At 42.8% G+C, this 65,192-nt stretch overlaps 2 protein-coding genes across 6 annotated transcripts in view; one reads left to right on the top strand and one right to left on the bottom strand.

The window, feature by feature from the left end:
- The first annotated feature begins 9,168 nt into the window (after positions 1-9,168).
- slc38a9 (solute carrier family 38 member 9) lies at positions 9,169-52,012 on the top strand. The gene is made up of 15 exons (XM_014144643.2): positions 9,169-9,471; positions 19,727-19,860; positions 23,431-23,560; positions 25,084-25,202; positions 25,435-25,498; positions 25,876-25,969; positions 29,107-29,277; positions 29,579-29,638; positions 30,618-30,851; positions 31,527-31,634; positions 32,108-32,214; positions 35,280-35,393; positions 36,750-36,898; positions 49,539-49,628; positions 49,937-52,012. Exons 2-15 carry the CDS (start codon positions 19,766-19,768, stop codon positions 50,100-50,102), a joined length of 1,701 nt encoding a protein of 566 aa, XP_014000118.1. The 5' UTR covers positions 9,169-9,471; positions 19,727-19,765; the 3' UTR covers positions 50,103-52,012.
- Positions 52,013-64,609: 12,597 nt separating this feature from the next.
- The window catches only part of sh2d4a (SH2 domain containing 4A), a 15,368-nt gene continuing 14,785 nt past the window's right edge, over positions 64,610-65,192 (bottom strand). For 4 of the 5 annotated variants that reach the window (XM_014143203.2, XM_014143217.2, XM_045715551.1 and 1 more), the window contains exon 9: positions 64,610-65,192. This exon is cut by the window's right edge and continues 228 nt beyond it. The gene's annotated coding sequence lies outside the window, so the exon portion shown is untranslated. 5 annotated transcript variants of the gene reach the window in all.

Genomic DNA, 65,192 nt, shown 5'->3' with positions numbered 1-65,192 from the left:
AGGGACTGTGAAAATATCTTTGTTTCAACAATTCAGACAAAATGTGTAAATAAGAAGCTCTATAAAATCGATGCAGTCCATGTTGTGATTGGCAATTAGGGTAATTGCTCCGGTCACGTTGTGTGTTAGGTCATGTCAATCACCTGTAGGAACGTTATGGAACTTTTCAGATAGAAAAATGCAATGTAGAACAAACATTCCTCTCTAACATGTACAATAAGGAATCACGTCAGCTCAAGTGATATAATTTATATCTGCAACATTTGAGACCATCTGGCAGTTGAACATGGTGCAGAGGAAACACAATGGTCCAAAATCAGCTTAATTGTTAGATTCTTGGTGACTTGAGGTCATCTCTGGGCTGAGGAGAGCTTATCCTTGATCAGTTGTTCACTTGGGCAAATATTTTAGTGTGACCAGTGGTGCGTTCAGCAAGACACAACGTTTTGGAACGTTCTGATAGAAATATCAATGTAGAACGTACATGCTTGTCTGACATAAAGACCAAGAAATCATGTTGGCTCTAGTCATGGCATTTCTATCTGCAACGGTTGGCAACTGAAGGTGGCCCTGAGTTCCTATCCGCACCTATATTTTCTTCTATACCTAACATTATTTTTCCACTAGAGGGCAGGAGCCTCATCTGACAAAAAAAATCCCCGATTGTAGTCTTATTAGAATGAAACTACAATATAGATTCACACTGTTAGATATGATCATTTAGCCTGGTTGCCAGTCTCTGTAACATTCCACTCCTTGTACTCTGTGTCATGTGTCAAGGAACCATGTATGTGAACTATTTATGATTGAAAAAGGTGAAAAACTTAATCAAAGATGAATTTTAAAGTTACTTTTTGGGGACCCTACTGTCATTCTCAGTGAAAGCAAGTCTAAGAAGCGGTATATCTGTTCTATGTGTGGTATTCCTATAATTCCATCGCTTAAGTTTCGTTTTTATCTTTTACATTTGGTTTTGTACACCAAATTCAAACAGCTGAAAATACAATATTTTTGGTTATTGAAAAGTTAATTCACAGCGGTTAAGATGGTACAATGATTCTCTACACTATGCATTGCTTGTTTTGTCACAGAAACTGAAATTAGGGGAACTAGAAATTTCGCAACCAGGAAATGGCGAAGTGATTTCTGCATATTGTACCTTTAAGCAAAGAGTGGAATTGCAGGTGGAGTTCGTTTTGCATGGCCCAGTGCCCCTGGTAGGTGAAGATTTCACTTAAAGGAATAATCCACTCAAAACCACAAATTCTTATGATTTATGTTGTTAAATAATGCAAATATGTGAGAACAATATATGTTGTGAAATGTTTCTGCATTTAATTGTTATAATAATGTAGGAAGCAACATGTGTATCATCACTATTGGAGAGTCCAGATAGGAGGAGTCTACTGTCACATGCGACATCCCACAGGGGTCAGTCAGTGTTGGGGCATATCCTGTTTTTAATTGACATGTTTCATCCACTTCCACTGCTACACTGGCTATAGGTCTACATTAACACCAAACCGGACACCCTCTCTGCCCGAGCAAAACTCAGCAGCTGCCTAGAGGACATCAGGGCATGGATGACAGAGACCTTCCTCCAGTTGAACAGTAGCAAGACTGAGGCTATGCTTATTGGGACACCCAAGCAGGTCACCAGTGCTGAAAACATCTGTCCTACAATCAACTGCCAGATCAACCACCTGTCCTCTGTCACCTCCAACCAAGGAGTCAAGTTTGATCCTTCTCTGTCCTTTGAAGCCCACATAAAACAAATATGTAAAACATAATTTTTCCATCTTATAAACATCGTCTGGGTCATACCGTCACTCTAGATGCAAAGAAACTGTGAGGATTGGATTATGCTGAGCTGCGGGGCACCGGTCTGAGTCACCTGACGTGAACTGGCAAAAACGGTTAGGGAGGAGCACCCTTCTTAAACCGAACAGTAATCTGCGGCGCTTGGTCATGTTGTCAACAAGGCAGCATGGAGCATCATCCAGAACATACATCAGTTTTCCATAAAATATATGTTTGAATTTTCAAACTAGTTTTCATTGGGAATGCAGATAAAGCTTTTAATATCAAAAGCAATCACTTTTACATGTGAAAACACAGAATCCTACTCATTACTCCACGTGCTAATTATGTCACTTTTGTTTTACTGTGGGCTTTGAACAGGGCACCTGGCTCACACCCGGGAGGCAGCCCGTTTCCAAAACAAATGCAATCAACTTTCCTGGTGCAAAACACGCCTACCCGTGCACCCGGGCCAGATTAATCAAATCACCTCACTCATCCACCCCTTTAATCTTCTCTAGGATCAACTACAGCAAAGCGCTGTTTGGGGGCCTCCCTGCCAAATCACTACAGAGGCTCCAACTAATCCATAACAGTGCTGCCAAAGTCAGACCATATCACCCCAATCCTGGCTCAACTCCACTGGCTACCAGTCAACTACAGCAGGGTTTCCCAATCTCGGTCATGGGGCACCCCCTGGGTACACATTTTGATCAAATCAAATCAAATGTTATTGGTCACATACACATTGTGTAAGGGCTGTCGTACTGGAGAGAAGACCAAGGTGCAGCGGAGTTAGTGTTCATAATTTAATTCAGACAGAACACTATATAATTACAACCCACAACCGACAGCTAAACAGTCCTGCCAGCTAACACACTGAACAGAAACAATTATCCACAAACACAAAGGAAAAACACACACCTGTTTATAGGACTCCCAATCAGAGGCAACTAGAAACACCTGCCTCCAATTGAGAGTCCAGCAACCAATCTACACATAACACAAAAATTCTGCCACGTCCTGACCAAAACGAATACAATTACTCCCTCTGCTGGTCAGGACGTGACACGTTAGCAGATGTTAATGTGAGTGTAGCGAAATGCTTGTGCTTCTAGTTCTGACAGTGCAGTAATATCTAACAAGTAATCTAACAATTCCCAAACAACTACCTTATCCACACAAATCTAAAGAGGTGAATGAGAATATGTACATATAAATATATGGATGAGCGATGGCCGAGCGGCATAGGCACGTTGCAGTAGATGATATAAGATACAGTATATACATATGATATGAGTAATGTAAGATATGTACACATTATTAAAGTGGCATTATTTAAAGTGGCATTGTTTAAAGTGACTAGTGATCCATTTATTCAAGTGGCCAGTGATTGGGTCTCAATGTAGGCAGCAGCCTCTCTGAGTTAGTGATTGCTGTTTAGCAGTCTGATGGCCATGAGATAGAAGTTGTTTTTCAGTCTCTTGGTCCCAGCTTTGATGCACCTGTACTGACCTCACCTTCTGGATAGTAGCGGTGTGAACAGGCTCAGTTGGTTGGTGTCCTTGATGATCTTTTTGGCCTTCCTGTGCTATATGTGTCATGGAGGGCAGGTAGTTTGCCCCCGGTGATGAGTTGTGTAGACTGCACTACCCTCTGGAGAGCCTTGCGGTTGAGTGCGGTGCAGATGCCGTACCAGGCTGTGATACAGCATGACAGGATGCTCTCGATTGTGCATCTGTAAGGGTTTGACAGGGTTCTGGGTGACAAGCCAAATTTCTTCGGCCTCCTGAGGTTGAAGAGGCTGTGTGAGTGGACCATTTCAGTTTGTCTGTGATGTGTACCGAGGAACTTAACATTTTCCACTGCTGTCCCATCGATGTGGATGGGGGGTGCTTCCTCTGCAGTTTCCTGAAGTCCACGATCATCTCCTTTGTTTTGTTGACGTTGAGTGAGAAGTTGTTTTCCTGACACCACAGTTTGAGTGCCCTCACCTCCTCCCTGAAGGCTGTCTCGTCATTGTTGGTAATCAAGCCTACTACTGTTGTGTCATCTGCTAACTTGATGATTGAGTTGGAGGCGTGCATGGTCACGCAGTCATGGCTGAGCACGCACCCTTGTGGGGCCCCAGTGTTGAGGGTCAGCAAAGTGGAGATGTTGTTTCCTACATTCACCACCTGGGGGCGGCCCATCAGAAAGTCCAGGTTTGTGACCCAGCACTACACAGCTGATTCAAATAATCAAAGCTTGATGATGAGTTGGTTATTTGAATCAGTTGTGTAGTGAGAGTGCAAAAAACTAAACGTGCACCCAGGGGGTGGGGGGGGGCTGAGGTTGGGAAACCCTGAACTACAGGATCAACTTCTAAATTGTTACACTTGCCAGCCAACCAGAAAATCAAGGCGAAGCAATTCAGGCATTCTTGAAAGTCAGGCCAATCCTTGTCCTGCAAAGAAACATTATTTGTATAGTTGATTTTTCTTTTGCAAGCAGTAAGAATTTAGAATGAAATGTGGAGTGGAGTTCATAGTTACGTGATGACATCACATACCCCGCGTACCCTCAAAAGTATTCGGCAATCGTCATTTATTTGAAAAACACAGTTCCAACATAGTTTGTTGCAATAAGGAACGTTCTACAAAGGAAAAATTCAGTAATAACCGGGGTGGCGTTAAGTGTGGAGGAAGATCAACTGAAATGTAAGACTCCCAGTATCTGTGACGCCCGCTGTTTGGTGTGATGATGACCCGGTGGAGAGTGTGATGAAACGGAGAGGACACTATCTGTCTGTCCTGCTGAGATTTGATGCAAGTCTTTGCTTGACAATGTCAAGTAAGGATGTGTCAATTATCCCATGAGAGCTTTTGTCCCAAAACCATTATGGTGTTTTAGGTGCCAAGTTTATGGTCATGTTGCAGGAGTGTGTAGGAGGAGGTTCCTATGCACACCATGTTAGAAGTGTGCAGGTGGGCATGAGACAAAGGACTGTGTAGTATCGGTGGAAAAAGTTGTGCGTGTAAGCAGTGGGGGATGCCCATTGTGCTGCAGATCGGAGGTGTCCGGTTAAAGAAAGTTTATAGCCAGTCACAGAAAATAGAGGTTGTGGTGGAAGCTGCAGAGAAGTACTTGGGATTATGAGTTGCAGGCAGTGGAGGCTCCTCAGAGGACCATCCTCCTCAGTGAATTTCAGAGGAAAAAATATTTCTGAAACATGAAAAAAGTAAACATTTTTAGATAAAACGATATTAAATATATTCACGTCACCAACTAATTGTTTAAAACACACTGTTTTGCAATGAAGGTCTACAGTAGCCTCAAAAGCATTCTGTAAGGTAGCACCATGGTGTAGCCGGAGGACAGCTAGTTTCCGTCCTCATCTGGGTACATTGACTTCAATACAAAACCTAGGAGGCTCATGGTTCTAAATCCCTTCCATAGACTTACACAGTAATTATGACAACTTCTGGAGGACGTCTTCCAACCGTTCAGAGCTCTTGCAGCATGAATTGACATGTTGTCCATCCAATCAAAGGATTAGATAATGAATCTAGCAATGGTGTGTATTCATGGATGCCAAAGGAAGCCAGGCTTCCCCAAATATTTGACCAATAATACAAAAAAATATGTATAAAATAATTTATCTTTAGTCTTTCTCTGTATTTTCATAATTTTTCGTCAATTCGCAAGTGGCTGAATTTCACCTGAGAAATCATCCGAGCAAGGGAAACAGCGCCCCTCTGTCTCAATATGTGTAGCCCATGTATCTGATGCTGTCTGGACCAAAAGAGTATAAGATTTTGGTCCAGCTGCTATTTATGAAATAATTAGCCAATCAACTTTGAGCTGAGCTCAACTGTGGGCTGTCCTGGTGCATCAAATCCATACTGGAAGGCAGGATATTTAGCAACATTGATTGGACTAAATAGTTGTTGGTATTTTTATTTTATTTCACCTTTTTTTAACCAGGTAGGCCAGTTGAGAACAAGTTCTCATTTACAACTGCGACCTGGCCAGGATAAAGCAAAGCAGTGTGACACAAACAACAACACAGAGTTTCACATGGAATAAACAAACGTACAGTCAATAACAATAGAAAATGTCTATATACAGTGTGTGCAAATGGCGTGAGGAGGTAAGGCAATAAATAGGCCATAGTAGCGAAGTAATTACAATTTAGCAAATTAACACTGGAGTGATAGATGTGCAGATGACGATGTGCAAGTAGAAATACTGGTGTGCAAAAGAGCAAAAAAGTAAATAAAAACAATATGAGGATGAGGTAGGTAGATTGGTATCTTTAAGTTTGTTTAAGTTTGTATTAAATTAAGCATACAGTTGAAGTCGGAAATTTACATTCACCTTAGCCAAATACATCTAAACTCAGTTTTTTTGCAATTCCTGACATTTAATCCCAGTAAAAATTCCCTGTCGTAGGTCAGTTAGGATCACCACTTTATTTTAAGAATGTGAAATGTCAGAATAATAGGAGAATGATTTATTTCAGCTTTTATTTCTTTCATCACATGCCCAGTGGGTCAGAAGTTTACATACACTCAATTAGTATTTGGTAGCATTGCCTTTAAATTGTCTAATTTGGGTCAAACGTTTCAGGTAGCCTTCCACCAGCTTCCCACAAAATGTTGGGTGAATTTTGGCCCATTCCTCCTGACAGAGCTGGTGTAACTGAGTCAGGTTTGTAGGCCTCCTTGCTCGCACACACTTTTTCTGTTCTGCCCACAAATGTTCTATAGGATTGAGGTCAGGGCTTTGTGATGGCCACTCCAATACCTTGACTTTGTTGTCCTTAAGCAATTTTGCCACAACTTTGTAAAGTATGCTTGGGGTCATTGTCCATTTGGAAGACCCATTTGCGACCAAGCTTTAACTTCCTGACTGATGTCTTGAGATGTTGCTTCAATATATGCACATCATTTTACTTCCTCATGATGCCATCTATTTTGTGAAATGCACCAGTCCCTCCTGCAGCAAAGCACCCCCACAACATGATGCTGCCACCCCGTGCTTCACAGTTGGGATGGTGTTCTTCGGCTTACAAGCCTCCCCCTTTTTCCTCCAAACATAACGATGGTCATCATGGTCAAACAGTTCTATTATTGTTTCATCAGACCAGAGGACATTTCTTCAAAAAGTACAATCTTTGTCCCCATGTGCAGTTGCAAACTGTAGTCTGGATTTTTTATGGCGGTTTTGTAGCAGTGGCTTCTTCCTTGCTGAGCCGGCTTTCAGGTTATGTTAATATAGGACTCGTTTTACTGTGGATATAGATACTTTTGTACCTGTTTCCTCCAGCATCTTCACAAGATCCTTTGCTGTTGTTCTGGGATTGATTTGCACTTTTCGCACCAAAGTACGTTCATCTCTAGGAGACAGAACGCGTCTCCTTCCTGAGCGGTATGACGGCTGCGTGTTCCCATGGTGTTTATACTTGCGTACTATTGTTTGTACAGATGAACGTGGTACCTTCATGCATTTGGAAAATGCTCCTAAGGATGAACCTTGTGGAGGTCTACAATTTTTTTTGTGAGGTCTTGGCTGATTTCTTTTGATTTTCCAGTGATGTCAATCAAAGAGGCACTGAGTTTGAAGGTAGGCCTTGAAATACATCCACGGGTACACCTCCAATTGACTCAAATGATGTCAATTAGCCTCAGAAGCAGAAGCTTCTAAAGCCATGACATCATTTTCTGGTATTTTCCAAGCTGTTTAAAGGCACAGTCAACTTAGTGTATGTAAACTTCTGACCCACTGGAATTGTGATACAGTGAATTATAAGTGAAATAATCTGTCTGTAAGCAATTGTTGGAAAAGTTACTTGTGTCATGCACAAAGTAGATGTCCTAACCGACTTGCCAAAACTATAGTTTGTTAACAAGAAATTTGTGGTGTGGTTGAAAAAAGAGTTTAAATGACTCCATCCTAAGTGTATGTAAACTTCTGACTTCAACTGTATATAGCCTTGTTGATTTGATGATGTTTAAATGTTTAAGTTGAAATGGTGCTGGCATAGCGAAGGCAGTGCTCCTGTTGTCTTTGTGTTGGCTTGCAGTAACTCCGTGGTTTTAAGTCAGTAGTTGTTTTAGTAAACTGTCGAAAACATTAACTTGCTTGACCATGCTGCAGGTGATAACTGTTTGTATGCAATATTTGATTTGTTGATTTCACCAGACAGATGTTGCTGATAAAACAAACGTATGTGTAGTTGAATTTATTCGGCCACTGTGTGACTGTTGTCTTTTTGTTGTCACGGCCTTATTGTTTATCACGGTGGCGTATGAACGAATGGGTTATAGAGCAAACAACACAATTTTCACAACATAGGTTGTAATATGGCTTTTTCACTGGCTTGGCTTGGCTTCCTCAGTGATTTTACCTACACACCGCTACTGGAATTTAGTATTGAAAGCATAAGCTACAGCTAGCTAGCACTGCAGTGCATAACATGTGGTGAGAAGTTGACTCAAGAGAGAGAAAGACAATAGATTAACTTTTTTTTTGAAATACAAGGACTGCATGATTGTATCTAGCGGGTTAGTTCTAGTAACTATGTTGACTATGACGTTAGCTAATATTGTGACAACGATGTAGGCTGTGTGTAGCAGTTAGTGTTTATGATATAAAGGTTTGGCTTGGAAAGGTTTTTTCACCTGGTCACAGACAACTGACGTGTTGTGCACTGAAGTCCACAAGTGAAGGGAAAAGGTGAGAGGAGAGCGTATAGATGCGAGAAGTAATTATACAATGCGCAAAGTGATCATGCTGTGTGTGTGTGTGTGACTGCTATAAAAGTAAACTGTGTTTGCGTGTGTTCGGGGATGTATTCATTCCGCTGATTCTGTTAAAACTTTTCTTAAACGGAAGCAAACGGAACGAAACAGGGATAAACATACTGGAATTTGTCCGATAGAAACTGTTGGACTAATGATTACACCCTATATCAGCTCGATGCAAGGCGGTATTGAATGTGTCACTGTCTGTCACCTTGAACACTCAAAATGTTCTCTCGACTTGTGCACCTATTTTGTAAACTTTCATTCGTAGGCTAGTTTGTCGCAACCTCATGATGGGTATAGGAAAAATGTGAGTATCATGTAGTAGCCTAAACCTATCGATGTTACATTGAGCTGGGTGAATGGAATATGAATGACAGTCATCCAATATGCTGCAATTGAAATAAGGCCATGCCCATTAAAAAAATAATTGTCCTGTACTGTTTACATTTAGGTGCAGGAGCTCCACAATACTATTAAGATAATGTTTTATAAGAGGACCTGGAGCTCAGGCAGTGGACTGGACATTTGAGTTGCTGGTACTCAGCTCTGGTGAGCTCCTGCCCAAGTCCTCCCTCATCTTAAACGGCAGTGACCGCCACTGGTTGAGGGGGTAATGTTCTGTTTTCCCAGGCCGTCGACCAGGTGTAGGATTAGATAGGGTTAAACTATTAATGACGGTAATTTAACTTTTTCCTAATTTTGTATAATCTTTTACCATGTATAATGGATTGTACAGTAGGTGGCGGCATGCACCTAACATTTGTTTGCGGACCGCTATAATATTATAGAAGAAGAAGAATGTTCACGACACGTTCGTGTTGTTTTCTTTTTTAAACTGTCCGTTCGGGCAAGCGGTCTTCGTGACGGGCAGCCTCCAGAGGTGAGTATCGGACATTTTAATAATGTGTAGTAGATACGCTTGCAAAGCTGGACTAAAACACAACCTCGAGGTAATAAGGTTTATTTAGTTAAATTGTTTTAGAAGCTGTTTTGTGTGTTCAAATAGCCAGCCCCCTGGCTCGCTACACTATCTGGCTACTAACGTTCCTATAGCTAGCTAGGTAACATATGTTTTCACACCACCAGTTTGTTTGTTATCCCTTAGTTAGGTATGTCATAGGTGGTCAACGAGATTCTTGGTTAGGTGGCTATTGAGTAAGTATGCGGTGTATGTAATATCAATTCATTGCTATCGATAACATAACATAGCAAGCTACAGTTGCTGTTTCTCATAATGAAACCTTGCCCACTAAATGAGCTCAATTGCTCTCCGACGGAAGATGAGTGTGATATATCTAGTATCGGAGTACTGTAGAGCGCACGAAACACCATTTGTTTTTACCGATAGTCGAACACGGTACTTAACAGACGGGAAATTGGGCAATATACTGTTTTTGGCACGCAGGTGTTTTAGGGACGGTCGTAAAAGTGCAATACCGGTGATTGCACGTAAGCAAAAAAACATGTTTTTGCATTCCCATCCAGAACTGTTAGCCATATATGAAGATTACACACTGCATAGGGCATCCAATTGCTACATGGGCCAACATTTGTATTAGTTACCTATAACTACTGTGCTATATTTGACCCATTTGCAAGACTACTTTTCAAAAGCTTCCTATCTAGGTAAAATGGAGATGTAAAACCACATAATGTGAAGTCACTGAACCCCTTCACGCATGCAACATTCATTAGAATTCCAGTTCACCACTTCCCTGATTTTATAGGTATATTTCTTATGAAAGCTAGGCCTTTTATTTTACTTTTAATTCCTCCCCTTTGATTCTCCACAAATGCTTTTCCTTACACAGCTTTAGATATTAATTCACATAGTTTTTCAATAGCTTCCTAAACACATGACACATTCAGTAGCAGTCAAAAGTTTGGACACACCTACTCATTCCAAATCAAAATATATGTTATATTTCAGATTCTTCCAAGTAGCCACCCTTTGTCTTGATGACAGATTTGCACACGCTTGGCATTCTCTCAACCAGCTTCACGAGCTAGTCACCTGGAATGCATTTCAATTAACCTCTTATGGCTAGGGGGCAGTATTTTCATGGCTGGATAAAAAACGTACCCGATTTAATCTGGTTACTAATCCTACCCAGTAACTAGAATATGCATATACTTATTATATATGGATAGAAAACACCCTAAAGTTTCTAAAACTGTTTGAATGGTGTCTGTGAGTATAACAGAACTCAAATGGCAGGTCAAAACCTGAGAGATTTCTTTACAGGAAGTGGCCTGTCTGACCATTTCTGGAACTTCTTTGCCATCTCTATCTTTTACTAAGGATCTCTGCTCTAACGTGACACTTCCTACGTCGTCCATAGGCGCTCAGAGCCCGGGAAAAACCTGAATGTCGTCATCCCAGCCCCAGGCTGAAACACATTATCGCCTTTCTCAAGTGGCCGATCAAGGGACTGTGGGCTTAGGCGCGTGACCTGACCGCACCCGTCTTTGTGATTTTTTTTCCCTCTGTTTGCCGAAAAGGAGATTCCCGGTCGGAATATTATCGCTTTTATACGAGAAAAATGGCATAAAAATTGTTTTTAAACAGCAGTTGACATGCTTCGAAGTACGGTAATGGAATATTTAGAATTTTTTTGTCACGAATTGCGCCATGCGCACGACCCTTCTTTACCATTTCGGATAGTGTCTGGAACGCACGAACAAAACGCCGCTATTCGGATATAACGATGGATTATTTTGGACCAAACCAACATTTGTTATTGAAGTAGCAGTCCTGGGAGTGCATTCTGACGAAGACAACAAAGGTAATGAAACTTTTGTAATAGTAAATCGGAGTTTGATCAGGGCTAAACTTGGTCGGTGTCTAAATGTCTAGCCGTGATGGCTGGGCTATCTACTGAGAATATTGCAAAATGTGCTTTCATCGAAAAGCTATTTTAAAATTTCACATATCGAGTGCATAGAGGAGTTCTGTATCTATAATTCTTAAAATAATTGTTATGTTTTTTGTGAACGTTTATCGTGAGTAATTTAGTAAATTCACCGGGGGTATGCTAGTTCTGAACGTCACATGCTAATGTAAAAAGCTGTTTTTTGATATAAATATGAACTTGATTGAACAAAACATGCATGCATTGTTTAACATAATGTCCTAGGGTTGTCATCTGATGAAGATCATCAAAGGTTAGTGCTGCATTTAGCTGTGGTTTTGTTTTTAGTGACATTATATGCTAGCTTGAAAAATGGGTGTCTGATTATTTCTGGCTTGGTACTCTGCTGACATAATGTAATGTTTTGCTTTCGCTGTAAAGCCTTTTTGAAATCGGACAGTGTGGTTAGATAAAGGAGAGTCTTGTCTTTAAAATGCTGTGAAATAGTCATATGTTTGAAAAATGGAAGTTTTTGTATTTTTGAGGAATTTGTCATTCGCGCCACGCCTATCATTGGATATTGGAGTAGGTGTTCCGCTAGCGGAACGTCTAGATGTAAGAGGTTAACAGGCGTGCCTTGTTAAAAGTTAATTGCAGAATTTCTTAACTTAATGTGTTTTAGCCAATCAGCATACAGAAGAAGCGCCTCAGGTCTAAATGTTCATTTCTTTACCAATCCTTTTATTCACTCTGGTCAAAAGGGGCGGTTCCTTCAGGCTGACGCGCTCTCTGACCTCACTCGGGGTGTGGCTACTTACTGTGCAAAGTTTATAGGAGACAAATTAACCTATATTGTTTTTGCTTTACTAGTAAGCTATTGTGAAATTAACAATATGAACTCAATAAAATCCTATTTAATAAAGAAATAAGTTTAAATGCGTTGATATAGCAGCCTATCATGCATTTAGGTTAAAACATGACGTGTCTGACTCTAGTATCGACAAGTAGCCTATAGGCTGTTATATCCATTCCAAACTAATTAACTAGTTCGAAGTTAATGATGAGCCTATGATAAAATGAATTTATCACCACGCAGACTAAACACCCGAGACAGGATTTATAGCTTCTGATTGTTCTAGAGAATGAAAGACACCCACAAACGCCTCGTGCATTCTAAAAAATATAACAAGAACAACACTGACAACTGTGACTTTAGGCAAGCCTAAACTGTTTGGATTAGTTGATGGTTATTGAGTGTTAAAATTAGTTAAATAACAGTGATGAAGAATGTTTTAACTAGCACAGCCTTTCCCATTTGGCAAACCAAGTGATACCATGTATTGTAGCCTAACTGTAAGCAGTATTCTAAAATTGATTAAATCATTTTCCCCCCTCATCAATCTATACACAATACCTCATAATGACAAAGAAAAAAACAGGTTTTTAGATATTTTTGCAAATGTATTAAAAATAAAAAAGCTGTAATATCACATTTGCATAAGTATTTAGACCCTTTTATTCAGTACTTTGTTGACGCACCTTTGGCAACGATTACAGCCATGAGTGTTCTTGGGTATGACGCTGCAAACTTGGCACACCTGTATTTGGGGAGTTTCTCTCTTCTCTGCAGATCCTGTCAAGCTCTGTCAGGTTGGATGGGGAGCGTCGCTGCACAGCTATTTTCAGGTCTCTCCAGAGATGTTAGATCAGGTTCAAGTCTGGGTTGTGGCTGGGCCACTCAAGGACATTCGGAGACTTGTCCCAAAGCCACTTCTGCATTGTCTTGGCTGTGTGCTTAGGGTTGTTGTGCTGTTGGAAGGTGAACCTTTTCCCCAGTCTGAGGTCCTGAATGCTCTAGAGACGGTTTTCATCAAGGATCTGTCTGTACTTTGCATCGTTCATCTTTTGGGAAAATAAAGAATAGAGATCTGTATGTGAATTTGTAACCAAAGCAGTAATAACATAAATAATTATAGAATCAAGGTGGGGGGGATAATCATAATCTGTGAAATTAAAAATAGAAATTCTAATGGGTGTACTATGACAGAGGGAGGTCAGTGACCTAACATCAAGTGGTTTTAGATATATTGTATATGTAACTTGCACTGGAAGCTATTGAAAATGACATATGTATGTAAATTAATAACCACATTGGTAATAAGTGAAATATTTTAAGAAAATGTAAGGTGTACCTTTTTGATAAGAGGTCAAGGAACCCACAACGCTTGTCTTTAGATCTGTCCTGGAGTGGCCTAGTGGACAGTGGACGGCCTCATGGACAGTGAGCTATTGAAAATTAGATCTATCACAGGAAATACTACACCGGTGTAGGATGGAGGAGGGAGGTCAGCTATCTATCATTGAGTTGTTTTTAGATGTACAGTGGGGGGAAAAAAGTATTTGATCCCAGTGCTGATTTTGTACATTTGCCCACTTACAAAGAAATGATCAGTCTATAATTTTAATGGTAGGTTTATATGAACAGTGAGATACAGAATAACAACAAAAGAATCCAGAAAAACGCATGTCAAAAATGTTATAAATTGATTTGCATTTTAATGAGGGAAATAAGTATTTGACCCCTCTGCAAAACGTGACTTAGTACTTGGTGGCAAAACCCTTGTTGGCAACTCGAACCTTCAAGCTCCCTCCACAAATTTTCTATGGGATTAAGGTCTGGAGACTGGCTAGGCCACTCCAGGACCTTAATGTGCTTCTTCTTGAGCCACTCCTTTGTTGCCTTGGCTGTGTGTTTTGGGTCATTGTCATGCTGGAATACCCATCCACGACCCATTTTCAATGCCCTGGCTGAGGGAAGGAGGTTCTCACCCAAGATTTGACAGTACATGGGCCCCGTCAAATGATGCGGTGAAGTTGTCCTGTCCCCTTAGCAGAAAAACACCCCCACAGCATAATGTTTCCACCTCCATGTTTGACGGTGGAGATGGTGTTCTTGGGGTCATAGGCAGCATTCCTCCTCCTCCAAACACGGCGAGTTGAGTTGATGCCAAAGAGCTCCATTTTGGTCTCATCTGACCACAACACTTTCACCAGTTGTCCTCTGAATCATTCAGATGTTCATTGGCAAACTTTAGACGGGCATGTATATATATTCTTGAGCAGGGGCACCTTGCGGGCGCTGCAGGATTTCAGTCCTTCACGGCGTAGTGTGTTACCAATTGTTTTCTTGGTAACTATGGTCCCAGCTGCCTTGAGATCATTGACATGATCCTCCCGTGTAGTTCTGGGCTGATTCCTCACCGTTCTCATGATCATTGCAACTCCACGAGGTGAGATCTTGCATGGAGCCCCAGGCCGAGGGATATTGACAGTTCTTTTGTGTTTCTTCCATTTGCGAATAATCGCACCAAATGTTGTCACTCTCTCACCAAGCTGCTTGGCGATGGTCTTGTAGCCCATTCCAGCCTTGTGTAGGTCTACAATCTTGTCCCTGACATCCTTGGAGAGCTCTTTGGTCTTGGCCATGGTGGATAGTTTGTAATCTGATTGATTGTTTGCTTCTGTGGACAGGTGTCTTTTGTACAGGTAACAAACTGAGATTAGGAGCCCTCCCTTTAAGAGTGTGCTCCTAATCTCAGCTCGTTACCTGTATAAAAGACACCTGGGAGCCAGAAATCTTTCTGATTGAGAGGGGGTCAAATACTTATTTCCCTCATTAAAATGCAAATCAAATTATAACATTTTTGACATGCGTTTTTCTGGATATTTTTGTTGTTATTCTGTCTCTCACTGTTCAAATAAACCTACCATTAAAATTATAGATTGATCCTTTCTTTGTCAGTGGGCAAACGTACAAAATCAGCAGGGGATCAAAAACTTTTTTCCCCCCACTGTATATGTCATTTGGACTGGAAGCTGTTGAAAATGTTATCTGTATGTGAATTAATAGCCACAGCTGTAATAGGATAAATATTTGTAGATAGATTTTTGATAAAATAAATGTGCTTTTAATAGTAGAGGTCAAAGTACACATCAGACTAGATCATTATTTATCAGATAACATTCTAATGGGTGTGTCATGGATTAGGGACATCAGTCACTTTTCTACAGGTGATTTCAGTTCTCTAGGTCATGCTAGTAGACGGTAGGTTGCGTACGAGTGAATAAGATCATAGCCCTATGTTTTTTGAGCTTGTATTTTTACATAAAATCCATAAGAATGAAAATGTAATTGTTGTGATGAAAAAACAGAGTTGGTTTGAGATCTGTAGATCATTTAATTGAGAGAAATAACGTTTTTCTGTAAAAATCAGGTTTGGCTGATTGCACTTACGGCTAAGGGTCCATCTTAAAAGTGCATAGTATCCCCACGTTGAAACCAATATAAAGTCACTTTTTGAAAACAACTGTGGGAGAGAAAAAAAGCTGTACCTTGCTCTGTCATCTGATTTCTAGATATATCACCATACTCAAACTAGGATTTAAGAAAAAATAAATATTTTTTAAAAACTATTTCTTGAACTGCATTGTTTTTTATTTGTGTTTATTTAACCTTTATCTAACTAGGCAAGTCAGTTATATGGCCTACCAAAAGGCCTCCTGCGGGGACAGGGGCTGGGATTTAAAATAAATAAAATCAAATTTGGGACAAAACACACATCACGACAAGAGACAACACAACATTACGTAAAGAGAGACCTAAGACGGCATGAATGCAACATGGTAGCAGCACAACACCGGGTACGAACATTATTGGGCACAGACAACAGCACAAAGGGCAAGAAGGTAGAGACAACAATACATCATGCAAAGCAGCCACAACTGTCAGTAAGTGTCCATGATTGAGTCTTTGAATGAAGACTGTCCAGATTGTTGCAGCTCGTTCCAGTCGCTAGCTGCAGCGACCTGAAAAGACGAGCGACCCAAGGATGTGTGTGCTTTGGGGACCTTTAACAGAATGTGAATGGCAGAACGGGTGTTGTATGTGTAGGACGAGGGCTGCAATAGATATCTCAGATAGGCTTCACTCCCCCTTAAGAGGGTTTTTATAAATAAGCATCAACCAGTAGGTCTTGCGACAGGTATATAGAGATGACCAGTTTACAGAGGAGTATAGAGTGCAGCGACGTGTCCTATAAGGAGCATTGGTGACAAATCTGATGACCGAATGGTAAAGAACATCTAGCTGCTCGAGAGCACCCTTACCCAGGGGCGAAAATCTGATATCAACTTTGGAGGGGACAGTTGCATGACATTTTCTCAAGAGCAATTCCTGAGGGGGACACCAAAAGTAGTGCTGTAACACATAGCCTACATTGTAATATGGTAAATGTATATTGAGGAACCAAAGAAATAAGGTGTTTGCCATACTCCTAACTACCGGTACCCAAAACTACACAACTAATCACAACAGCAATACCATTGCCTTTAACAAATCTTAGTTCAGTCACCAGTGTAAGTTGAGAGTGGGGGGTATTCATGGCATTTTCAAATTATGTTCCTATTTTACAAGTCAAAAAAATTGAGAACCTTTCATAATGTTGCCAAACAAAGACTCAACAAACTTACCTGAGACTCCCTGTCTCTGCCAGTCTGTCACTGCATATCTGTCCCCAACTCTGCTGTCTGTGTGCCATCTGTTGCCTGCTCTGCCTAATGACATCATTGTGAAACATTTCCATTAGAATTTCATTTCTTTCTTATGAACATTTTATCAACTAGTCTTTGAGATATTAGGCTACTAGGGTTCTTACTATGCGTTTTGGTGTACTGAAAAATACTCTGATGTCTGTCTTTTTTCTGCCATTTTTCTACCTGGCTGGCTGGCTGGCTACACACACACACAGTGTGTAGGTTATTTACAGTAGGAGATGGGCTTCTATCATCTTCAATCATTCTATTTGGGCTTCGATCTAAAAGGTAGCTAGCAAATGTGAAACGGATTAAAATGACAAGAGTTGACAGCTGTATGAGTTCACCATTTACACAACATATGCTGCAACCTTTTGTAATTTTAATAGTTTGTTTCATATTGGCTGGCTTCCAACAATAGCTGAATTTGCAAAGCTAGCGAGCACCAATTCAGTTTCAGTGGTGTTTGCTATAATCTTTGCTACCCGGGTTAAATAAAGGTGAAATAAAATAAATAAAAGTTCCCTTGCGACAATTTAGCTTTTGCAACGAGAGCATGAAATATATTTAAGACAATGGTAGAAGAGAGTGTAGTTCTTTTCAGTTTGGACTTCAGTTTATCGCTAACCTTATCACAGGGACTTTGAAGCACTAACTTACATCATCTGCATGCTGATCTTGGAATAAATTGACGATTGCAAAGATTCCATCTTTGACGACGCCACATAAATGGAATAGGTACTAGCTAGCTTAATAGTTAATATTTGCGCGCTAGCTCTGCATATTCAGCTAGTGTGTGTGCGCGATTGACTAGATTAACCTCACGTCAGTTACGTTCATTGAGTGCCTTTCAGACAATAGACACGACCCCTCTGTTACCTTGCAAACTAAGGAACTGGCAGTGGATCAAACCATTGTGAGGCAAAGGGTGGGGGGGTCGCAATCTTTTGAAACTTAAAAACGTGCTTTTAAGTGTCCATAATCAGCACAATTGCTTTCATTGCGTATTATTAATATTATTTAAATTACATAGTTATGTTTCAGTGATATATTGGGGGGGACAAATCATATTTTTACCAGGATGGGGGGGTCGTGTCCCCCCTGTGTCCCCCGGGATTTCCGCCCCTGCCCTTACCGCCAATCTATAAATTGCGTCTCCGTAATCTAGCATGGGTAGGATGGTCATCTGAATCAGGGTTAGTTTGGCAGCTGGGGTGAAAGAGGAGCGATTACGATTGAGGAAACCAAGTTTAGATTTAACTTTAGCCTGCAGCTTTGATATGTGCTGAGAGTGTACCGTCTAGCCATACTCCCAAGTACTTGTATGAGGTGACTACCTCAAGCTCTAAACCCTCAGAGGTATTAATCACTCCTTCTAGTCATTGAGCCAATGATTATCCATTTAAAAGTGAGTCTCGGTAGAAATGGTATGTGTGTTTTGTATGTGGGTCACCACTGCTAAATTAATATAGGGGGAACACTGTTGAGCTGCTTTGTAGGTCATGTTTTTTAAGTTCTTGTTGTTAGATCAGCCTTTAGGCAATAGTACAATTAAGATTGCTCTGTTATAAGATACAGTGGCATTTTGGCTACCTTAAGTGTGTCACTGTCACTGCCAAGCCTCGAGTACGTGTCTCCCTCGCTAGGAACGTAAGACGGAGCTGTGAACTAACACTTCCTGGAAGTGGCATATGTTCTGCAAGTTAGGCTACAGTCTACATAGTTGTACATACACGCTCTCAATATGTTTTATAACAGCTATTTTCCCATGTTTAACTGGGGTACCTATGACCTTATCTTCCATGTAACCTGTAATGGTAAATGACATATTAGCCTTTACAAATTCTTCAAAAATAATAACAATGTTAAGAAATTGGTGCTATTCCAGATCACTCTGTAGATGAGTTAAATGATTTGGTTGGTATTTTGTCCCAAATCCTAATTTCATTAGCAGGTCATTATTGTTGTTGATTGCTATTTGTTTTTTTAGTTCAGGATGATGATACTTAACAGATTTGAGTTAGGCTAGTCTACTGTAATGCAATCTAAAATGTTCTTTTTAATTGGCTAAAGGCTACAGCGGGCCTACTCGTTGTAAGTGGATTATATTTGTCCCAACCCAACACAATGACCAATCAGTGTGATTTGAATGTAGCCGATACAGATTTGCTACAGTACCATTGGACACTAAAGTACTCTTCTTACATAACATCATAAGGCTTTGTCCGCTATTGTTGTTAACAATGGAGGTAATCTAATGATAGGCCAATCTAATGATCGTCACTAGTTGGAGTAGTCCATGGGCCAGTGTAAAAATGTGTCCACTTCGGGGTGGCAGAGGTTTCGCTGTATTAAATTGTTCCCCACAAGCCCCTGATCAAAATGAAGAGCGGCATGCGTTGTTGTTGGATTGTCCTCGCTCGAGGTTAGGTGGCATGTGAGTTCTCACCTCTGACCCCTAATGAGTCATGCAGTAGCAGGCGGCTCCGTAATGGATATTCCTGAGGAGGGCATATTAGGAGTCATTCTTTATCAATGAAACGCTTTTGTGAAGCAACGAGAAACCAAGCTGTGTAACCACAAAGCTTTAAAGGATATATCTAATTTTTACAGTTGGGATAAGTTGGTGGATGGAAGTATTAACACTTTTTTAAATCTAAAATGGTTGAATTTTTGTTCTTCTCCACTCAGGTGAAGACTGTAAGGCACTGATTTAAAGCATAAAGCATCATGGAGGAGGACAATAAACCACTACTGGACTCAGTGCGTAGAGGAAGCTACACAGACAAAGGCTCCACAGATTCCCTGGACCGAGGGGCAAGGAGGTAGGCGATTTCATAATCTCATTTGTACTGGGTGCACTGGAGTACCTCGCAGCGGAAAATCTGACGGAATAAGCCTACACAGCTTTTTGTTTGAACGTTGTATGATAAGATTATAATAATACTAGTATTTTGTCTGTTATTGAGCATTTGTTATCCTAATCTTACCTCACAAATGGTTTGACTCAATATTTTCAAGCTTCCATCTGTAAATTCAAGTGAGATCTCTAACCTGACAGGAAAAGGTATTTGGCCCATTCAAGTTAATCACTGACAGCTCATGTGCCACACTATTGGAACTAGCATTGCTTTCACATGACACAGGGCCACAAATGTGTTTCTAAAGCCATGTAGATCCACTCTGGGAGTTATGACTGCATGTGAATCTACTGTGCACATTAGCCCAGCTACCCCCAGCATGAGTTGTTAACTAGCCAGGAGAAGCCCTTCACTTTTATTTAACTTGGTTAGTTCCTGGTGTAACAGTCTTTTCACAATAATTGTTTTATTTTTTTTATTTGAACTTTTATTTAACTAGGCAAGTCAGTTAAGAACAAATTTTTATATCCAATGACGGCCTAGGAACAGTGGGTTAACTGCCTTGTTCAGGGGCAGAATGACAGATTTATACCTTGTCAGCTCAGGGAGTCGATCTTGCCACCTTTCGGTTACTAGTCCAACGCTCTAACCACTAGGCTACCTGAGCTGAACCGAGCCAAACTGTGCCGAGCTGGTCTGGTTACCACCCACCATTAGTATCAGAGCCAGCACAGTTTGGTTTGACACAATAGAGTGAAAAGGGGAAGACGGTCAACTCATACTGTGCTTCCTCAGAAGAGCAATGATCTATCAGTGTCTGAAGTCTACAGCGTGCCCTCTGTGCCCTCACTTCACCCAGGAATTGTTTCAGGCCGCATCACAACCCAGGCACCCAGTGGATTAATCCACTTTGGTATTTCACAAATACTAACAAGATGATAAGTTGATTTATTAGAGAGATGCAGCATTGCTTTGCTGCAGACTTATCCCAGAACAACCCCCTCCCGCATGCACAGAAACTCACACACACAGACTCCATATGTATGTATATATACATGCATAAATATACATTTTTTTATATATATATATATATATTGCTCAAAGAAATAAAGGGAACACTAAAATAACACATTCTAGATCTGAATGAAAGAAATAATGTTATTAAATACTTTTTTCTTTACATAGTTGAATGTGCTGACAACAAAATCACACACAAATAATCAATGGAAATCCAATTTATCAACCCATGGAGGTCTGGATTTGGAGTCACACTCAAAATTAAAGTGGAAAACCACACTACAGGCTGATCCAACCTTGATGTAATGTCCTTAAAACAAGCCATAATGAGGCTCAGTAGTGTGTGTGGCCTCCACGTGCCTGTATGACCTCCCTACAACGCCTGGGCATGCTCCTGATGAGGTGGCGGATGGTCTCCTGAGGGATCTCCTCCCAGACCTGGACTAAAGCATCCGCCAACTCCTGGACAGTCTGTGGTGCAACGTGGCGTTGGTGGATGGAGCGAGACATGATGTCCCAGATGTGCTCAATTGGATTCAGGTCTGGGGAACGGGCGGGCCAGTCCATAGCATCAATGCCTTCCTCTTGCAGGAACTGCTGACACACTCCAGCCGCATGAGGTCTAGCATTGTGTTGCATTAGGAGGAACCCAGGGCCAACCGCACCAGCATATGGTCTCACAAGGGGTCTGAGGATCTCATCTCGGTACCTAATGGCAGTCGGGCTACCTCTGGCGAGCACATGGAGGGCTGTGCGGCCCCCCCAAAGAAATGCCACCCCACACCATGACTGACCCACCGCCAAACCGGTCATGCTGGAGGATGTTGCAGGCAGCAGAACGTTCTCCACGGCGTCTCCAAACTCTGTCACGTCTGTCACATGTGCTCAGTGTGAACCTGCTTTCATCTGTGAAGAGCACAGGGCGCCAGTGGCGAATTTGCCAATCTTGGTGTTCTCTGGCAAATGCCAAACGTCCTGCACGGTGTTGGGCTGTCAGCACAACCCCCACCTGTGGACGTCAGGCCCTCATACCACCCTCATGGAGTCTGTTTCTGACCGTTTGAGCAGACACATGCACATTTGTGGCCTGCTGGAGGTCATTTTGCAGGGCTCTGGCAGTGCTTCTCCTGCTCCTCCTTGCACAAAGGCAGAGGTAGCGGTCCTGCTGCTGGGTTGTTGCCCTCCTACGGCCTCCTCCACGTCTCCTGATGTACTGGCCTGTCTCCTGGTAGCGCCTCCATGCTCTGGACACTACGCTGACAGACACAGCAAACCTTCTTGCCACAGCTCGCATTGATGTGCCATCCTGGATGAGCTGCACTACCTGAGCCACTTGTGTGGGTTGTAGACTCCATCTCATGCTACCACTAGAGTGAAAGCACCGCCAGCATTCAAAAGTGACCAAAACATCAGCCAGGAAGCATAGGAACTGAGAAGTGGTCTGTGGTCACCACCTGCAGAACCACTCCTTTATTGGGGGTGTCTTGCTAATTGCCTATAATATACACCTGTTGTCTATTCCATTTGCACAACAGCATGTGAAATGTATTGTCAATCAGTGTTGCTTCCTAAGTGTACAGTTTGATTTCACAGAAGTGTGATTTGACTTTGAGTTACATTGTGTTGTTTAAGTGTTCCCTTTATTTTTTTGAGCTGTGTGTGTGTGTGTACACACACACACACATATGTACATACATACACACATGTGAATATATATGTATGTATACGTGTGTGTGTATACATGTATGTTTATATATACACACGTATATGTGTGTGTGTGTGTGTGTGTGTATATCTATCTATCTCACACATACACATATACATACATGCATACATATGTGTATGCATGAATGTGATATATACCCACACACACATTTATAAATATATATACACGTGTGTATATATAAACATACATGTATGTATACGTGTGTGTGTGTGTTATACGTATACACGTGTGTGTGTGTGTGTGTGTGTGTGTGTGTGTGTGATATATATAAATATATGTATACGTGTGTGTGTGTGTGTGTGTGTGTGATATATAAACATACATGTATACGTGTGTGTGTGTGTAATATATACACATACATGTGTGTGTGTAATATTACTTTTTTTTGTGTGTGAGGAATAGGAAATTCGAGGCAAAGTCCTGAACAATGCTTTAGGAAAGGTTGTGTAATTGGTTCTGGAAATTTTAGAAAATGATCTTCTTGCTCATTTAATCAGGGCTGTTCCATTATGGTGTTGTACTGGGTGGACCTGGTTCCATCCAATACCTTTTCAAATGTTTCCTTCCTTGTTCCCTTTGAGATAATCACTGATCTGTACTGTAAGTGTGTGTGGATAGGCATTGTTTCACTCCCTTGCGTTCACCATGTTATGTCAGTGGGTTTCTCAAGAAAATACAGCTTTTTTTTTAAGTATTCAAACTGGATCCATGTAACCAAAGAAGGTGGATCATTTTACAGTAAACTATTTAAGTCATTTAGGCTAATCTGTCTCTGTTTGTGTTGTCTTCAGGCCTTTCCACGTGGAGCATCGGAATATAGTGGAGAATGACCCCTCTGAGAGGGTGTCAGCAGAGGCCTCTGTCCTCAGCAGCAGAGTGCACTACTACAGCCGTCTCACTGCCGCCTCCGACAGACTGCTGGTAGTCTACACACACACACACACACACACACACACACACACACTGACAGACTGCTGGTATGACACACATACACACCTGTTTTAAGACCAGTAGATGCATATTATTAGTAGTATTCCTATTGATTAGACTTGCTGTATATGAAGTGGTTTAAATAGTATTCATCAACACCCAATCCATCAGCACGTACACTTAAAGCTGGTAGCTTGCACACAGGAACCTGTTTTCATGCCACGTGTATACTGTGGAGAATTGCGTGCCAATTGAGAGGACAATCATTGGGAGAGTAGATAAGCAATTGTCAATGGCTTCATTTTTCCTGCAGTGATCTGTTGAGAATGGTTTTAGTATGGCATATTACACAGTCCCGCCACTCTGGCGAATAAAAGCCCTGTTTTGTCTCTTAACAACAATTGGCCGTGTCAATAACCTTAAGGCATGCTTCCCAGGCGAAACAGTTCGGAAGAGTTTGCATGTGTCATGACGACTTTTTGTGACATTTTGGACTTCGGTAAAGTTTTTTGGGGCTGTTCCGGCACACGTATTTCTTTCCTCTCGAGGCAAGCCGAAGTCTACGCCCCGTTCGTCTGTGATTGGTCAACAGTAGAGATTCTTCAATAGTCTTTCATTCGAGAGACATGCATCATTCATTCATATTTTTTCATTGAGAAATACTGCACCAAATATCTTAGATGTAAAATTGTGCAACTAAGATCTTCTCAGCAAAATTTTATGAGTTTTTTTTTTTTTTGTTATCTTAGATTCATTCAGACTATTTTGAGGAAGTGTATACTGACTCCGGTATCTCAAAATGGACAAAGTACTATTGCTGCTTTTTCCATGTGTTTCAAGTGAAAGTGTCTTAAAGGGAGTATGTAAACACACTCGATCAGTTCATCTAGGCGCCAGCCGAACTGAAGCATGCTGACGCCTTTACACCCTTCCGCTTCAAATTCACCGCTTTCAGACAAGCAGTTGATCATCCACTACCATAACCTGTAAGGTTTCACAGAGAATAGCACCATTACCTAAAGAGAGTGTAAATCATTATCCACAGACGCGATAGTCCGGCGTCCCATTGTGACGTGGCTATGAGACCACCATCCGCGGGGGACGCACAGCACGAATGCGCACCTCCCCACAATTCCCAACCAACACATCTCCGATATGCACCCTCTATTCATTTGAATGTGTTGAAAGTTGGAGAAATAGTTTGAGCTGCGCTGAGGATTTGAAAAGTATGAAAGCCAACGGTCCAATATTCTAGAAGACCGCTGTGCGTGCACGTTTGGTACTCTGATAGACCCTTTAGGAAGTCGTTAATCAGTAATGCTTGGTATGTAGCTTCACTGTGCTGTGGCTGCCAAAGCACACGTCACTGGACCGTCTGTGTGTACATTAGACTCCTATGTCCTATTGATTTGGTTAGAGCTTAGCCCTTACTAAGTGAGGTGGTTGTAGATTCAGCCCTGGGTCATGTTCATTAGGCACCAAACAGAAGATAACTATTTTTTCCCCCATGTCAGAGCCCTCCAGACCATGTGATCCCCTGTCCAGAGGAGCTCTACGTGTACAGTCCTCTGGGGATGGCCTTCAAAGTGACTGGAGGGGACGGAGGGGCCAAAAACCCAAGCATCATCACTATGTAAGCGCTCAACCATCACCACTGATATTTGCTCCATAGATTAGTTGCATGGTGCTAAATCCCTGTACAAAATATCACACTGTACTCATCTTACCTGTTTACATCAAGTTGGTAGGTTTACATCTAGGTTTATTATCTAACCTCTTTACATCAAGTTGGTATGTTTACATTTACTGTAGCTGATCTAATTGTATGATTGCTCCAAATAACCATGGGGATTTTCTCCTCTTAGTTTTGCCATATGGAACACGATGATGGGGACATCTATACTCAGTATACCATGGGGGATAAAGCAGGTAATTCATCTATACTCAGTATACCATGGGGGATAAAGCAGGTAATTCATCTATACTCAGTATACCATGGGGGATAAAGCAGGTAATTCATCTATACTCGGTATACCATGGGGGGATGAAGCAGGTAATTGTGATTCATTTCTCTATCCTAACTGAATAGTCATATTGCAATTCTACCATACAACACCGTAAGTAATAGCCCACGTATTAGTCAATGTCTCCTTGGTAAGTGTTATTTAGCCTGATCCCAGATCTGTTTGTGCCTTCTTGCCAACTACTACTGATGTTGTCATAGTAAACATGGTTATACAGATCTGGGACCAGGCTAAAGTGTAATGCGTAGCCTGCTCCCACTGACCTGTCTCTTCTCCTTGCAGGCAGGGTTCACGTTGGGCATCATCCTCCTGATCTCTATGGGTCTGCTGACCCTCTACTGCTGTCTCAGAGTGCTCAAATCACCCAAGTCAATACGTAAGACCATCAGCAGTGACTTAAGTGTTTCCCCTACCCTTGTATATGTGGGACGGTGCCCCTCACGTGTCTTTCTTTCACCTCCTGTCTAAAAGTGTTTAGAGCAGGGCTGTCACACATCCGGCCCACGGACGGTTTGAGTAAAACAAATAATGATATATATTTTTTTACTAATTATTAATTGACATTGAAAATAGTAAAACCATATATAAGCTATAGAAATGATAATGGATCTACATGTATAGTCTTCACTCTGTTCAGCTAGCTAACAGTCATGTCATCGAAACAAAGCTAGACAGTCAGGGAGCATCAAATTGAAGTGATTGGTAAGAGGCCTTTTTTTTTTTTGTGTGCAAATTTTACGGCAAGGAAATGTAATACATTTTAAGTGCATCATACCCGGACTTCGGTGAAGACTGAATGCGGCCCCAGGTCAAAAAGAGTTTAACACCCCTGTTTGAATTGTATTGCTTTCAATTGACAAGTCTGATGCCAGAAGGCCTGATGGTATTTATTTCAGCAACAGTTGCGATCGTATTAAATCTGTCACAAGTTTAGGTAAAAAAAAAAAAAGTTTTTGTATAGATAACTAACCTCTCAACAGTCAGGTACTTATGTGACATGGGATGATTGACAGCCGTGTCCCCTCACATTGTGTAGAGTAGCTGTTGTCTGTAGAACATTGTAGAGTAGCAGTTGTCTGCAGTTGCCCAGTGTCGATGAGGCTGCTGTCACACCTGCATGCTACTGTTAGCACCTGGGGGCATGGTGCGCTGAGTAATGTCATAGCCGGGCAGTTTACCCCCGGTCACATGTGGGACAGTACTTTACTGTTTTACAAGCCTACAGTACATGTTCTATAACAGTGCATGAGGAAAGTATTCAGACCCCTTCCTTTTTCCCACATTTTGTTACGTTACAGCCTTAATCTAAAATGTATTAAATTATTTTTTTCCCTCATCTACACACAATACCCCATAATGAATAAACAAAAACTCGTTTTTAGAAATTTGTGCCAATTTTATAACAAATATAAAACAGGAATACCTATTTACATAAGTATTCAGACCCTTTGCTATGAGACTTGAAATTGAGCTCAAGTGCATCCTGTTTCCATTGATCATCCTTGCTGTGTCTACAACTTGATTGGAGTCCACCTGTGGTAAATTCAATTGATTGTACATTATTTGGAAAGGCACACACCAGTCTATTTAAGGTCCCACAGTTGACAGTGGATGTCAGAACAAAAACCAAGCCATGAAGTCAAAGGAATTGTCCGTAGAGCTCTGAGACAGGATTGTGTCGAAGGCACAGATCTGGGGAAAGATACCAAAACATTTCTGCAGCATTGAAGGTCCCCAAGAACACAGTGGCCTCCATCATTCTTAAATGGAAGAAGTTTGGAACTACCAAAGACTCTTCCTACAGCTGGCTGCCTGGCCAAACTGAGCAATCGAGAGAGAGAAGGGCCTTGGTCAGGGAGGTGACCAAGAGCCCGATGGTCACTCTGAAAGAGCTCTAGAGTTCCTCTGTAGAGATGGGAGAACCTTCCAGAAAGACAACCATCTGTTCAGCCCTCCACCAATCAGGCCTTTATGGTAGAGTGGCCAGACAGAAACCACTCCTCAGTTAAAGGCACATGACAGCCAACTTGGAGTTTGCCAAAAGGCACCTAAAGGACTCTGACCATGAGAAACAAGATTCTCTGGACTTCTGAAACCAAGATTGAACTCTTTGGCCTGACTGCCAAGCGTCACATCTGGAGGAAACCTGGCACCATCCCTACGGTGAAGCATGGTGGTGGCAGCATCATGCTGTGGGGATGTTTTTCAGCGCCAGTGACTGTGAGACTAGTCAGGATCGAGGGAAAGATGAACGGAGCAAAGTACAGAGAGGTCCTTGACTAAAACTTACTCCAGAGCACTCGGGACCTCAGACTGGGGCAAAGGTTCACCTTCCAACAGGACAACCCTAAGCACACAACCAAGACAATGCAGGAGTGACTTCGGGACAAGTCTCTGAATGTCCTTGAGTGGCCCAGCCAGAGCCTGGACTTGAACCCGATCGAACATCTCTGGAGAGACCTAAAATAGCTGTGCAGCAATGTTCCCCATCCAACCTGACAGAGCTAGAGAGGATCTGCAGACAAGAATGGGAGAAAAATCCCCAAATACAGGCGTGCCAAGCTTGTAGCGTCATACGCAAGGAGACTCGTGGATGAAATTGCTGCTAAAGGTGCTTCAACAAAGTACTGAGTAAAAGATCTGAATACTTATGTAAATTTGATATTTCAATTTTTTTATTTGTAATAAATTTGATAACATTTCTAAAAACCTGTTTTTGCTTTGTCATTATGGGGTATTGTGTGTAGAATAAGGCTGTAACAAAATGTGGAAAAAGTCAAGGGGTCTGAATAATTTCCGAATGTACTGTATATCTGTATGCCAGAGGTACACGACCCTGGGGTGCGTTCAGTTGGCTTCAACGTTTGCTATATTACGGGGCGGTTTTTGCTGAACGATGCGTTTCCCCAAAACGGTGCACACCTTTCTTCAACAGCCTTTGAGGTACGTTTTGCTCCTGTGTGGTGGGTGTGGCCTGATCAATATGGGTGTGACCATTTTGAAAATCGGACAACGCGTGCAGCACTCCATATGGTCACTTCCCTATGGGTTACCATAATCGCAACGTTCTTCAACTGGTCGTTCAGTACCGTTTCCGTTGAATTTGACGTTGCACACCGTACTGAACGCGACCCTGCTGCTTTTGTCTCTATAGCACTGAATGCTAAAATCACATAGTACCAGGGGACTGTTCAGGAGGGGGTGACTTTACTGAACTTTCAGATAGAAATGTGTTGTGCAGATCAGGTATAAATGTTTATCATGTAGAATTGTGAGCCATGTCAGCTGTACACATTACTTTTCTACCTGTTGTGATTGTTTCACGCCATTGAACACCCTTGGTTACTTTGCCAGGCCAAGATGGTGAACACCCCCCCCCCCCAAAAAATAAAAAAAAATTAAAATAAAACCTGAATGTATGGGAAACCAGTAGACAATGGCCCTCGGGGACCCTTTCATTGTCCACCCCTGTTACTGACTTTAAACACATCCTATTTGTCTCCGTTTTTGCAGCGTACATCGACACGTCAGACTGGGAGTTCCCTGACGTGTGTAAATATTACTTTGGGAAGTTTGGCCAGTGGTCCAGTCTGCTCTTCTCCATGGTGTCACTCATTGGTGCTATGGTGGTCTACTGGGTCCTAATGTCCAACTTCCTCTTCAACACGGGCAAATTCATCTACAGTAAGATCCTCTATAAACTCTATAAATGAATCTACAGTAAGTCATCCTATATAACTATAAACTAAATACATTTGTGTACTGTAATTTATATTCTCAATTACACAAAATATAACATATAATCACAAATACTGTGATTTTACAACCGAGTTTAGAGAACTATACAAACTTGATGTTATTTACGTTTTCAGAAGTAGAATTGAACCATCATTTAGTGTTTCACCCGTATTCACACACCAAAGGATTTCTAAAATGTTATCTTGCTCATCTTGAACTGCTGCTAATCTGTTTCTACCTTCTACAGACTATGCGCATAATGTCAGCATGTCAGATACAGAGTTTGGAACCAACGGGTCAGAAAGAGGTGAGACTCGTTCTTCATGTGTAATTTATGTATCACTATCCAATCTCCCATCAAGCCTTAACTTGTATTACATTATTGTTCCTATTTTGATAGTGCAACTGCAGCATGGTCGGATATCAGATTACTTTAGTTCGCTCCGCTCTCCCATAGGCTGCTCTGGTTCGCTCCGCTCTCCCATAGGCTGCTCTGGTTCGCTCCGCTCTCCCATAGACTGCTCTGGTTCGCTCCGCTCTCCCATAGGCTGCTCTGGTTCGCTCCGCTCTCCCATAGACTGAGTCATGTAAATGACTGCCGCACACTGTGTATACTTGCAAAACAAACAACTTTTCACTTTCGTTTTTGAATCTTCTACGCATCTGTCTAGGTGTTCCATCACGATACGTTCAGATGTGCAAAAGTGTTTTGTTCTATAGTCACCATCCTCTAGCCTGGTCCCAGATCTGGTTGTGCTTTTGCCAACCATTGGCAAACTAAACTCTGTCCTAAAGTACCGCGCCCTCGTCCTGTCCTAGAGTACCGCGCCCTCGTCCTGTCCTAGAGTACCGCGCCCTCGTCCTGTCCTAGAGTACCGCGCCCTCGTCCTGTCCTAGAGTACCGCGCCCTCGTCCTGTCCTAGAGTACCGCGCCCTCGTCCTGTCCTAGAGTACCGCGCCCTCGTCCTGTCCTAGAGTACCGCGCCCTCGTCCTGTCCTAGAGTACCGCGCCCTCGTCCTGTCCTAGAGTACCGCGCCCTCGTCCTGTCCTAGAGTACCGCGCCCTCGTCCTGTCCTAGAGTACCGCGCCCTCGTCCTGTCCTAGAGTACCGCGCCCTGTCCTAGAGTACCGCGCCCTCGCCCTAGAGTACCGCGCCCTCGCCCTAGAGTACCGCGCCCTCGCCCTAGAGTACCGCGCCCTGTCCTAGAGTACCGCACCCTCACCCTGTCCTAACTGCCTTCCCCAGTGATCTGCCCGTTCCCTAACACCCATCTGCCTTCCCCAGTGATCTGCCCGTTCCCCGACACAGGGGACCACAAAGGGAACTGCAGCAGCGGCATCAGCGGCCTCTACCTGAACAACAACAACTACTACTACTATGGCAACGACACGTCAGACACAGCGGTGTTCGACCGCTGGTGGAGCAAGACCAACACCATCCCATTCTACCTCATTATCCTGCTGCTGCCGCTGCTCAACTTCCGCTCTGCCTCCTTCTTCGCCCGCTTCACCTTCCTGGGTAAGGACTGGAGGAACCACCTATGCCAGTGTTTCTCAATCCTGGTCCCGGGGACCCAAAGGGGTACACATTTTAGTATCCTCCCCCTAGCACTACACACCTGACTCAAATAATCAACTCATCAAACCTTTGAGTAGAGGAATTAGGTGTGTCAAGGCAAAAACAGCGACGTCCCCAGGACCAGAATTAAGAGCTGGTCTATGCTAACTGAAGCTAAGTCCCAGTTCTTTTGCACTTTCCCTTTCATGGTTTAAAAGCATTGGTTAGGTGTAAGCATTAGAGTGAGTTTCCACCAAGGGACTGTTCAACTGTACACTTTGGGAGAAAGGTATACAATCTATGCATTTTATAAATTCATTATGTTTGTGAGGAGCTATTATGGATTTTCCCCAAGTTTTGTATTTTTATTGTCTAGCTATCGTTAATGAAAGCTCAGTTCAATGATATAAGCTTTTTTGCTATGGCTAGTGAAAGTAGAAATCATTTGCTCATGGTTATCAATGAGGCATGCAAACAATGGCTTGACTCTGGAAAAAGCAGTCAGCTTTTTATTAAAGTGAAGTGAACGGGTTGACGTGAGTTATTGTTTGGTGACGTGCTATGTGTTACTGTTTTCTGGCTGCCTTGTATGACTTCTATTGCCTTATTGATCTCTATCGACACCCCCCCCCCCAGGTACCATATCTGTGGTCTATCTTATCATCCTGGTCACACTGAAGGCTATTCGTCTGGGCTTTCACCTGGAGTTCCATTGGTTAGAATCCACTCAGTTCTACGTCCCAGGTAAATTATTATGATGACTATGATTTTAATTGTTTATGAAAGAAAGGTGGCAATGGTGATTATGTTGTCATCGTTTACAAAAAAAGGTGGCAATGGTGATGGATGATGATGATGTAATTGTCTACAAATAGGTGCCGATAATGATGAGTCACGATGATGTTATTGTTTACGATGAGGCGGCCCAGTGATTTTTCCACAACTTTGACCCCAAAATACCTTGGATATTCTCTGCCCGTTAATCAACAATGCTATCTTAATCAGTGTTTGCAGACAGTTGGGGGATCTCTTCCTGTTCAATTTGTATGTCTGGGGAGATTGATACCTTAGTTTGGGGTCAGGCCTTTACAAATCAATAGGATAACATGTCAAGTTTTTTGACAGACCCCTCCTTATGACAGACCCCTCCTTATTTGCTCTAAGTTAATTTATGCAACTAACTTGGTAACGTACGTGTGTGTGTGTCCACCCCCCAGAGTTCAGGCTGCTGTTCCCTCAGCTGACTGGTGTTCTCACCCTGGCCTTCTTCATCCACAACTGCATCATCACCTTGATGAAGAGCAACAAGCACCAGGAGAACAACGTGAGTTAGTTGGCCACGCTAGCGGTTATGTCTCCATGACACCAGGACAACAACGTGAGTTAGTTGGCCACGCTAGCGGTTATGTCTCCATGACACCAGGAGAACAACGTGAGTTAGTTGGCCACGCTAGCGGTTATGTCTCATTACACCAGGAGAACAACGTGAGTTAGTTGGCCACGCTAGCGGTTATGTCTCCATGACACCAGGAGAACAACGTGAGTTAGTTGGCCACGCTAGCGGTTATGTCTCCATTACACCAGGAGAACAACGTGAGTTAGTTGGCCACGCTAGCGGTTATGTCTCCATTACACCAGGACAACAACGTGAGTTAGTTGGCCACGCTAGCGGTTATGTCTCCATTACACCAGGAGAACAACGTGAGTTAGTTGGCCACGCTAGCGGTTATGTCTCCATTACACCAGGACAACAACGTGAGTTAGTTGGCCACGCTAGCGGTTATGTCTCCATGACACCAGGAGAACAACGTGAGTTAGTTGGCCACGCTAGCGGTTATGTCTCCATGACACCAGGAGAACAACGTGAGTTAGTTGGCCACGCTAGCGGTTATGTCTCATTACACCAGGAGAACAACGTGAGTTAGTTGGCCACGCTAGCGGTTATGTCTCATTACACCAGGACAACAACGTGAGTTAGTTGGCCACGCTAGCGGTTATGTCTCCATTACACCAGGAGAACAACGTGAGTTAGTTGGCCACGCTAGCGGTTATGTCTCCATTACACCAGGAGAACAACGTGAGTTAGTTGGCCAGTCAATGGACTGGCGCCCACATACCTTACTGACCTCCTGAACCCCAACACTACCACCTGTTCACTGTGCTCCTCTGACCTCCTGAACCCCCAACACTACCACCTGTTCACTGTGCTCCTCTGACCTCCTGAACCCCCAACACTACCACCTGTTCACTGTGCTCCTCTGACCTCCTGAACCCCCAACACTACCACCTGTTCACTGTGCTCCTCTGACCTCCTGAACCCCCAACACTACCACCTGTTCACTGTGCTCCTCTGACCTCCTGAACCCCAACACTACCACCTGTTCACTGTGCTCCTCTGACCTCCTGAACCCCAACACTACCACCTGTTCACTGTGCTCCTCTGACCTCCTGAACCCCAACACTACCACCTGTTCACTGTGCTCCTCTGACCTCCTGAACCCCCAACACTACCACCTGTTCACTGTGCTCCTCTGACCTCCTGAACCCCCAACACTACCACCTGTTCACTGTGCTCCTCTGACCTCCTGAACCCCCAACACTACCACCTGTTCACTGTGCTCCTCTGACCTCCTGAACCCCCAACACTACCACCTGTTCACTGTGCTCCTCTGACCTCCTGAACCCCCAACACTACCACCTGTTCACTGTGCTCCTCTGACCTCCTGAACCCCCAACACTACCACCTGTTCACTGTGCTCCTCTGACCTCCTGAACCCCCAACACTACCACCTGTTCACTGTGCTCCTCTGACCTCCTGAACCCCCAACACTACCACCTGTTCACTGTGCTCCTCTGACCTCCTGAACCCCCAACACTACCACCTGTTCACTGTGCTCCTCTGACCTCCTGAACCCCCAACACTACCACCTGTTCACTGTGCTCCTCTGACCTCCTGAACCCCCAACACTACCACCTGTTCACTGTGCTCCTCTGACCTCCTGAACCCCAACACTACCACCTGTTCACTGTGCTCCTCTGACCTCCTGAACCCCCAACACTACCACCTGTTCACTGTGCTCCTCTGACCTCCTGAACCCCCAACACTACCACCTGTTCACTGTGCTCCTCTGACCTCCTGAACCCCAACACTACCACCTGTTCACTGTGCTCCTCTGACCTCCTGAACCCCCAACACTACCACCTGTTCACTGTGCTCCTCTGACCTCCTGAACCCCAACACTACCACCTGTTCACTGTGCTCCTCTGACCTCCTCTGAGCTTTGTGATTAATGTCTGTAAATGAAAACAGTCTACAAATGCAATTTATTATTTCCAATGGGTGAACAAGACATGACTGTTAGCGACTATGAGCTCAAAGTCCAAAGTTTAGCCAAATTAGCAGTGACGTGACCGCGCAGTAACCAATTGGAGGACGGATCGTCTTGCTGGATAGGCTAACAGCCAATGTGACGTTGTGCATGCTGTTTGGAAGATGCACCCACACAGAGAGAGCTTTGCGATGCCTAACTGCTCTGTAGCGTTTGGTCTCACTGGGCCGTTAACCACTTATTTTCTCCAACTACATTCAGCTTGAGACTGCTGGTGTTATGTATGACTAACCATTAACATTTGACCACACACATTTTTACCGTCTATTTTTATTTTTACTTTTTTGCTGAACAGGCTTTTTTTACATTAGTCACACCGTGTCAGGGCTTTTTGTTCTGAAAACCACTGTTGAGAGAAAAGAAGTGGCTTGTCAGCATTATGGAGTAGACTAATCGTACGTCCCAAATGGGACCCTATTCCCTACTGCACTTTTGACCAGAGCCCGGTGCACTTCCCATTGTTCCATTAAGTCTGTGGCTGCAGTCTCTGTTTCCTGTTCCTTTTAACTTACCTTTTTTTTTTTTCTCTCTTACCCACAACCCCCAGTATATTCACTCACTAGTCTCACTACCGTTACTATTGGAGGCAAACTTTAGACGCCTCATGTGCTTGTCCTGACGATTTTGAGCAATTCCTTTACCTGATAAAATAGACTACAATTGTCTTTTTTGCCAAACTTTGAACTCTGAGCATAACCTGGTCACCAACAGTGCTGTGAAGAATAGTCTTTGAGTGTGGTTTTGTTGCCCTTGAGCAAGGCACTTAACCCCTAACCTACTTTCCTCCTGCGGCTGACCCTGTGCTGCACCCAGCCTGTTGTGTGCGGGGGTTGAACACTGTCAGCAACAACGACAAAAAGTTTCCTTTTGTATAATGAAGAAATGTATTTATATAGCCCTTCTTACATCAGCTGATGTCACAAAGTACTGTACAGAAACCCAGCCTCTGTTGTCTATTGTGTTCTGTCATGAAATAAACAATGTTGTGTTGTGATTTCAGGTGCGGGACTTGTCCGTGGCCTACCTACTGGTGGGACTGACGTACCTATACGTGGGAGTGTTGATCTTTGCTGCGTTCCCCTCCCCTCCTCTGTCAAAAGACTGCATTGAACCAGTAAGGCTTTCACTTCACTTTTGAAGAGAGAGGGTTTTATGTACGTCATAAATAACAGGAACTGGACAACACAATTTAAACCTCCAAGACCTGGAGGAGAGCAGAGTGGATATTCCCCTCTTCTTTGACTTTACCTCTAGCATTTATGTCTTAACTCTCATGTCTACGCTATATATACAAAAGTATGTGGACACCCCTTCAAATTAGTGGATTCGGCTATTTCAGCCACATCCATTGCTGACTGGTATATAAAATCGAGCACACAGCCACGCAATCTCCATAGACAAACATTGACAGTAGAATGGCTCGTACTAAAGAGCTCAGTGACTTTCAACATGGCACTGTCAATATCTGCGCTGCTGGAGTTGCCCCGGTCAAATGTAAGTGCTGTTATTGTGAAGTGGAAATGTCTAGGAACAGCTGGCTCAGCCGCGAAGTGTCGCAATGCCAAGCGTCAGCTGGACTGGTGTAAAGCTCGCTTCCATTGGACTCTGGAGCAGTGTAAATGCGTTCTCTGGAGTGATGTATCATGCTTCCTCATCTGGAAGTCTGATGGACAAATCTGGGTTTGGCGGATGCCAGCAGAACGCTACCTGCCCGAATACACTGTGCCAACTGTAAAGTATAATGATCTGGGGCTGTTTTTTTATGGTTCGGGCTACGCCCCTTAGTTCCAGTGAAGGGATATCTTAACGCTACAGCATACGTCATTCTATATGATTCTGTGCTTCTAACTTTGTGGCAACAATTTGGGGCCCTTCACTGTTTCAGCATGACCATGCCCCCGGGAACAAAGCGAGGTCAATAGAGAAATGGTTTGTCGAGATCTGTGTGGAAGAACTTGACTGGCCTGCACAGAGCCCTGATCTCAACCCCACCGAACACCTTTGGGAGGAATTGGAACGTTGACTGCGAGCCAGGCCTAATCGCCCAACATCAGTGCCTGACCTCACTAATGCTCTTGTGGCTGAATGGAAGCAAGTCCCCACAGCAATGTTCCAACATCTAGTGGAAAGCCTTCCCAGAAGAGTGGAGGCTGTTATAGTGTCAAAGGGGGGACCAACTCCATATTAATGCCTCTGATTTTGGAATGAGATGTTTGACGAGCAGGTGTCCACACACACTATATGACTACAAGTATCTGAGTTGGTTCCAGGGTGGTCTCCCGTAGGTACAGATCTAGGATCAGCTTCCCCTCCCCTCCCCAATCCTAACCATAACCATCTAGTGGGGAAAATGCAAAGCTGGCCCAAGATCAGTGTCTCGGGGCAACTTCACCCTACTCCTTTAAGTTTGGAGTTATGAAATGACAGTTGCCACCCTTCTGACATTCTGTCTTTTGTCTGTTTACTACAGAACTTCCTGGATAACTTCCCCAGCAGTGACGTGCTGGTGTTTGTGGCACGGACCTGTCTGCTTTTCCAGATGACCACTGTCTACCCCCTGCTGGGCTACCTGGTGCGTGTCCAGATGATGAGCCAGGTCTTCGGCAAACACTACCCCAGGTAACAACTACTCCCACCGGCCCTAGCCTTGTCCCATAGTGGATGAGAAACCCTAGATCAGCGGTCCCCAACCTTTTTTTTGGGCCACGGACCGGTTTAATGTCAGACAATATTTTCACGGACCGGCCTTTAAGGTGTGGCGGATAAATACACAAAATAAAATGATACGACCGGCATAAAAACTGTGGTATTTTTTAAATATAATAATAAACGTGAATCCACTGTGTACTTGTATGCAACTTTATTAGCAGCGTCCTCGTAACATCGCACCAACAACATAACATGAGTAACATCCTCTCTGCTCCTCACACTCTGGTCGCTATGGTAACGTTTAAACATGCCTTAAAAATAAGATGCAACACAAAAACAAATATAAAGTGCATGAAAAATACAACTCACCATAACGCTAAATCAGTGGGAGCCCTGAGCTTGTTTCTCTGCAACGAGACGGTCCCATCTAGGAGTAATGGGAGACAATGACACCCGAAGTGTGTTGCTTATGTCCAGTCTACTCCGTAATTTTGTTTTGGTTGCTATCACTGCAGAAAATCCCGCTTCACACAAATAGGATGTCGGAAATGGCAACAGGGTTTTCAGTGCTGTTGTGGCAATCTCAGGGTATTCTGCCGTGACTTTAATCCAGAACACCGGCAGAGTTGTTGTCTGGAACATACTTTTAAGGCCGCCGTCATTTGCGATCTCCAGCAGTTGATCTTCTTGCATAGACATGCTGGATTCACCTGGTTTGTTGACAAATGGGTCGCGGATCCATTCCTTGGCAGTTCGTGGGTCTTTTGTGGTTGGGAAGTAGCACTCAAACTATTTTAAAAGCAAAGACAGGTGATTGTGCACCAGCTGGGACAATGAAGGCTCAGCCTCTTCCAAAATCCCCGCGAATGTTTGAAACATGTCAAATATACCTCTGTTCACGCGCCGTCCCCACAAATCCAGTTTGGCTTTAAATGCAGCTACTTTATCTGCCAACTTGAAGACAGTTTTAATTTTCCCCTGAAGTGACCGATTGAGTTCATTGAGCAGGTTGAATATGTCGCACAAGTAAGCGAGTTTTGCGACCCATTCCTCGTCTCTGAAATGTGCTGCCAGCGGTGACTTTTCTTCTGAGAGAAATCTCTGCAGCGGCTCTCGTAATTCAAACACTCTGGCCAGCGATCTCTCTCGGGATAACCATCTTATTTCTGTGTATAAGAGAAGGTGTCTGTGCTCCGCGTTCATCTCCTCACAAAGCTGCTCGAACAGGCGCGAGTTAAGGGCGTGTGCTTTGATGTGGTTAATAACTTTAACGACATCATTCAATACGCTGTTAAGTGCCGGTGGTATTTTTCGGCTAGCCAGCATTTCCCTGTGAATGACACAATACGTAGACTCACATTCAGGTGCAACCTCTTTAATCCGAGTAGTTAAACCAGACAGCCGTCCGGTCATGGCAGCAGCTCCATCTGTGCATATGCCGACGCAAAAGGACCATTTCAGTTTTCCTGATATATAATCATCCAGCGACTTGAATAGTTCTGCGGCTGTGGTTTTGGTTGGCAACGATAGCGCACATAACATATCCTCATGCACATCCTCCTGATTAAAGATATCGCACATAAACAAGTAGTATTCCCTTGTTAATATCTGTAGACTCGTCAACCTGGAGTGCGTACCACGGTGATGTATTAATCCTCTCCAACAATTGTCTCAATGTCCTCTGCTATTTCCTCAATGCGCCGAGTGATGGTGGTAGCCGAAAGAGGCACCTGTGCTCTCTTTTTAACCGCAGCCTCTCCTAGAAGTTCACCGCAAATTTCTTCAGTGGCGGGCAGGATCAATTCTTCACCAATGGTGAATGGCTTCTTAGCCTTAGCAATACGATTAGCCACCAAATATGATGCTCTCAGTGAGCTCGCATTTGTTGATGTGGTGGCCCTCAGTAATTGCTTCTGTCCTTCTTGTTCATGCTTTTTTCTTTCAAAATACTCCGACGGCTTGTCTTTAATGCAGGGTTCTTGGTCTTCAAGTGGCGAAGCAGTTTTGAAGGCTTCATTGCCTCATTAGAGAGCGGGAATCACCTGTCGCGATAAATCCATATTTTAAGTAGGACTCCTGGTATTGTCTGTTAAATGCAGCTTGCTTTTTCTTGGAAGTCGTAGGCTCTTCTGTCTCCTCACTGGGCCTTTTCCACTTCACAAATTCTGTACACTTCAATTCTGTACACTTCCATTCTGTACACTTCTGGCCCTTCTTTGGACACTGTGTCAACAACCCTCCAGACGAGCTTCAATGCCATTCAACTCTCCTTCCGTGGTCTCCAACTGCTCCTAAACACAAGTAAAACTAAATGCATGCTCTTCAAACGATCGCTGCCTGCACCTGCCCGCCTGTCCAGCATCACTTCTCTGGACGGTTCTAACTTAGAATTTGTGGACAACTACAAATACCTAGGTGTCTGGTTAGACTGTAAACTCTCCTTCCAGACTCACATCAATCATCTCCAATCCAAAGTGAAATCTCGAATTGGCTTCCTATTTCGCAACAAAGCATCCTTCACTCATGCTGCCAAACATACCCTCGTAAAACTGACCATCCTACCAATCCTCGACTTCGGCGATGTCATTTACAAAATAGCTTCCAATACCCTACTCAACAAGCTGGATGCAGTCTATCACAGTGCCATCTGTTTTGTCACCAAAGCCCCATATACTACCCACCATTGCGACCTGTACGCTCTCGTTGGCTGGCCTTCGCTTCATAATCGTCGCCAAACACATTGGCTCCAGGTCATCTACAAGACCCTGCTAGGTAAAGTCCCCCCTTATCTCCGCTCACTGGTCACCATAGCAGCACCCACCTGTAGCACGTGCTCCAGCAGGTATATCTCTCTGGTCACCCCTAAAGCCAACTCCTCCTTTGGTCGTCTCTCCTTCCAGTTCTCTGCTGCCAATGACTGGAACCTACTACAAAAATCTCTGAAACTGGAAACGCTTATCTCCCTCACTAGCTTTAAGCACCAGCTGTCAGAGCAGCTCACAGATCACTGCACCTGTACATAGCCCATCTATAATTTAGCCCAAACTACTACCTCTTCCCCTACTGTATTTATTTATTTTATTTATTTTGCTCCTTTGCACCATATTATTTATATTTTATCTTTGAACTTTCTTCAAAGTACAAATCTACCATTCCAGTGTTTTTCTTGCTATACTTTATTTACTTTGCCACCATGGCTTTTTTTTTTGCCTTTACCTCCCTTATCTCACATCATTTGCTCACATTGTATATAGTCTTATTTTTTTTTTTCTTCTACTGCATCATTGATTGTATGTTGTTTTACTCCATGTGTAACTCTGTGTTTTTGTATGTTGTCGAACTGCTTTGCTTTATCTTGGCCAGGTCGCAATTGTAAATGAGAACTTGTTCTCAACTTGCCTACCTGGTTAAATAAAGGTAAAATAAATAAACAAAGAAACTTTCCAAAGACATTTGTTTTTTTTACTCATTTTGCTAGCTTGTGGGTTTAATTTTAGCGGCAACGTATCACGTGACCAAGACAAGCGTGAGTCATAGACCGGATGTAACAGAGGGAATCCGGTCACTTTTCAAAATAAAACATCGTTCAGACTCATTTAATAAATAAAACGGAAATAATGTAAGTTATTTATTATTTCTCTGCGGCCCGGTACCAAATGACCAGGGGTTGGGGACCGCTGCCCAAGATGACTCAACCCTGAAACCGGAGTGTAATATTCATATGTGAATACATACTGAATTATAATTGGATGCATTTTACCGCCGTATCATACTGTGCGGTGATTGGTTAAGACCACCCAGACGGTTAGGTCATGGGCAGTTGATCGTGGTTGGAGATAGGCTAACATGTAGTTGTAGCTAGTTAATAAAGAGTTATGTTAAGAAACATCCTGTAGTTCTGCGTTTTATTATTTTGTACAAAGTGTACAAAACAAGACATGGTGTCAGAGTAAAAGGTCTTAAAAGATGGATTTTTCTGGAGTTCCTTCACCTCGAATGGACTGGGAGTCTACAAACTTACCTGATGCATGGCGTAAGTACAAACAGCATGTGGAGCTAATGTTCACGGGTCCTCTGAAGGAAAGAGGAGAAGAGGAAAAATGTAGCTACCTGCTCCTCTGGATCGGTGAAAAAGGGAGAGATATTTACAACACATGGACACTTACCGAGGCTGAATCAAAGGTACTGAAAACATACTACGATCGTTTTGAAGCATATGTTGTGCCGAAGACTAATACAATTTTTGCTAGGTACAAATTCCATGAGAAAGTACAGGGAGCTAGCGAGTCTTTTGAACAGTTTGTGACTGAGCTGCGTCTGCTTGTGAAAGATTGTGATTATGCAAACAAGGATGAGATGGTCAGGGACCGTATTGTATTTGGAATACACTCACCGCGAGTGAGAGAGAAACTTCTGAATGTTGGGTCTGAGCTAACGCTGGACAAAGCTATCGACATAGCCAGATCTCACGAGCTAGCACAGGCTCAGATGAAAACCATTTCGCGCGGCAGCACGAGCGCATCACGTGAACAAGCAGTGCACGCAGTCAGGCAGACATCAAAGCACACCTCCGGTGCCCAGAGAGAGTGTTTCAGAACGGAGAGAGACATAACTCCAAAACAGAGCGACACAGACTCAAAACGCCCCAAAACATGTGGATATTGTGGATACAAAGTGCATGGCGAACAAGGAAATTGCCCAGCTAAAGGCAAACGGTGTACTAAATGTGGTAAATGGAATCACTTTGCAAAAGTGTGCAGAGCTTACCGTGGAAAAACAGTACACACACAGTGAGTGAAGATGAAATGTCAATCAAAGAGTCAAATGATGATGAACTGTTTATTGATTCAGTGACACAGAAAAGTCACATATCAGAGACAGAGCAAGCCTTTGCTGACATTGAGATAGGAACACAAGGCACAAAGCTAAAGTTCAAACTAGACACTGGTGCACAAGTAAACATTATTCCTCTGAATAAGTACCGCAGCTTGACATCTGAGTGCGAGCTACAGCCCACCATGCGCAGACTGACTGGTTATGGTGGTGAACAGCTCCCAGTAAAAGGCACATGCACTTTCAAATGCAAATACAAAGAAAGTGACATGATGTTGGACTTTACGTTGTTGACACTAGAGCACCTGCAGTGCTAGGTCTTAAAGCATGTTTAGACATGGACCTCATCAAGCTAGTTTTATCAGTAACAGCACCAGTAGAGACAGAAAATGTACTGGAGGAGTTTGCTGATGTCTTTACAGGAATAGGATTATTCCCAGGAGAATGTACCATTCACCTTGACCCAGACGCAACCCCTGTGGTCTACCCACCGAGAAAGATTCCCCTTGCTCTCCGTGCCCGTCTGAAGAAAGAGTTGGAGAGCATGGAGCAATCTGACATAGTCACCAAGGTTACAGAACCGACTGACTGGGTAAACGCGTTAGTGGTGGTGGAGAAACCACGCACAGGCAAGCTCCGAGTATGCCTCGACCCAAGAGACTTGAACAAGGCTATCAAACGGCCCCATTACCCTTTACCGACGCTAGATGGTATCACGCACAAGCTAGCGGGAGCACACTACTTCAGTGTCATGGACGCTAGATCAGGCTACTGGGCTATCAAGCTCACAGAAGAGTCATCTAAGCTCACTACATTCAACACACCGTTTGGACGCTACAGGTTCCGTCGCCTGCCTTTTTGGGATTATCTCAGCCCAAGACGAGTTTCAGCGAAAGATTGACGAAGTATATGAAGGCCTCGACGGAGTTGTGGCAATTGTGGACGACATCCTTGTTTATGGTCGAACCAAAGAGGAGCACGACAGAAACCTCCGCGCGATGCTGCAAAGGTCCCGTGAGAGAGGAGTCCGGCTCAACCCCGAGAAGAGCACAGTCAGCGCTACAGAGGTCAGCTACTTCGGACATCTTCTCACAGCGAATGGAATCAAGCCAGATCCACAGAAGATCTCAGCCATAAAAGAAATGGAGCCACCAAAGAACCGTGCAGAGCTGGAAACAGTGCTTGGCATGGTCAACTACTTAGCCAAGTTCGCACCCAGCCTCTCCAATGCTAATGCACCCCTGCGTCAACTGCTAAAGCAGTCCAGTGAGTTTCTTTGGGACAAGCAACACGACATTGCTTTCCAGAATGTGAAAGACTTGATCACGAGAGAACCAGGACCAATCCTTGCCTACTACGACCCCAACAAAGAGCTCAGACTCCAAGTGGACGCGTCGAAGTATGGACTAGGTGCAGTGCTACTGCAAGAAGGAAAGCCCATCGGCTACGCTTCCAAATCTCTCACAGACTGTGAAATCAACTACGCTCAAATCGAAAAGGAGCTCTATGCCATTCTGTTCGGATGTAAACGTTTCCATCAGTACGTATATGGACGACAAGTCATTGTGGAATCCGACCACAAGCCCCTTGAGTCAATCATGAGGAAACCACTAGCTGCAGCCCCGCCAAGGCTACAGAGAATGATCCTTCAACTACAAAAATACGACTTCACAATCACTCACCGTCCAGGCAAAGACATCCCTGTCGCAGACACACTCTCCAGGAAGTTTCTTACCTACAAGGACAGCAGCCTCAGTGAGGGCATGGACATGCAAGTGCACACGGTGTACAGCAACTTACCAGTTAGTGACACAAAACTGAAGGAGATCCAAGCAGAAACAGACAAGGACTCACAACTCACACAGATGAGGAAAGTCATACAGGATGGATGGCCTGAGGAGAGGAGAAAATGCCCTCAGAGCATCTCAGAGTTCTGGAACCATCGTGATGAACTATCACAGATCAACGGAATAATTTTCAAAGGAGAGAAAATCATTATTCCTACCAGTCTCAGAGAAGAGATTTTGACAAAGATCCATGCTGGACACATGGGCATGGAAAAGTGCAAACAGAGAGCACGGGACATTTTGTTTTGGCCTGGAATGTGCAAACAAATAGAGGACATTGTTGGTAGATGCACCATCTGTCTTGAAAGACGCCCCTCAAACACCAAAGAGCCAATGTTACCTCACTGTATCCCAGACCGACCCTGGCAGGTTGTGGCAACCGATCTGTTCACCTGGAACAACGAGGACTACATCGTAACAGTGGACTACTACAGCAGATACTTCGAACTCGACAAGCTTCACAGCACCACATCTGCAGCTGTGATACACAAGCTGAAAGCAGCCTTTGCCAGGCATGGCATTGTAGAGACTTTAATATCTGACAATGGGCCCTGTTACAAATCAAATGAGTTTGAATCCTTCACAAAAGCATGGGAGTTCACACATGTCACCACAAGCCCACATTAACCTCAAAGTAATGGCCTTGCTGAAAAATCTGTGCAGATTGCTAAATCACTCATGGACAAAGCAAAAGCAGACGAGAGACCCCTACCTCAGTCTCCTTGAATACCGCAACACTCCAGTTGACAACTTCAAATCACCAGCCCAGCTGTTGATGAGCCGCAGACTTCGCTCAACCCTTCCCAGCACCAACCAGCAGCTGCAACCTGAGGTTGTCAGCTACAAGGAAATGCATGAAAAACGTGCACAGAGACAACAACAACAAAAGCGATACTACGACAGGTCAGCTAGACCACTGCCACCACTGATCGACGGAGAGTCAGTTAGAATCCAGGAGCATGGCCTCTGGAAACCAGCAGTCGTCATCCAGCCAGCTGACACGGAACGTTCATATCACGTCCGCACAGCAGAAGGAGCAGTGTACCGCTGCAATCGTCGTCACTTACTGAACACAAAAGAACAACACACTGATGAGATGAACTGTTCCCCTGAAAGAGAACATGATGGACTAAACACACACACAGCACAACATACACCACACTTACCTGCAACACCACAAGAGCTGTTGACTGACACAGAAGCATGCTCAACATCATATCGCACAAGGTCAGGAAGAGAGGTCAAGCCCAGAGCTGTCCTCGACCTGTGAAATGTCAAAGGGTGTAGGAGGATTGCTGCCCTAAAAGCGTTCCAGACTGTAAACTTGTTATTGAAAGTTCACTTGACATGTTTTGGTATTGTATTTGTTTGAAATGTTAAGATGTCATTTCTACAGTGAAAGCTGAGTTGCTGAGAATCCCTTGTTTGAAAAGTTGGATCATTGTTTCAGAGTCTGTTGATTCAGTTGGTGTATTATGCAATATAAATGGTTACTTACCTTGAGTTCAAACTACAGAGCATGTATCCAAAACAAAAGCTTAGAATATGTAAAACATTTGTATTTTGTTTAAAAGAAGGGGGATGTAATATTCATATGTGAATACATACTGAATTATAATTGGATGCATTTTACCGCCGTATCATACTGTGCGGTGATTGGTTAAGACCACCCAGACGGTTAGGTCATATTCAGTTGATCGTGGTTGGAGATAGGCTAACGTAGTTGTAGCTAGTTAATAAAGAGTTATGTTAAGAAACATCCTGTAGTTCTGCGTTTTATTATTTTGTACAAAGTGTACAAAACAAGACACCGGAGTTGAGAAACCCTAGAGAATTCAAAAAACTGTACACCATTCTCAAGGAACACATATTGTTTTAACACTAGAACTGCTGGGCTTCTCAACCTCCAAGCACCTGTTAAAGATCTGGCTGTCGAGTGCAGTGTCCTTTTAGCCTACAAATCAGATGAATGTACTGTTTTGTTATTAGAGGTGTGACAACCTGGCTATACTCGTGATTGTATCCGTAAACTGACAGTTGACGCTCGCGATCGTATCGGTAAACTGACAGTTGATGCTCGCGATCGTATCGGTAAACTGACAGTTGATGCTCGCGATCGTATCGGTAAACTGACAGTTGATGCTCGCGATCGTATCGGTAGACTCACAGTTGATGCTTGTGAATGGAAAAAAACTGAAGGGTTTTATTATGCCGATGTAGTTGTTGGCAAAATACCAATGTCCCTGCAGGTTTATAGAACAAAACAGCTGCAGATTAGTAGCAATGCGTGGAGGGGTGTGTCTGTTTACTGTCCTCAGCAGGCAGACATGTTTGTGGTGACTCAGTCAGAATGCTCATCAGCGTTTCTTCTTTCCCTACTTTCACTTAGCTTGCTAGATATTATTCACATTGATGGCTTGCTAGCAAACATCCTCGCCTATGGATGTATCATAGTGGCACCAACACCCAGCTGCCCGTTGTCTTGGCTCCTTAATAGGGATGTAATGATTCATCAAAATGACTGCATCGGTCAGAAAATCGATTCAGACGTTATGAATCGCCGATTCACTCAAATGTTTTTTGCTGATATTACCTTACGAAAATAACCTTTTTTATCTTCTGTGACGTCTTCTCCAGTGATGAACTAAGCATGTAACTGTGTTGACAGTCATTGATCTACAAGTCATTTTGTGTGCTGAACAACCCCAGGTAATATCAGTAGCCTAGTCAAACTGCTGCACTGTGCCCAGCTTCGTGCTGATCAGACTGAGGTAATATCAGTGGCCTAGTCAAACTGCTGCACTGGGCCCAGCTTCGTGCTGATCAGACTGAGGTAATATCAGTAGCCTAGTCAAACTGCTGCACTGGGCCCAGCTTCGTGCTGATCAGACTGAGGTAATATCAGTAGCCTAGTCAAACTGCTGCACTGTGCCCAGCTTCGTGCTGACCGGCCTGAGGTAATGTTAGTGTCGGCCTGTTCTGATCTTGAACTTCTGCACAGCACCTTCAGCTTTAAAATGCTAAAATGGCTTGTTCGATATTAGGCTTTATTAGTTGAGTGACAACCTATGTAATTTGCCATCTATATGCTGTTGAAAATGGTGTTTTACCATAATAAAATGAAGTTACCAGAGACCACTCATCTATTCCTGCTGAACGGGCTTACAGTAGATTTTTATTTGTTTCATCAGGTCCACCATCGGCAATAGTTTTGGTAGTTTTGCTTTAAACAATCTGTGTTTTATGGTCATTTTTAGATATACAGGGTCCAGTTTTGAATTTAAAAAAAAATATATAATTTCATAACGAAGATCACAATCAATTTGCGAGGCGGACTGCCTGCATGGCCAAAGCAGGAGGAGAAAAAAGAAGCTCACTGAACTTCCAAATGGTGAAAACCATTCGATTTTGAGAACACCTTCCTAATATTGAGTTGCACCCCCCTTGCCCTCAGAACAGCCTCAATTCATCGGGGCATGGACTCTACAAGGTGTTGAAAGCGTTCAACAGGGATGCTGGCCCATGTTGACTCCAATGCTTCCCAAAGTTGTGTCAAGTTGGTCGGATGTCCTTTGGGTGGTGGACCATTCTTGATACATACGGAAAACTGTTGAGTGTGAAAATTATCTCAAGGCTTAAAAATCCTTCTTTAAGCAGTCTCCTTCTCTTCATCTACACTGATTTTTAAGTGGATTTAACAGGCGACATCAATAAGGGATCAAAGCTTTCACCTGGTCAGTCTAGTTCATGGAAAGAGCAGGTGTTCTTAATATTTTGTACACTCAGTGTATATTCATTCGTTATGTCATTTGCTAATTTGTAAATTATACATTACTTGCTCAAACCCTTAATCTGCGAAGATGACAAGTTTAATTAGTTGGGGGGGGCTGTATTGGGTGGTAGATGCCTAGTCTCCCTTATGGTTCAGATCAGGTGCCTACATAGTACAGTCGTGGCCAAAGGTTTTGAGAAAGACACAAATATTAATTTTCACAAAGTTTGCTGCTTTAGTGTCTTTAGATATTTTTGTCAGATGTTACTATGGAATACTGAAGTATAATTACAAGCATTTCATAATTGTCAAAGGCTTTTATTGACAATTACATGAAGTTGATGCAAAGAGTTTGCAGTGTTGACCCTTTTTCAAGACCTCTGCAATCTGCCCTGGCATGCTGTCAATTAACTTCTGGGCCACATCCTGACTGATGGCAGCCCATTCTTGCATAATCAATGCTTGGAGTTTGTCAGAATTTGTGGGGTTTTATTTGTCCACCTGCCCCTTGAGGATTGACCACAAGTTTTCAATGGGATTAAGGTCTGGGGAGTTTCCTGGCCATGGACCCAAAATATCGATGTTTTATTCCCCGAGCCACTTGGTTATCACTTTTGCCTTATGGCAAGGTGCTCCATCATGCTGGAAAAGACATTGTTCGTCAAACTGTTCCTGGATGGTTGGGAGAAGTTGCTCTCGGAGGATGTGTTGGTACCATTCTTTATTCATGGCTGTGTTCTTAGGCAAAATTGTGAGTGAGCGCACTCCCTTGTCTGAGAAGCAACCCCACACATGAATGGTCTCAGGATGCTTTACTGTTGGCATGACACAGGACTGATGGTAGCACTCACCTTATCTTCTCCAGTCAAGCTTTTTTCCGGATGCCCCAAACAATCGGAAAGGGTATTCATCGAGAAAATGACTTTACCCCAGTCCTCAGCAGTCCAATGCCTGTACCTTTTGCAGAATATCAGTCTGTTCCTGATGTTTTTCCTGGAGAGAAGTGGCTTCTTTGCTGCCCTTCTTGACACCAGGCCCCATCCTCAAAGTCTTCACCTCACTGTGCGTGCAGATGCACTCACACCTGCCTGCTGCCATTCCTGAGCAAGCTCTGTACTGGTGGTGCCCCGATCCCGCAGCTGAATCAACTTTAGGAGACGGTCCTGGCGCTTGCTGGACTTTCTTGGGTGCCCTGAAGCCTTCTTCACAACAATTGAACCGCTCTCCTTGAAGTTCTTGATGTTCCGATAAATGGTTGATTTAAGTGCAATCTAACTGGCAGCAATATCCTTGCCTATGAAGCCCTTTTTGTGCAAAGCAATGATGACGGCACGTGTTTCCGTGCAGGTAACCATGGTTGACAGAGGAAGAACAAGCCCCACCCTCCTTTTGAAGCTTCCAGTCTGTTATTCAAACTCAATCAGCATGACAGAGTGATCTCCAGCCTTGTCCTCGTCAACACTCACACCTGTGTTAACGAGAGAATCACTGACATGATGTCAGCTGGGGGGGGGGGGGGAATTCAGTTCATTTGCATGGCAAAGAGGGAATTTGCAATTAATTGCAATTCATCTGATCACTCTTCATAACATTCTGGAGTATATGCAAATTGCCATCATACAAACTGAGGCATCAGACTTTGTGAAAATGTATATTTGTGTCATTCTCAAAACTTTTGGCTACGACTGTACATACATCATTTAGACACACACACATTCAGCTCCAGTTCAGAGAGGCCCACCTCCGTGAGATCATCAGCAGCAGATTTGAATTTAGAATGGTAAATGAATGTGTTTAAAGATGCACATTCCTACCCTTTTTTTTAAGATAGATGTGAGGGGGGGAAAAAATGTAAATAGGCTCAATACTTTGCTCAGCTGTCAATCTTTATAACAATGTAAAATACAACGATATATAGGAAAAGTCAGGGAAGGAGGACATTGCTTTTAAAATCGCTGATTTATTTTAATTACAACATCTAACGGCACGGGGGCCTATGGCAGTTCTAGTGTGAAAAGGTGATGTTTATCAGTTGCAGTCTTTACCCCAGCTAATGTACCCCTCATTGGAAGAGGGGCCAGTCTTGTGTGTTGAAGCTTTAATGGTTAAAACAAGCTTTCTACAAAATGTTACAATTCTTCATCTCTTTATCCCCTAGTTTCTTCCACGTTTTCACTCTGAACATTTTCATCGTTGGCACTGGTGTCTGCATGGCGAAGTATTACCCCAACATTGGCTCCATTATAAGGTAAGATGGCTGCTAAGATAGGTAAATGAGAAATTATGAAGATTTTTGTTGATAAAGAGAATCAAAAACAAGGTATTCCTTGCAAATGGAAAATAAAAATGTAGGGCAAAATCCTTGAGATATTGGTTTTGAAATTATCCTTCAAATTCCCCCATTGACATTAATGCACGATTGACACTAACATTTTATTTTCACACACGCTTAGCCCATAGTCTCACAGTAAAATAACGCCCCCTCTTTGAATTTAATCTAATTCACCTTCTCTTGCTCAGTCCATATAGATCTGTTCTCTCTGTTTCAACTCCCAGGTACTCAGGGGCGACGTGTGGCCTGGCCCTGGTCTTTGTCTTCCCCTCTCTAGTCCACATGATCTCCCAGAAGCGTAGAGGGGAGCTCAGCTGGCCCTCGGCCATCTTCCACAGCCTCCTCATTGTCCTGGGCGTGGCCAATGTGGCAGGACAGTTCTTCATGTAGTTATGCCACTACTTGGTTGGTCTGTCCCTCAATGAAGCTGGGTCGTGTTCATTAGTCACCAAATGGAAGAAAATGGACAGAAACAGGGAGGTGGGACGACTTGGACTTGTCCATTATGAAATGCAAATTTTAGTTTTCCGACGCAAAATGTTTCAACTTTCTGTTGAGTGCCCTGATGATTACGACCCGGCACAAGCCTTTGTATACATTGTGTACGGTTCAGAGAGATGCAGGAGACAGCATACAGTGTCCAACTCTCATGGTCTGGTTTGCACAGGGAGCAGTCTCTGGGGAATTCAAGCTAATGTCTTTCTTTCTACTTTAACTGCACGTTCTCTTCTTTTAGTGGGAGTTTCATGTCAATTTAGATTGCTTCTTTGGATGTTTACGTTAGTTTTGCTCCCTCCACAAACATGTTAACCCTAATCATTCTGACTTTTTTTTTTTTAAGGGCATTGACGTTCACCTCAGAACTGTCCTCCTTCAACATGATGGTGCAGAAATATTTTTGGTTATTTTATGTTGATTTAATTATTAGTTTTTTTGGTAGTTCAGTAGGACTGAGCTAGCCTTGCACAGCCTTGTTCTCATGTACTGTTCTGATAACTCATCTTTTGTTATTTCCTCTTTTTAGGTTGATTTATTTTGGGGTTTCTATTGTAGTTTGAACAATTTAAGCACTGTTCTCAGCGTAAAATACACTCATATTTAATTTTTTGTTTAAATGCAATTAATATGTAGAACACAGAAGCAACCCAATTTAATAATTTGATTATAAATAATGTGTGCGTAGCTTGCTTCAAAGTAGAACAGTACAACGGTAAGAAGTCTGTGGGAGAGTTATCAATAGATAATCATGTGATCAGACTTTCTGCAGCATAATTCCCCAGAGAGTGAAGCATTTGACTGACAAATGTTACTGAATGATTCCCTTAAACATTTTCCCCTCCCTCCCCATTCTCACCCCTCTGTTTGAACACTATACATTCTATATAGTATATATTATTCTGGGAAAATGCACAAATCATGTCCTGTATTCATTATATGTTTTTGAGGGGGAGGGGAAATCTGGATGGAATTATTTGACGTGTAAAAGCAGGGAAGCGATTTATTGTGGCGACTGTTTTAGGCCCTTTGAATTTTCTTGGCCCATGTGGATATTTGGGTGGGATTAGGGAGTTCATTTGTTCCCTGGCTCATAAAGGGAAATACCACTCAAACTATTTTCATATTTGTTTCATTAGTCCATTGTTGATACGGTCCAATAATGTTTTACGTCAGCAATCAAGTTTAAGATACAACTTTCAAAATAATTTTGTATCTTAAACTTGATTGCTGACGTAAAACATTTTGGGACCGTATCAACAGTAGACTAATGAAACAAATATGAAAATAGTTAGTGGTATTTTTCCTTAAATGTATTACATTATTGTAAGGTAAAGTTGCCCCGAGATGCTGATCTTGGGTGAGTTTTGTATTTTCCCCACTCGGATTTGGAAAGCTTATCCTAGGGTAAACCTCATAATGTTCATATGCCATAGTGGAGCACCAACCGTATACTTGAACAAATGGAAGCTAACTCTGTTATGAACTTTTTGTTGTTGTTACATACAGTTCTTCACTCTAATTCTTCAGAGAAACTGCACCTTAATGTTATCGGATGGATAAAGGGATTGTGTAGGGGGTGGTGTAATGGAGTGTACGTTCACTAAATGTTGCTTGTCATACAAAAGCTGGCCTCATTCTTTGGTAAGTAAGATGTTAGCAATTCCAGTTAGAGTTATGGTGTTTTTAATGGCAATTATATTCACAGGGGGTTCTAAATGTGTGTGTGTGGTTGTCTGCAATTACAGAATGAAGAGAGGAATGATAAGTAATTAAAATATAGTAATAAACAATATTACAATGAAGTAACAAACTGCTATTGGAATCATTTATAACCCATGATGGTTATAAATGCACCATTGATTTACAAAGGAAACGGCAACTAAAGGTCCACAAGGGAGCAGACTTATAGAAACAGGCCAAATAGCCTTCAGCATGAGGAATGACAACGAAACCAGTCTTAGCATACAAGCTAGCAATTCTGTCTCCATATTAACATACAAGTTATAGCTAAATAACTAGTGGAGAAATGTACATAAGCACATGAAAATAATACCTCACTGTAAAATACTTTGCGTGTCCGCAGTTATAACAAAGTAACTGTATACATGTGCTCTAAAGAGCTCGCCAGCTTGTAGTCCTAAAAGCGTAAATTAGTTACCTCTGGTTCGTTAGGCCATACCAATAGGGATTTGGGATAAACGCAGAAAAATAAGGTCTGAGGTTAACACCGGTTTAGGAGATCATCAAATTTATTTATATAGCCCATCTTACATCAGCTGATATCTCAAAGTGATGTACAGAAACCCAGCTTAAAACCCCAAACAGCAAGCAATGCAGGTGTAGAAGCACGGTGGCTAGGAAAAACTCCCTAGAAAGGCCAAAAACCTAGGAAGAAACCTAGAGAGGAACCAGGCTATGAGGGGTGGCCAGTCCTCTTCTGGCTGTGCCGGGTGGAGATTATAACAGCACATGGCCTAGATGTTCATAAATGACCAGCATTGTCAAATAATAATAATCATAGTAGTTGTCGAGGGTGCAACAAGTCAGTAACACAATAGTAAGTGTCAGTTGGCTTTTTCATAGCCGATCTTCGAGAGTATCTCTACCGCTCCTGCTGTCTCTAGAGAGTTGAAAACAGCAGGTCTGGGACATGTAGCACGTCCGGTGAACAGGTCAGGGTTCCATAGCTGCAGGCAGAACAGTTGGAACTGGAGCAGCAGCACGGCCAGGTGAACTGGGGACAGCAAGGAGTCATCAAGCCAGGTCGTCCTGAGGCATGGTCCTAGGGCTCAGGTCCTCCGAGAGAGAAAGAAAGAGAATTAGAGAGAGCATATTTCAATTCACACAGGACACCGGAAAAGACAAGAGAAATACTCCAGATGTGACAGACTGACCCTAGCCCCTCGACACAAACTACTGCAGCATAAATACTGGAGGCTGAGACAGGAGGGGTCAGGAGACACTGTGGCCCCATCCGATGGGGCCACAGTTGTTCGATGAGAAGTCAGTTAACATGGCCTTTATGAATTATGAAGCCTTAATGCTTTTTTAATTACATAAATGCTTCAAAATTAACAAAACGTTACATTAGCTGATGAAGATTCTCGTAGAAAAAACGTGTGACCTCCTTAGCCTGTGATTACTATAGAGTTTATCCAAAAACCCTACAGAAATGAAATCCCCCATAGGCTTTGACCAATGAGCCATGGTGGCATTTGTGCCTACAAAAATACACCATTACTATTGCTCTCTATACATAGTGCATTTGGAAAGTATTCAAACCCTTTGACTTCTTACACATTGTTACATTACAGCCTTATTCTAAAATGATTAAATATTAAAAACTGGCCTTAATCTATACACAATACCCCAGAATGGCAAAACGGAAATAGGTTTTTAGAAATTTTAGCTACTGTATTAAAAATAAACACTTTATCCTCTATGGGCTATGTGGGACGCAAGCGTCCCACCCCTGGTACACCCTATCAACAACAGGTGAAATATCAAGAGCGCCAAATTTGAAAACAATTAAATGTCATAATTCAAATTTCTCAAACATACAACTATCTTACACCCTTTGAAAGATAAACATCTCCTTAATCTAACCACGTTGTCCGATTTCAAAAAGGCTTTACGGCGAAAGCATAAAGTTAGATTATGTTAGGAGAGTACATTGACAATAGCTGTGTGTAATGTTTTGTCAATTCAAAGACAGGCGTCACCAAAAGCAGAAAACCAGCTAAAATTATGCACTAACCTTTGACAATCTCCATCAGATGACACTCCTAGGACATTATGTTAGACAATACATGCATTTGTTCTATCAAGTTCATATTTATATCCAAAAACTGCGTTTTACTATGGCGTTGATGTTGAGGAAATCGTTTCCCTCCAATAACCGCCAGTCAATCAGCACAACAAATTAAATAATTACTATTCGAAAACATTGGTAAAATATTATATTGTCATTCAAAGAATTATAGATTTACATCTCTTGAACGCAACCGGATTGCCAGATTTAAAAATAACCTTACTGGGAAATCACACTTTGCAATAATCTGAGCACTGCGCCCAGAAAAATACACTTTGCGATACAGACTAACCGCCATGTTCGAGAGATCTAAAATCGAATGTAAAAAATCCATTACCTTTGATTCTCTTCATCAGATGTCACTTCCAGGAATCCCAGGTCCATAACAAATGTAGTTTTGTTTGAAAAAGCTCATAATTTATGTCCAAAAAGCTCCATGTTGTTAACACATGATCTATGCCCGCCTGACTTGTCTTCATAAACGAGGGGGGAAAAAATATTTACGTTCGTTCAAACATGTCAAACGTTGTATAGCATAAATCATTAGTGCCTTTTTTAACCAGAACATGAATAATATTCAAGGCGGACGATTGCATTCTCTTTTAAAACGTATTGGAACGAGAGTACCCAACATGAACTCGCGCGCCAGAGTCTAATCGGCCACCACCGTTCCAAGGCTCTTGTTCGGTCAGATCTCACAGTAGAAGACTCAAAACACTTTAAAGACTGGTGACATCTAGTGGAAGCCATAGGAAGTGCTCAAAGATTAATAAGCCCCTGTGTGTTTCAATGGCATAGGCTTAAAGGTAATTCAACACATCAGGTATCCACTTCCTGTCAGAATTTGTCTCAGGGTTTTGACTGCCATATGAGTTCTGTTATACTTAGACACCATTCAAACAGTTTTAGAAAATTCAGAGTGTTTTCTATCCAAACCTGAACAATAATATGCATATTCTAGCTTCTGAGTTGGTGTAGGAGGCAGTTAAAAATGGGCACATATTTTTTTCAAAATTCTCAATACTGCCCCCTAGCCCCAACAGGTTATTTACATAAGTATTCAGACCCTTTGCTATGAGACTCAAAATTGAGCTCAGGTGCATCCTGTTTCCATTGATCATCCTTGATGTTTCTACAACTTGATTGGAGTCCACCTGTGGTAAATTCAATTGATTGGACATGATTTGGAAAGGCACACGCCTGTCTATATAAGATCCCACAGTTGACAGTGCATGTCAGAGCCATGAGGTCGAAGAAATTGGGAGAACCTTCCAGAAGTACAACCATCTCTGCAGCACTCCACCACTCAGGCCTTTATGGTAGAGTGGCCAGATGGAAGCCACTCCTCAGTAAAAGGCACATGACAGCACGCTTGGAGTTTGCCAGAAGGCACCTAAAGGACTCAGACCATGAGAAACAAGATTCTCTTGTCTGATGAAACCAATATTGAACTCTGGCCTGAATGCCAAGCGTCATGTCTGGAAGAAACCCTACGGTGAAGCGTGGTGGCAGCATAATGCTGGGACTGGGAGACTAGTCAGGATCGAGGGAAAGATGAATGTGCAAAGTACAGAGAGATCCTTGATGAAAACCTGCTCCAGAGCACTCAGGACCTCAGACTGGGGCAAAGGTTCACCTTCCAACAGGATGACTTTATTTTACTTTTTAAAACTTTTTTTTAGGGAGGTAAGGCAATAAATAGGCCATAGAGGCGAAATAATCATTACAATTTAGCATTAACACTGGAGTGATAGATGTGCAGATGATGATGTGCAAGTAGAGATACTGGGGTGCAAAATAGCAAGATGGTAAGTAATATGGGGATGAGGCAGTTGGGTGTGCAATGTACAGGTACAGTGATTGGTAAACTGCTCTGACAGCTGATGCTCATTAAAGTTAGAGAGGGAGATATAAGACTCCAGCTTCAGTGATTTTTGCAATTCGTTCCAGTCATTGGCAGCAGAGAACTGTAAGGAAAGGCGGCCAAAGGAGGTGTTCGCTTTGGATGACCAGTGAAATACACCTGCTGGAGCGCGTGCTACGGGTGGGTGTTGCTATGGTAAGGTGGGGCTTTACCTAGCGAAGTCAAGGATTGGTAGGATTGTCAGTTTTACGAAGGTATGTTTAGCAGCATAAGTGAAGGAGGCTTTGTTGCAAAATAGGAAGCCGATTCTAGATGTAATTTTAGATTGGAGATGCTTAATGTGAGTCTAGAAGGAGAGTTTACAGTCTAACCAGACACCCAGGTATTTGTAGTTGTCCACATATTCTAGGTCAGGACCGTCCAGAGTAGTGATGGTGGGAGGGTGCGGGCAGCAATCGGTTGAAGAGCATGCACTTAGTTTTACTAGCATTTAAAAGCAGTTGGAGGCCACGGAAGGAGTGTTGTATGGCATTGAAGCTCGTTTGGAGGTTTGTTAGCAGAGTGTCCAAAGGGCCAGATGTATACAGAATAGTGTCGTCTGCGTAGAGGTGGCTCAGAGAATCACCAGCAGCAAGAGCGACATCATTGATGTATACAGAGAAGAGAGTCGGCCCGAGAATTGAACCCTGTGGCACCCCCATAGAGACTGCCAGAGGTCCAGACAACAGGCCCTCCGATTTGACACACTGAACTCTGAGAAGTAGTTGGTGAACCAGGCGAGGCAGTCATTTGAGAAGCCAAGGCTGTTGAGTCTGCCGATAAGAATGCGGTGATTGACAGTCAAAAGCCTTGGCCAGGTCGATGAAAATGGCTGCACAGTAATGTCTCTTATCGATGGAGGTTATGATGTCGTTTAGGACCTTGAGCGTGGCTGAGGTGCACCCATGACCAGCTCTGAAACCAAATGACATAGCGGAGAAGGTACGGTGGGATTCGAAATGGTCGGTAATCTGTTTGTTAACTTGGCTTTCGAAGACAGGGTAGGATAGATATAGGTCTGTAGCAGTTTGGGTCTAGAGTGTCACCCCCTTTGAAGAGGGGGATGACCGTGGCAGCTTTCCAATCTTTGGGTATCTCAGACGATACGAAAGAGAGGTTGAACAGGCTAGTAATAGGGGTTGCAACAATTTCGGCAGATAATTTTAGAGAGGGTCCAGATTGTCTAGCCCGGCTGATTTGTAGGGGTCCAGATTTTGCCGCTCTTTCAGAAATCAGCTATCTGGATTTGGGTGAAGGAGAAATGGTGGGGGCTTTGGCGGGTTGCTGTGGAGGGTGCCGGGCAGTTGACCGGGGTAGCCAGGTGGAAAGCATGGCCAGCCGTAGAGAAATGCTTATTGAAATTCTAAATTATATTGGATTTATCGGTGGTAAGTGTTTCCTAGCCTCAGAGCAGTGGCAGCTGGGAGGAGGTGCTCTGATTCTCCATGGACTTTAGTGTCCCAGAACTATTTTGAGTTAGTACTACAGGATGCAAATTTCTGTTTGAAAAAGCTAGCCTCAGCTTTTCTAACTGCCTGTGTATATTTGTTCCTAACTTCCCTGAAAAGTTGCATATCACGGGGGCTATTCAATGCTAATGCAGAACGCCACAGGATGTTTTTTTGCTGGTCAAGGGCAGACAGGTCTGGAGTGAACCAAGGACTATATCTATTCCTAATTCAAAAATTTTGTGGGGCATGCTTATTTAAGATGGTGAGGAAGGCACTTTAAATGAATATCCAGGCATCATCTACTGATGGGATGAGGTCAATGTCATTCCAGGATACCCCGGCCAGGTCGATTAGAAAGGCCTGCTCGCAGAAATGTTTTAGGGAGCGTTTGACAGTGATGAGGGGTGGTCGTTTGGTCGCAGACCCATTACGGATGCAGGCAATGAGGCAGTGATCGCTAAGATCTTAATTGAAAACAGCAGAGGTGTATTTGGAGGGTGAGTTAGTTAGGATGACATCTATGAGGTTGCCCGTGTTTACGGATTTGGGGTTGTACCTGGTAGGTTCATTGATAATTTGTGTGAGATTGAGGGCATCAAGTTTAGATTGTAGGATGGCCGGTCATACCCAAGAAGACGTGAGGCTGTAATCGCTGCCAAAGGTTCTTCAACAAAGTACGGAGTAAAGGGTCTGAATATTTATGGAAAATGTGATAAAAAAAAAAACATTTGCAGAAATTTAAAACCTGTTTTTTCTTTGTCATTATGGGGTAGTGTGTGTAGATTGAGGGGGGGAAAGTATTTAAATGTTAGAATAAGGCTAACGTAATAAAATGTGGAAAAAGTCACGCTGTCTAAATACTTTCCGAATGCACTGTATAAGCAATTACTGGGCATGATGCCATCACCTGCAAATCAATTAGCTGACAAATGGAAAAAGGGCACTTTTGAATGGTGAGGCAATAGCAACCGACTGTAGACGAAAGCAGGAGTGAAGGCGGGAGAGGTGCATCGGCAACAGCCGAAATTTGGACACTGTGGTTTTCCAACAGCAAGGCTCAGATCAACATGGCAGTGTTGCCATAGTTTATAAATGTTTTTCTTTATAATGTCAAAATAAACATAGCTTCAACCCCCATGTAACACACTCAAACTGAAATCGTGTGTACAATCACATTCATGAGAGACCATCAAATAGCACATTTGTATATATCCACTGTTTGTTCCTCTTTCAGTCATGTCTTTGGTCACACTGGTGTCATGACGTTGCCCTCTTTGGGTACAGCGAGCACCATCCCCCTCTCCCTCCTGACACCAGGCTCTGTAAGAGAGGTCGTAAATTCCTCGAGGAAATCCTCTCCTCATGGCCACAGTATAGAGAGAGTTTCATAGAGAGAACAAAACAAATTCTTCCACCTCACAGAACTGGAGAACCGAACGACATTTATGTTCTGGAGAAGGTATAAAAGATCGGTGAAGAATCCAGCTACGAACTGGTCCGTTTGGTACAATTTTGTGAAACTCATGAGACAATACGGCCGGATTACCATAACGCTGTTTATACAATAGCCTCAGCTATGAGAATTGTTGTATACAATGAATGAGTGGGGATGGAACTGTTTGAAATTGAGTCATGTGATTTTGGACTGTTTAATGAAGGAAACTCCAATTCCCTTTGGAGTTGAACTAAATCAGCGGACCGCCCATGAGCACAGTTATGGTCTGGCGTCATGGGACAGGCCCTTTTCTGCTCTTCCGAATAAAACCCCCTTCTGGGTTTTCCCACTTCAGACCAGCTTACCTTGATAACGAGAGGGCCAAGGTTTGAGATGAGACCGAGTTTACCTCAATTACGAGATGGCTAAAGGTTGCAGACCAGCTTACCACGAGAGGGCCAAGGTTTGAGGAGAGACCATAAACCTGAGTATAAGCTAAGGTTTGAGTAGATTGCTGAACTTTTAACCATACCACATGGTTAAACTCTTAGACTATCGATACCGACAGAACAAGTCTTTGATGTTAATTACTAGTCTGCATCTAGGAGTTCGGTATCATTGAACGAAGACCGACAACCCCCGAAACATCTATGCTATAACGACATGAATGAATGTCACTCTGAACTAGCCATTCTAACCACGACAGAGAGAGAAGAAACTCTCCAACAGAAACTAACTTTTCAAGAGATCCCGACGACACACTGAGCGTAAATATATTGATTGCAATTATTCCCGAATGAGTGAGCGTTCATGTGCAAAGGATTAGCATTTCAATTGTTATAATTATCAACTCTGTAGTGCCTTCTCAGCTGACCCCCACTCCTCTTTTGTCTAACAAGCCGCCATGCCGGTTTAGCCCACTAGGGCACATTCTATAATTTCCTTGTAACCATATTTGTTTTATGCATTTCTGTGAATTACCTAGTTAGTAAATAAATGATTTAAAACAATTGATGTATGGATGACTCATAGTGAAGACTGGGTTCGTGCAGAAACCCAACAATTTACGACGTTTGGAATGAGACTAACGTGAGGTAAATAATTCATTAATTCTAAGACATTAAAATATCTGAAAGTTATTAGGAAAATTATCACTTTGTAATCTGAATATTTTCCTTGGTGCCCCGACTTCCTAGTTAATTAGTTACATGATTAATCAGTTTAATCGCGTAATAATAATTACAGAGTATTTAATAAATAAGTCTTCTGTTTTAAAGATGCCAAAGACACGACACTGGTGTGGGTCAAACAAAAACACCCTAATGATAGGTTGGTTGGTAACAGAGCTTCCCACAATGCAGGTGATGGCTGTAGGATGAAGTTGGTGAAGAGCAGCTGCAGAAACTTGCTGTCGACTGCAGCAGCGATACTGGATATTATGGGCTTGTTCAACATTGCAGGTGACTGCCGACTGACTGATCTACAAAGAACCTTGCATCATAAATAAACAAGTCATTATTTTGTCAGTCAGTCGGTCACAATTTACATAGGATACATTAGTGTTCTGATCTTCTCGAACAAGGCCAATGACAAGATACTCGTCTCAACCCTCAATGGGATTGGTTGTCCACAGAGCAGAATGGTGGGCTGTCAAGCCTATTCCTCTTTGGATTGATGGATACATGTCGTTATTTGATGAGGGGTGTTGACGTCAACCGCCTGTATTCAATGGAGAGTAAGACGCTATGCTAGCCTCATGAATATGCATAGACCGTCTTCAAATTAACAGAGACAACTCCGTTAGTGTTTTTTCTCCAAGTTGCCAGGATGTCACGTGCATCACACTTATCAGTGCATTACGACACTTCTATTAGAACAAATGAACCTCATGCATCAAAATAGCAATTCATTTTTATCTTGATTAGATTCAACACTTATTGTGCCCCCCATAGAAAAACTCTTCACTTTAATAATGAATGATCTGCTTAACGTGGACAGATTTTGGGCGGAGTAAACCCTCTGGCTTCACCTCTTCCTCTCAGACTGCAGTCAACTTATTGTCCTTTGATCACATGATTTTTAGCAAGTTTAAATAAGGCAACACACTTTCAAATGTGACTTGACAAAAATTCTGCTCGAACACACCCAAAACTTAGACTACCTAGGTGTGCTAAAGTAGAAAACATAACACAATATACAACAAGGCAACTGTAAACATGTTGTCCATCACGAATGATATCATCCCCCCCATATGACAAACAGACGGATTAAGATCCATAGTCCCACCTCCGATTTCATTGTGTGAGACCATAAATGTTTTAGCTTCCACCTGAAAATAGAAATAAGCTAAATTAAGGACAGAGCCCTCCACACAACCTCTACAATCAGTCTTGTGAGAGAGAAAGAGCTTGGGGACAGTTTTGTAAGTAAGTTCTGTCTCCTATGACTGCTGGTTGAATCACTGAAAACATAAAGGCTACAGTAAACATGTCCCCCATGAATGATGCAGCACCTCCCTTGGGCCAGTCAGTGTAATTTTGTAAATTCCAGATCTCTATGGCAAGAAGCATCATTCACCCAAGTTTTGTCGAAATGCGTGCCAGTGGTGTCTGAGATATCGTGTGGGTTAGCTAGACACACATCCCTGAGCATGAGTGCCAGATTTCAGCACTCTGAGTCAAATCGATCAAGAGATATAAACATGTGCCAGTTATAGTGCCACCACGCGGTCGATATGAATGTTCTTACATATGTTGAGTCTTGACAGTGTTTGCAATGTGTACCAAAGTGTGTTCCAATACAAATATTCTTGATTGATTTATATGCGTATGTGCCAGACCACACCCGCATGAATGTTTATTGGTCAATAGCAGCTATGTTTTAGGTACTCGTCTGGAAAATATTGCATTGAGACCTTTGTCCATAGACCCACAAAGTTTTGTGCAAATCGTTTTTTCAGTGCCAGAAGAGTAGCTTTTCACACGTTCTCACAAAATTCTAAATTGCAGAAAATCCATCATGGCTGACCTTATGGATGACTGAGGCAAATTTGTTCCTTGTGAGAGGGACCTATATACCAAATTTCATGACTAAGTCAAAACAGACTGACTTTTTAATTGTAATTTCATTCGTTATAGCGCCACCATCTGGCCAATCAGTGTAATTTTGTAAATGACTGCTCTCTATGGCAAGACGCATCATTCACCCAAGTTTGGTCAAAATCGTGCCAGTGGTGTCCGAGATATCGCGTGTGACTAAAGGACGGATGGAGACAGATACAGTCCCCTCCCCAATTTCATCGTGGGGGAAAATGAAGTTAACATGCACTATGATAAGGTACTTACTGTTGCATTAACATGTACAATGTTTTACCGGTAAAGAAACAAAAAGGCAAGATGCGCGAGGGGGAATTGCGCTGATGCATTCAAGTTCGTCAGGTTCTGACCGGAGAATATGCAAAAGTCCGCATGAGCAGAACAGGTGACTGACGTATCACCCACAAAGACAGGGAATATACAGGTTATCAGAGCTGTGAAATGTTAGCTTCCTGGGTGCAAATTCTACTGGCTGGGTTTTTGGAGCCCTCATTCCACTCAAGTATCAGATCAGTCCACCCCTCCTATGCACTATCATGACTCATCCAGCAGAGGATTTTATATCGATTTTATGGGAATTTATTTTATTTAAACGGAGTGGCTGCAGGTCCGACTTTTCTTCTCAACAGGTAAGTCCCAAAGCTTCTGCGCATGTGAGGAATTCTTTATTTTACGCACAGTCTCTGATCCAGTGTTGCCAACTTAGCGACTTTGTCGCTATATTTAGCGAGTATTTAGACCCCTCTAGCGACACATTTTCAAAAAAATCGACTAGCGACAAATCTAGCGACTTTTTCTGGTGTTATTGGAGACTGACGTGAAAGCACGTATTGTTCTTACTCTTCTCAACGAGCAGCGGGTGCTGCCGTGGGCCCCACCCCAGTCCCAAAGCACTCACAGGCGGCCCAGTCCTCGCACAGCAGTCCCTCCCAGCTGCAGTCAGAGCAGGAGATGTTCACCCCTCCGCGTCCAGACTGCAAATGAATCGCGCCCTGGCTTACATAAAAATAAATTAACCTGAATTAGGGCCAGACTAGTTACCATAATTTTTTCACATTGCCATAGAAAAAAACTGTCAATCGTCTCTTTTTGGTCCATTTGATTAATGTAGACTGTATACAAAAAAAAACAACAGTTATGGTAAAAATGTTCATGTTTTACTGTGACTTGTTGTAGGCTCCTAAGTTTTGACCATAAGGTCAAAAACCAAACCAAATTAAGAAAACTAAGTAACTCCGCCAGAGTGTTTCTTTTGGGTCTCTTCTGCCGGTCCCAAGCCCGGATAAAGGAGGAGGGTTGGAATTGTGACATAAAAAGAAAATCGACAGAAGAAAGTTCATTTGTAGTTCTAAACATATTTAGGGTGTTATTACTCACTTTTTGTCTCTCCCACAACGTTATTCCTCTCTCCTACAGCGTCCATCACAATTAAACGCACATGGCCAATTATGCAAATTAGGCGATGATGTCATTTAGCGACTCTAGGACAGCCAATAGCTACTTTCCTTACTGAAGAGTTGGCAACACTGCTCTGGTCAACTCATAGGGAACAAGCTACTCTGGCGAATGCTCCTCCTTTAATAAAGTTAGATCAAAGTTGAATCAATTTCTGCAAGAGCACAATGACAGTACTCTGCATACCATAACCCAATATAACAGCATATAGCGTAGGCTGAATGGGATCAAACCTCAACAGCACGTGCCACTAGGAGAAAATGTGCTTTGAAACTAAACATGTAGATTATTCTACAGCTTGCTAATACTATCTGGTCTAAAATTCACTCGCTTTACAGAATTCAAAACAACACTGGAGGCTACTTTGAAACTGTAGCCTATAACTCAAGAAGATATAAATGCATATCCCCATGAAACTGATTGAGATCAACTGATTGGTAGGCAGGTGCTGCATGCACGTATCACTGGTAAAACCTGGAAGAATTATCATTCATGCTTTGCAGAGAAATTCACAAGGCGAGTAGAACAGAGAACGTGCATAAAGTAGAGAATCCCGCCCTTTCCCAGAAGTCGGGACCTTTTGCTGGCGGGAAGAAAGGTCCAGAACAGTGATCTGCAGCCTCTTCCTTTTTTTAAAATAGTTTATTAAAATTGCTAGAGTAGAATGACTTCTTGTTTTAGGGCTGTGTGGCTGATACATGAATTGGTTCTACTAAATGTATGCTGCATTTACACAGGCAGCCCAATTCTGATCTTTTGCCCATTATTGGCAAAATATCTGATCTTAATGGTCTGAAAGACCAATAAGTGGCAGAAGATCAGAATTCGGCTGCCTGTGGAAACGCAGCCGTAGACTCCCCAAAGCTGAATCAGTTATAGAACATTGTAAATATTGTTGCTTTGCAGGTAATGTGTTATGTTCATAATGTGCTTTTAGAAAACTATAACTGCAAAATGAAATGAATCTCTTTGTCATGTGTTTTGTCAGACTCCTATAGGGGTATAATCCAAACCAAGATTCATTAGTTAGCCAGCTAACTTTGATAAACAACCAGAAGTAACTATTGATTTTCCGGTTCATTAAGAAAGCTAAACCAAGATGTGTTTTTGGTTGTTGAGTCAATTACACCATGCCTATCTTCCCCCAAAAAAATCTGAATATTTAAGCAAGTTAGCTAGCCAACTCATTGATCGTGCTTTTTGTAGTACTAGCATACCCCTCAGGTCAGCATTGAAACCAACTAGACAGTTGCAATACAAAGTGCAGAATTTATTCAAGTCATTCATCCCCAAACAGGCGACTGTTGTCGCTGTCAAACGTGCCTTTACAATACTGGCCGCATGGTACTGGTCTATGAATACATAACCTGAAATGATATTACAGGCCTGTTCATATTGTACATGGGGGATAGAGGATGTCTAGATATAATAGAAAGTCAGTGGCTTGACAGTTAGAACTGGGGGGGAGAATAGTGTCAACACGGATGTGAAACTTTCTGAACATTGCAGATAGAAATAGAATTACTTGAGCCGATACGATTCCCTAGTATGAAGTTAACCGAAGTTCCTCCTTGATAAAAAAATGGTTATTCTATTATTGTTCTAGTCTACATGATAGACATCGTAATGGGTTCTAAACATTACACTTCTATCTGAACATCCTGTAAATCCTCCTGAAAACAAGCTTTGTTGGTTATCTAGCCATAGTGTGAGTCTCCCGTAGAAACACTTTGTTCCACAGAGATCCGTCTCATGCCTGAAGGTTGTCTTAATCTTCTAAAGTGGCTTCCTTCCTGGTCCCTTTCCCACCTTGACTACCGTCCATAGACTGT

The sequence above is a fragment of the Salmo salar genome, chromosome ssa01 (genome assembly GCF_905237065.1).
Source record: "Salmo salar chromosome ssa01, Ssal_v3.1, whole genome shotgun sequence".
Taxonomy (NCBI): domain Eukaryota; kingdom Metazoa; phylum Chordata; class Actinopteri; order Salmoniformes; family Salmonidae; genus Salmo; species Salmo salar.
Note: the sequence above shows the minus strand (reverse complement) of the source record. Positions and strands in the feature narration are given on the sequence as shown.

Coding starts and splice junctions, on each gene's coding strand:
- slc38a9 (XM_014144643.2), top strand. CDS start 19,766: ATGGAGGAGGACAATAAACCACTACTGGACTCAGTGCGTAGAGGAAGC. Junction 29,278..29,578: donor CACGGGCAAATTCATCTACA/GTAAGATCCTCT, acceptor TACCTTCTACAG/ACTATGCGCATAATGTCAGC. Junction 35,394..36,749: donor CAAAAGACTGCATTGAACCA/GTAAGGCTTTCA, acceptor TGTTTACTACAG/AACTTCCTGGATAACTTCCC.